The 60,816-nt window shown below is 38.7% G+C and overlaps 2 protein-coding genes across 10 annotated transcripts; one reads left to right on the forward strand and one right to left on the reverse strand.

Moving 5' to 3' along the window:
- Positions 1–18,627: 18,627 nt before the first annotated feature.
- Positions 18,628–60,451, forward strand: LOC114269095 (uncharacterized). Of its 9 annotated transcripts, none has more exons than XM_082899675.1 (7): positions 18,628–18,787; positions 18,998–19,043; positions 39,038–39,151; positions 44,479–44,597; positions 47,004–47,138; positions 59,550–59,633; positions 60,206–60,451. In XM_082899675.1, exons 4-7 carry the CDS (start codon positions 44,514–44,516, stop codon positions 60,221–60,223), a joined length of 321 nt encoding a protein of 106 aa, XP_082755801.1. In that variant the 5' UTR covers positions 18,628–18,787; positions 18,998–19,043; positions 39,038–39,151; positions 44,479–44,513; the 3' UTR covers positions 60,224–60,451. The 9 variants fall into 9 exon arrangements, 8 of the variants coding, with proteins under 8 accessions (XP_082755801.1, XP_082755804.1, XP_082755806.1 ...); XM_082899678.1 differs by having other exon boundaries at positions 44,530–44,597; XM_082899680.1 differs by lacking the exon at positions 18,628–18,787 and having other exon boundaries at positions 18,868–19,043; positions 39,038–39,522; positions 44,530–44,597.
- LOC145804732 (uncharacterized) lies at positions 25,212–28,042 on the reverse strand. The gene is made up of 3 exons (XM_082899672.1): positions 27,555–28,042; positions 27,374–27,457; positions 25,212–25,457 (listed from the first exon to the last, which is right to left on the reverse strand). Exons 1-3 carry the CDS (start codon positions 27,912–27,914, stop codon positions 25,443–25,445), a joined length of 459 nt encoding a protein of 152 aa, XP_082755798.1. The 5' UTR covers positions 27,915–28,042; the 3' UTR covers positions 25,212–25,442.
- Positions 60,452–60,816: the final 365 nt, after the last annotated feature.

Here is a 60,816-nt window from a genome sequence, read left to right on the forward strand (position 1 = left end):
AAACTCTTATCGAGTGATCAATGGCATCATAGTTTTTGCTAGGCAGGAGAACGCTAGGATCACCCTTGCCGACATTCAGTACTGTTATACCATGTGCCCCCTTAACTTGAAGGAAAAAGGCTATGTCTATTACCTCAAGCCGAGGTCCACTAAATTCAAAATCGTAGCCGACCTTTCAGACTCCAACAAGGGGGCTGGAGATGATTATGTTATTGCTTCGGGAAATTGGGAGTTTGGCGCAGACAAGGACACCCATCTCTACCCTCTTCCCCGATCAGTTAAAGAGGGCAAGGGTAAGAGTCCAGCGTCAATACTTTAGTTGTTCCTGTTCAAGTCTTTAATATTTTATCTGTTTCTAATGTCTGTTTCTTCTTGCAGACGTTCGTAAGCCACCAAAAGACTTTCGCCAATCCTACGTTCCCAGCAAAGACTTAAAGAGGCTTCTAGATCTACCAATCCAAAAGCGTAAGGCTCCACTGGTACTGAATTTTATTCCGACGTACAAGTCTACACTGCCTGACGTCCCGAAAAGAAAGAAGAAGAGCTTATCTCCTCCCTCTGCTACTACTCTACAAACCGCATCAACATCTCGGGCTGATCAAGAGTCAACCTCTGATCCAGCCGATCAACCATCAACTTCAGCCCCATACTTAATCCCAATACCAGAAAGAAAACGTCAGCAACGACTTGTCAAAACTGTTGAAATGGGTCACCCGAAGCCTGTTGCCCAAGATCTCTTAGCCGACCTTCCTACGGACGTTGACGCTCAGCCGACACAAACCATGCCCCAACCAAAGCCGAAGAGAACCAAGAAAGCCCAGCCAAAGGCTAAAGTGACTCAGGTTGAATCTGAGGACACTTTACCTATATCCAAACTGGCTGAGAGTGGGAAGACCACTTCCGTTCCCACAAAAAGGTCTGCTGAAACACAGCCATCAGAGTTCACTTAATCAAAGAAGCCGAGGTCATCGTCTGCGACGACCTCGGGTTCCAAAATACCAAGAGTCCCCTGGGTGCCTGAAATCACCCTGGAAGATAAGCCTGTTCTAGCCTGTGACAGTGCCGATGACATCAATGTCGGCGTGGCACTCAGTACTGCTGTTCTCCTTCCTGGCGATCTTGAGCAGAATGCCAAGATAAGCGAGTACGAGAACTACGCCCTCATGCTCCAACGTTCTGTACAAGTAAGTTCCCCCATTTGGCAACTTGTCTTTCTGCCTCTTTTTCTATACTTGTAAAGTTTGTGTAATAACTTTTCCCTTGGGTTCTTTCAGGCCATTCAACATGCCCATTCTTTGTCCATGCAAGCTTTTGAAACAAGGGAGAAGTTGGCCGATATGAGGCGGGAGGTTTCTGCCCTAAAAAAGGAAAACAAAACTTTTTTGACAAAGATGAAGAAGCTTGAAGACCAGGCTGAGGCTGCCACCAAAGCCCAAACCCTAGCCGAAGAAAAGGCCAAATCTGCCGAGGCTATTAAGAAGGTCGCCGAGGCCGAGAAGAGAAAGGCCGAGGAAAAAAAGGCCCAAGCTGAAAAGGAACTTCAAGAGGCCTTATCTACTAAGGACGCCGAAATCAAAGCGGCCGACAAAAAGGCCTATGCTCAAGGAATGGCTGACGTTACAGAGGAATACAAACTACAAGTTAGGCAGGCGTGCAACAGGGGCTTCTCCCTTGGTTGGATGGCCCTTGCAAAAAAACTTAATCTTCCTGAGAATTCACCACTGCGCCAAGCCGACGCTATTCCTCTTCCATTTCCTCCATCTCCACCTCCAAGCCAGGCTGAAGATGAATCTGAGGATGAGGATAAGGATGATGATGTGGCTTTGGTAAGGAAGCCCAAAGATGCTAGTGAGACCAAGTCCCCTCCTCAGGATGATCAAGTCCTAGACTTGACTCATGAAGAGGATGAGGAGGTTATCAAGGAGACCACTCCTAAGCAAGCATCATCTGATATTCCTCCAGTCGATAGAAGTCTTGATCAAACACTTGCCGAAATTGACGCCGAGTTGGCGGCAGAAAAGAATGCCGAGGTGGTTCCACCAGAATCCTCCGAGGTTCCAACCCATCCAGTTGTTAATGCTGAAGGAGCCTGACTCCAATGTCTTTCTTTGTTTGAACATTTTTACTTTTCTGTTTTCTGGACAATGTAAGCTTCCTTTTGTGGCCGATGTGCCTATCTCTGTCACTGCCGAGCAATTTGCTTTTGGTTAGGCCGTAGTGCCTTCTTTGTACACAACTGCAATTGTTTTTCTCTGAATGCTTTAGTCTTTATTTTCTCTTGATTGCTTCTGCATGGTGTAGACGCGCCCGCGTGGGGGCCTTGCTACTACAGTTCGGACTCTCGACTTTGTTGTCGCGGTTCTTAATCTGAACCAAAGAGTCCAAATCTGGCAAATCGTTTTGAGAAACAGATTTTTGAAAAAGTAGTGCCAAACATGGACTGCTTTGCCAGATACAGAGTCGCCACCTAAATGTTTTAAAATGGGGAAATTTAGGAAACCCTGACTCGGTGCCGAAGGCCACATGTCCATCATCACCGGAGTTGTCTCGGCTCGGGAGCTTTGGTACGATCGAGGAAGGTCAACTATGAGCACCCCCATTCGCCCGGTCCGAAGACCAGCCTCTACTAACCATGATACCCGATTTTGAATACATTATGTGTTCTTATTCCATTTATTAGCCTAGAATTACTATGTTATGCGCGCAGCAAACAAGTATAGACTAGATTGCCTAATTTGGAAATAAGCATTGCATATCCGTTCGGTTTTGAAAAGTGCTTTAGAATTTGCTACTCGTAAGTAGGCTAAAATACGGATTTCAACGAGTTTTTCCAACTCAAACAATCCAACCTTCATCCACAGGCATTAAAACAGTTTATCACATAAGCATCTAGCCACATGGTAAACATGCTGTCATGATAGCATTCACACGCATGCGAGATGCTAAAGCAGGAAAATACTTACATCGTACTCCATGCCAAAACAATAAACTAGTTAGCAAACATGCATGTCCTAGTTCATGTCAATTTGACTAATGCAACACATACAGGATGCAACTAGATAGGCTCGGCTAATCCTAAACATGGCATGTGAAATGCAATCAATCGATGCACGTATTCAAATTGGAATTGAAATACAAATGCAGTTAGCGTGATGTACCGAGCCTAATGCATGTAATACAAATGCATGGATGCACGCATGCATAGCATAAGGTATGCTAAATTAAACGTGCCCTAATACTAACCATCAAAGCAGGTAAGTAAAAGGGAAGAAAGAAGTGGGGATTGGAAAACATACACACCACTCACACACACTTATTACAGATTTGCCCTCACTCAGAGGGACCGAATAAATATTACAAATTAATTAACTACGCAAGCTAATTAAATATTACAAATTGCCTAATCAGCTAAGCAAATTAACTTAAGCTAAGAAAGACAGCAAATCGCCTCGGGAAATGCGCCGCCATGCATAGGCTGCCTCTGTTTTCTTTCCTTTACTCCTCTGGAGGCTGCCAAAACCTCACAACTGGTTCCTTGGACACTGAGGAGTGCCACCGGCTGAATGAAATTGCCACCGGCAATGAGATGTGGCTACCGGCCATTGGTGAAGCTATCGGCAGAGAAAGGATTGCCGGTCGGCACTTAACACTGCCGGTCGGCAAAGTGTTCCTGCAGAATCTGCAATTGACAGCAACAGAGGGCAAGGCAAAGCATGGCAACACAATTCAAGGCATATATGCACCAACCATGTCCCTTATCATGGTAATGACTCAAAGGGGCATGTGCCTCGATTCTCGGACCACCAATCACGCATTTCCATGCATGATGGCCCAAGGAATCAAGTATGCAACTTTCATGTCAAATGAAATGCAAACCATACAAACAAAGTCCCAATCCCTATCACCCAAATCAAGGGACAAGGAATGCATGTTGATGCAATGCAACCTAAGCATGTTATCTTTCATGCGACATGAACAATGCAATGTACTTATGCAAAGCATACAAGCAAACATGCAAGGTAAGCATGGAAACCAAATAGAGGATGGACTTAAACATGAATTAGGCAGCCCTAAATAGACCCAAAACAGTAGCCAAAATGCCCACAAATGGAGGCTAAACACACATGCACACATACACATGTTATGGTCCAAGCATCAAGCATTAAGCAAGCAACATTCAAGCACACTCGCAAAGGGATTTCATGGACAATTAGCATGCAACATGAGCTCTAAAATCATACTATAAAATGATACCCAATCATGTTAAACAAGATAAGCAAATGCATGCAAGTATGGTCCAAATACTTGAGACAAGTCATGAAGCTTTAAAGCACATTTAGCACAACAATCATGGCATGCATTAAACAACTAAAAACAGATTTTTAGCATGTTAAAACAACGCTAAAGGACTACTTAGATGGCATCTAAGTGACTCAAAACTCAGAGGCATGCACAATGGTCAAAACATGGAGCATGCAACGCATGCTTCCAAAGCATTAAAGAGGCATGCAAGGCAGTCACGCAAGCATGAAAATGGGACTGAAATAACATGTAGGGTGGTCTCAAATCACCAAATCAATGCAAAGATGTCATGCTATACATGCACATACTTAAGGCCAACAAGCCGGAATGCAAAGGGGCTATACTAAGCATGCTAAAATCAACCCAAACACTTATGGACAAACCTAAAACATGTCAAGATAAGCACAAAATCTTCACAAACGTAAGCCTAAAACATGCTAGAAACAAAGGCACACAACCTAAGACCTCGCAAGGCATTACATGGCAACTATGCTAAGCATGCATGGAGTACCAAAACCAATTTAAAATCATGTTATATTATGGAAATATAAGCATGAAAAACAGTCTACACATGCTCAAATACACAGTCAAACATAGGCTCCCTTTAGAGGCCAAAACATGCCCTTTTCAAGGACAACAAGGAGAGGGGATGGCCCTCTCCTTTTGGAGACTTCAAGGCACCATCTCCACCACTGAAATCCCTCAAGATTTCAGTGGTGAAGAGGCCCAAACACCAAAGTCTCGAAACTTGCACAAAATAGCACAAAATGGGGCCTTTCAAGGCCTAAGAGGGGTCAAACACCTCCAAACCAAAAAACACTCTGAATAAACAATAAAGAGTGCCTAAAAACAGAACTTTTTTGTGTTATACAATAAGCACGAAAACAGCTCTAAGATAGGTAGAAAATCAATGCAAAAATGGGGAATATAAAGTCAAGATTCTTACTCTTGGAGACCTCTTCAACAATGGTGCTCCAATGGCCCTCCTTGGCTTGAATCCAACACCAAAACACCAAAATCAGTCCCTTAGAACCTCAGTAGCTAAAGGAAGGTGAAACACTATGTGTTTGTGTGCAATAGTAAGACACAAACACACTTTTACACACACAAGAGGGAAAAAGAGAGAGATAATGTGTATCAAACCCTAACCCTAGAACTCAAACCCTAACAATGGCTGTCTAAGCTCTCTAAAAATATCTCAAGTCTCTAACCCTAAGGCCAAGAGACAAAGCTTCTCTTTATAGAAGCTTATTGTCTTGTAAAGCTTACAAGACAAGCTTCCAAGAGAGAGATCCCTCCATACACGTGTATGGTGGGGAGCCAAAAGCAAGACAGCTGTCTTAAAATATCTGCAAAAGCAGATGCACAGTAGTCGGCCGGCCAAAAATGCCATCTTGGCAAAAAAGAGTGCCGACCGGCACTAAATAGTGCTGACCGGCAACAAATAGTGCTGGTGACAGCAAAAACTAGCCAGTGGCCTCTAGCCACTACCGGTGGTGTGTGGGGATGCCTCACAAGGCATTCCCTGCCCCCTCCAAGGCAAAACACAAGTGTTTGGTGCAAAACCAGACACTAAACGGTCGAGTTCGGAGATCCTGAGGCAAGGCGCGCAAGCCAAGACCTCCGGGAACTCCAAACGAACACAAACATGGATAATCACCGAGTGTTCAAACGGTGACGTTCAAGTCTTAAGGACGTTCAAAAATAGGGTGTCTACACATGGTTCTATACTTAGAATATTTGGCATGCCTTTCATACTTTGTCTCCTTTGTGCAATCTTCTCGGGGTTAAAGACCTCGGGTATAGTAACTACAAGCTTTACTTCGGCAAGATACTAACCTGCAAACTTTTCATGAATTTCAACAAGTATATACTATTCAATGCTATCTTTGCAAACATTTATAACAAGTGCTAAACAATGATCTACTTGTAAATTGCTACAAATTTCAACAAGTGTTTAAACAATACACTTAGCTGTTATTTCAACCTGTAAATTACTGTAAATTTCAACAGATGATCATATGTCGGCTTAATGTCATCTTGTAAATTGCTACAAATTTCAACAAGTATTAAGCATCTTCCTTAGGTTTAGCCAACCTGTAGATTGCTATAACGGTTTAAGCAATAACCTCGGCTTCACTTCAACTTGTAAATTGCAGCTTAATTTCAACTTGTAAATTACTACAAATTTCAACAAGTGAAGATAAGGAATAAGCTTAACTTCAACTTGTAAATTGCTACAAATTTCAACAAGTGAAGATAAGGAATCAGCTTAACTTCAACTTGTAAATTGCTACGAATTTCAACAAGTGAAGATAAGGAACCATCTCAGCTTAACTTCAACTTGTAAATTGCTACAAATTTCAACAAGTGAAGATAAGGAATCATCTTAACTTCAACTTGTAAATTGTTACAAATTTCAACAAGTGAAGATAAGGAACCATCTCAGCTTAACTTCAACTTGTAAATTGCTACAAATTTTAACAAGTAAAGATAAGGAATCAGCTTAACTTCAACTTGTAAATTGCTACAAATTTCAACAAATGAAGATAAGGAACCATCTCAGCTTAACTTCAACTTGTAAATTGCTACAAATTTCAACAAGTGAAGGTAAGGAACTGTCTCAGCTTAACTTCATCTTGTAAATTGCTACAAATTTCAACAAGTGAAGATAAGGAACCATCTCGGCTTAACTTCAACTTGTAAATTGCTACAAATTTCAACAAGTGAAGGTAAGGAACTATCTCGGCTTAACTTCATCTTGTAAATTGCTATAAATTTCAACAAGTGAAGGTAAGGAACTATCTCGACTTAACTTCAACTTGTAAATTGCTACAAATTTCAACAAGTGAATTAAGTGTCTCTGTCTTCTCTCTGCCCCCAATGTGAACCTGAGTTCTACTTGGGTTCTCGTTATTCATGTCTCCAAAAACACCAATATGTAACTTTATCAATCATATGTATTTAAAGAAAAGGGAAAAGATTTTATTGATGACCTCAGCCAAAAATAATGTACATCTAATGATAGAAGAATTTCAAATTACAAGTATTCCAAGGTCTTGGTAGTGCTTTGCCCTCGTTATCTTCAAGCCGATAAGCTCTATTGCCTAATACCGAAGTAATTCTGTAGGGTCCTTCCCAGTTTGGGCCAAGCTTGCCCTCTCTGGGATCCTTCTTGTTGCCGACGACTTTCCTCAGGACTAGGTCGCCGACTTGAAAATCTCTTGGATTGACCTTCTTGTTGTAAGCTCTGGCAAGCTGTTGCTAGTATACTGCGAGCTGAATTGCAGCTTTTTCTCTTCGTTCTTCCAAAAGATCCAGATCTCGGGCTAAAAGTATGTCATTTGTCTCGTTCTCAACTCCCTGGGTTCGGATGCCTGGGATGCCAGCTTCCATTGGAATGACTGCTTATGTGCCATAAGCCATGACAAAGGGGGATTCTCTTGTTGATCTTCTCGGCGTAGTCCGATATGCCCAAAGCACGTTGGGCAATTCGTCTACCCACTTTCCCTTTGCTGCCTGTAACCTCTTCTTTATCCCATCCAAAATTACTTTGTTGGATGCTTCTGCTTGCCCATTGCTTTGGGGAAAACTTTGTGTTAAAAAGTAATTCTTTATCTTGAATTTCGTGCAGAAGTTCTTGATGAGTTTGCTGTCAAACTATGTTCCGTTGTCGGCAACTATTGCTCTTGGAATGCCAAATCTAGTGATGATGTTTCTCCATATAAAGTTCTTGACATCCACATCTCGGATTTTGGTAAGAGGTTCTGCCTCTATCCACTTCGTAAAGTAATCTGTTGCCACCAGCAAGTATTTTCTCTGCCCAGTTGCCTAGAGAAGTTGCCCAACAAGATCCATGCCCCATTGGGCAAACGGCCAAGGGCTGGATACTGGGTTCAGGTCAGCAGCTGGCTGATATATCAAAGGTGCAAACCTTTGGCATTGTTCACACTTCTTCACGTAGGCTTCAGCATCCTTTTGCATGTAGGGCCACCAATACCCCTGGGTAATGGCCCTGTGAGCTAAAGATCTACCCTCAGCATGGCTTCCACAAGTTCCTTCATGAATTTCATATAAGAAATCCTCAACCTGCAAAGGGTGTACGCACCTTAAAAGGGGTCCAGTGAAGGACCTTCTGTAGAGGTGTCCATCTTCTATCAGACTGAATCTTACTGATTTCAATCTAACTTTGTGTGCCGCCTTACGATCTTTCGGCAGCTTTCCTTCTTTCAGGAATGCAACAATTGCATCCATCCAGCTTGGCCCCATGTCCACACACATTGCTTCCTACTCTGTGCTCTCTGGTTCTATGCTCGGGCCCAACATATAGTCGATCATAATTGTTCTCGTTTTTCCAGTCTGCATTGAACTTGCCAGGTTAGCCAACGCGTCGGTGTGGGTGTTGTCATCTCGACTAACTTGGTGTAGTCGGCAGTTCTGAAATAGGGCTGCCAATCTGATGACCTCTTTTGCATATGCCAACATCCTTTCGTCCCTGGCTGCAAATTCTCCTGTTGACTGATTAACAATAAGCTGTGAATCACAAAAAACTATTACCTCATCTGCTTTTGCTGCTGTTGCCAGTTTTAGCCCTACAATTAATGCTTCGTATTCCGCTTCATTGTTTGAGGCCTTGAACCCTAAACGGATGGACTGTTCTATTATTTCGCCATCTGGTGATATCAGTAGTACTCCTGCTCCCGCTCCTTGTCAGTTCGAACTTCCATCGACAAATAGTCTGAATGAGTCACCGATGTAAATGCTGCAGGGTCTGAGTTTTTCCTTCCTTTGCTCTTTTGCCTTAGGCTGGGCTTCTCCTTGTTTACTTGAACGTCGTTCATCTTGGCTCAACGGAGCCCGATGTTCGACGGATTCTGGCGTGAATTCGGCCATGAAGTCGGCTAAAACTTGGCCTTTAATTGCTGTTCTCGGCCTAAACTCCAGGTCATACTAGCTCAGGGCTACTGCCCATCTTGCTATCCTTCCTGTTAAGTCTCCTAGTTGCAACAAGGACTTCAGTGGATGCTCTGTTAGGACCACAATCTTGTACGCCTGAAAGTAATGGTTCAACTTCTTTGAAGCCAGTACTAAGGCTAACATTAATTTCTCCAGTGGTAGATACCTTGTTTCTGCGTTGGCTAAGGTTTTGCGTACATAGTAAACAGCCTTTTGCTTCCCTTTTTCTTCTCGGATTAGTACTGCACTGACTGCGTGTTCTGAAACTGCCAAGTACAAAAACAGTTCTTCCCCTGGTTCTGGATTGGAAAGAACCGGAGTTGTGGTCAAGTACTTCTTCAGGTCGGTCAAAGCGGCTTCGCATTCTTCTGTCCACAGAAAGTCTGTGGCTTTTTTCACCAGGTTGAAGAAGGGTCTACACTTATCTGAGCTTCTGCTGATGAATCTGTTTAGGGCTGCGGCCCTTCCAGTAAGCATCTGAACCTTTTTTGCCGATGTTGGGCTCTTCAGCTCTAGGATGGCCTTGATTTGGTCTGGGTTGGCCTCAATGCCCTTTCTTGTTACCAGATACCCTAAAAACTTACCTGATCCAACTCCAAACGCACACTTTGATGCGTTGAGTCGGAGCCGGTATCTTTTGAGTATATCAAAGACCTCTTTGAGGTCGGCAAGATGACCCTTAGATTCCTTGGTCTTCACGACCATGTCATCGATGTAGACTTCTACCGTTTTTCCAATCAGGTGCTTGAACATCTTTGTTACTAACCTTTGGTAAGTTGCTCCTGCGTTTTTCAACCCAAAAGGCATTACCTTGTAACAGTACAGGCCTTTAGGGATGATGAACGCGGTCTTCTCCTCGTCTGGAGGGTACATGGCAATCTGGTGGTACCCCCTGTATGCATCCAGAAAACTCATCCTTTCATGCCCTGAAGTAGCATCTACTAGCTGGTCAATCTTGGGCAGAGGAAAGCTGTTTTTGGGGCAGGCTTTGTTGAGGCTGGTAAAGTCTACACAGACCCTCCATTTGCCGTTCTTCTTCTTTGCCACTACTGTGTTGGACAGCCATGTCGGGTAGTGAACTTCTCGGATGGCCCTGGCCTCCAGAAGTCTATCTACTTCTTCTTCTACTACTTTGACGTGCATCAACGTCGGTCTTCTGGCTCGTTAAATCATAGGTTTTGCCGACCTATCGACATTCAGTCTGTGGCAAGTGACCTCAGGGTCAATGCCAGGCATTTCGTAAGGTGTCCAGGCGAACACCTCAATGTTGGCTCTTAGAAAAGTTTTCAACTCTTTCTCCTCTTCTTCGGCTAAGCCTGAACCGAGAAGAAAGAAGCGTTCTTTATCCTTATCCTGTACGAGGATTTTCTTTAGCGCCTCTTCGCTCTTCTCGGCTGGTTCTTTGTCGACATTTTCTAGGACTTCCACGTCCTCATCTTCAATTTCTGCCTTCTTTGGCTCTCGTACGCAGCAGGTAGACTTCATTGCTGCCATGGAGCAATTTTTTGCCTGTAGTTGATCTCCTCTGATTTCTTCAATCCCATGCTCTGTTGGGAACCGCAGTAGTTAATGCAACGTTGAGGGAACTGCCCCCATTGCATGCAAACATGGCCTTCCCAAGATGATATTATATGGCGAGGGTGTGTCAATCACCATAAATTCTGTCTTGATCTTCTTAGTGCCAGCTTGTACTTCCACGCTTGCTGGGCCTAGTGGCTACGTCGGCGTTCCATTGAAGCCGACCATCGGGTTGCTGGATTGTTCCAGGTCGTCAGGATGAAGGCCCAGCTCCTTGTAACATCTGACATACATGATGTCGCAAGAGCTGCCTTGATCAATCAGGATGCGCTTCACTTGGTACTCCCCAACCTGGAAGGATACTACCAAGGCATCGTTGTGCGGATGTTGGACCATCTCTAGGTCAGCTTCAGTGAAGACTATCATCGGTCCTCGGCAATCTTCAGGCCGAGGTCTTTTGTGTCCGACCTGGTTCACGTGCTGTAGGTGTTTTACTCTTTGGGTTTCTCCCCGTATGTCGCTTTCGTTCACTTTTGAGTGTATTACATTAACCACCCGTGGTCCTCCTGCCTATGGTTGCTGTGCTGGGGGTGGCGGTGCTACTGGTGCTTGAGGCAATCTTGCCTGTTCTTCCCTTGTCCTGGCTTCATCGACCAGGTCCCTCAGAAGGCCTTGTCTTACCAGGTCTTCTAAGTGTGCTTTTAAGGCTCTGTAACCCTGAGTTGGGTGTCCTTCTTCATTGTGGTAAGCACAGCGCCTACCAACGTTTCTTCCCATAAATTTCCCTAGTGCTCTTGCCGGTGCCCTGAAATAGGGTTGGTTTCATATTTGATCCAGGACTTTATGGATAGGGATTCGGAACACCGTCGTCACTGCCTGTTTACCCTTCAATTCCGTTTCTTGTTTGGTCGGCCCGTTGTTACCTCGGCCTTGCTTTGGCGAGCCGTTTCCCTTCTCTTACTTCATCTCTTTCTTTCCCGACGTATCTTCCTCGGCTCTGGCATACTTCTCGATTCTCGCCATGAGTTCTTCCATACTTTTTGGCAATGTTTTTGCCAAAGACTTCCGTAGTGGGCAGTCATCTTTCAGGCCTTTCTTGAAAGACACGACCGCCACTTCTTGGTTGCATTCGGGTATTCGATTGAACACCTCGTAGTACCTTTTCGCGTAGGCCCTAAGGCCTTCTTCCTTGGTGATTCTTAAAGCCATCAGGGCGTCGACCCTCAAGGGCTGTAGTTTGTTCGTCACAAACCTGGCCACAAACATCTCAGTCAGGCCTTCCCACGTCTTTACGCTTCCCTTCGGTAGTTTATGGAACCAATCGGATGCAATTTTCCCAAAGGATGAGGGGAATACTTTGCAGAGCAACGGCTCGTTCCCACTATATAATGCCATTGAATTCAGGTATAGTCCAACATGAAAGTTGGGATTTGACTTACCATCATAAATTTGGAACCTCGGCATACTGAATCTCTTTGGCACTTCAAATTTGTCCAGTTCCACCGAGAATGGTGTCCTCGGCTTAACTGTGGAAGTTACCTCGGCTTCAACATTTTGTTGCTTCCTTCTGAGGTAATCCCTCAAGTCTTCTTTACTTCTACTTGGAGCTCGGCTATCTCTGGACTTCAATATTTTTGGCACATTACTTTCGGCCTCGTGGTGGGTCCGTTTCGATCTTTCCCTATGGGTTGTGTCAAAGCAGAGTGCTTGCCCTTAAACATGCCGATGTTCTTTGGGCCCCGGATCCTTCATGTGATGTGTCCTTCGGGACTCTTCTTGCCTCAGCTCCTCTCGTCCATCTTCCCTGGAATGTCGGTGAGAGTGCCTTCCGCTCCTGGTGTGCTGAGGGGCTTTGGGGATTGTTTTCCTTCCTCCCTTCTAGGTATTAATTGCTGGCATCAGCGTATCTTGCAGCGGGTATGGTGGCTGCATAACATTGTTCTGCATCATGAAGTTGACGACCGACTATAGGTCTGCCAGCTTGTTTGCCAATTCTTTTACTTCCTCATCCCTCCGTGGGCACCTGTCTCTCTATACCTGGAGGTTATATTCATTGTAGTACTTGCCTTGGTCTGTTTTCTTCGAAGTGCTGCCCTCCTAGCCGACGTCTTCCTCTCTGCGACCCTGGTCACGGGTTTCTGCGTTGTGGTTGTCTCCTTCAATGTCAAGGTCAATTGGCCTGCCACTCCCAGAGGGAATGTCATCCCCAATCTTTTCCTTCTGTCTGTTACTGGCCATCTATTCTTCCTTCTTCCCACAGACGGCGCCAAATTGTGTGGGTAATTTTCTGACTACACTGCCCGCCTAGTAATCAGCTGGAGAGCACCAACAGAATAGATGGCTTCAGCAAACCTGTAACAGAAAGAAAAGGCTCTGGCGGTGGCTCTTCCACCCGGGGGCACTCCGACGATCAAGTGAGTATGTCTCTCAAAGATAATCAAGTGCTAAACTCACTACTCAAAGTATATAACTGCGTACCTTAGACCCACGGGGGTGCCTTTCTTTTATAGCCAACTCAATCCTAGTCCCACTAGAAGCCTAACTTCTATGGACTCTCATTCAGTGCTTACTTTGGATTTCTCAAGAGATAAAGATAAACTCTCTAAGAGCTTTATCCTTATCTTAGCAAAATCTTCTCTTTACTCTAGTATTCTTGCCCCTTATCCATTATCCGCTTATCTCGGATTCCGATATCTTCGGAGATAACCTCGGCCTCATTGAGATCACCTCGGTGTCACGACCAGGACACGTGGCACCTCGGCTGACACGTCGATGTCACCTTGCCACGTGTTGGTACTCAGAAAATACATCCTTACAGTAGATGAGAGAGAAAATATTCCAGTAATTTTATCATTTCAATTAATCGTGTTAACTCACAGGCAGGTCAGTGGTATTTTGATTGATAACAATGATAGAGAGTTTTAATTTTAAAGTTTTAAAGAGAATTTTAATGATGTGATAAGAGAAAGAAAAAAATAAAAATAAAAATATAGACATACACATTATATCACATGTAAGCTTCATTGTTTACTACATCACTAGATCTCTCTTCAAAGTTCTAAAATTAGAACTCTCAATCTTTATTCTTTGATTAAAGGAATGACGGGTTGTGTTTGGGAAACGGATTGAAAATAGTCTAAGATCATGTTTGTTTGGGAGATTAAGGATGGGATTGGAGTAGTAAGAGGTGGGTCCCACTATAACTTTTCTGTTTTGGTGGCTTTCTTGTGGAGAGGGATTGTTACTCCAAGCAGCTTGTTAACCCCTTTTGGGCTTCGTTTGGAAAGAAGGGTTAGGTTGGGTTTTGAGCTATTTTAGTTATAAAAAGATAAAATAAATTTTTTAGCTCAATAAGACAAAGCATTATATTCAACTCATAATCATTACATTATTTTTCTCACAAAAAGTTAAAAAAGTCAAAAAACTCTTCCCAAATGAGATTTTTTAGGCTTAGGCTAAAATAGTCAAAAAGTCAAAAAATCAATAAGCCAAAAACCCTATCTACTTCCCAAACGAATCCTTAGTAAAGGGATTAGCTTGGGTGAATTTTGGATAAAATTAGAAAAATAGTAAGGGAATTGAGTCTATTTTATATAAAAAAAAAATTAATTTTTTTTTTTTGACCAAGTGCACTGGCTTGATTTTTTAATATTTGTTTTAGTTTTTTTTTAATATAGAAATAATTTATTTATTTATTTTATATAAAAATAATTTAACAATCTCATCACTAATCATCTTTTACACTATCATCAGGGTTGGTTTGGGATGTTCTAAAAAAGTGTACTTTTTGACTTATTGGCTTATATAGGTTGGGTTTGGGTTGGGTTTGATGTGATGTGTTAGAGAGGTAATATGATTTAAATAAGATAATGTGACTTAAATAGGATAGTAATTTTTTGACTTTTTGTATTATTTAGTTTTTGCCAAACCAAAGTTAAATATATTTTTACTTAATTACCTTATTAATTATCTATTCACTAATAATTCTTTCACTAACAATTTCATTTAATATAATCCGTCAAATAAATGTAAACTAAGGGGTTGTTTGGAATGTCCTAAATAAGTGCATTTTTTGTCTTTTTAGACTAAAAAATTGAGAAAAAAAATATAGATATTTAAGTTAATTTTTTAACTTTTTATGAAAAAATGTGTATTAAAAAATTGTATAAATTAGTGTGTAGAGAAAAATTAGGATTGAGAATTGTACAGCCGTAATTTTTAACTTTTAACAAATAATGATAACTTTTTAACTTTTTGAGTAAATTTTTTCCTTTTTAATTTTTTTTAAGTTGCCAAATTGGCCTAAGACTCGATGAAAAAATGAAAAAACATACGCAAATAAAAAGAAGTGCAGCAGGTCTGCAGTACATCCACGTGAATGCGGTGGAGCTGTCCTAGGTCGTGAAAAGGCGATTTTGCCCATGAGAGTTTTTGAAACCCACATTAATCATTCAACCATTAGGGTAATTTTATCATCAACAATGATAGAGACCACTAATTTTGAAACTCTAAAAAGATCACTAATGATATGGTACTCAATAAAAAAAAATACAACACCAATGTCAAAATATCAAATCATTCATGATTGGAGCCACTGTCACATCATTAGTGGTAGCACTAATTAACACTCTCACTCATTTTCCTTTTATCATTTGCCATCCGAACAACAATGATTCATCCCATTAAAAACACTACCACTAATAGCACTAATACATTAAAAAAGTAAAAAAAAAAAAAATACAACTCCAAGACCAAAACATCACATCATTAATGACGGGACCCACTGCCACCTAATTAGTGGGAGCACTAATTAGTGCTCCCAAGCATTTTTCGCCATCCGAACACCATTTCATATATATTTTTTAATAAAACAATCAAATACAAAAGAAAAATTATATGTAAGTGGAAAAAAAAGAAAAAATTACAAATATGAGGTGCAAATATGCTTATAATGGGAAATAAATAAAAAGTTATAAGGGTATAAGTGTCACTTTTTCTCTTTTCCTATCCTCATATAGTTATCTCAATAAATACAAAAACTAAAATAACTTAAACTAATTAGATAGTAAAAAAACTAAAAAAAAATCAAACAAGACTGTGATTTAAAGAAATATTCAGAAGGTAACAGTGTAAATTATCCTTTTTAAAAGACTATTGATTTGATATTTTGTCAATAATTTTTCCGAAATGAGACGTGTATGTGACGTCTAAGGGCTAATTTCAGGATGTTTTGAAAAATATATTAAAAGTTAATTTTTTGATTTTTTTTTAAAAATATATATAAAAAAATAAAAAAAGTATATGATTTAAAAAAATTAAAAAGTCAATCTTCCCAAAATGGGCCTTAATGAGTCCTCTGAAAGTTGTCTTAAATAGGAAAAATTATTTGGTGGCCTAAAATATTGCTCTACATTATTTATTTAAATATAAGTATTTAATTATCTCTTAAAAGGAAATAAAAAAAATAATAAATCCCATTAATTTCAAAAATAATAATTATGTTAGACACCATATAATGAAGCAATTTGACAACTTGATAAAAAGTCAGCTTTTGGACTTTTTATCAAATTTTTCCAAAAAAGTCACAAAAAAAAAAAAAAAAAAACTACCAAAAAAGCCAACAAAAAAAATTAAAAAGCCAACTTTTTTATCAATTTTTCAAAACACCCCAATATTGCCTCGTGAACAAAGAATGGTTTTCCCTTCAATAGATAATAGGAGTACACAAAGATGCGTGATGACTAAACTTTCTTAGCTCATTCTTAGAAATTGGCCCATTACCGATTATTTAAAAGACACTTGGCTTGTTTTTGGTTTTTAAAAAATTTTATTTTCTTGTTTTTGGTATTTTTTTTTGTTTTCATTGAATTTTTTAAGTAATTTTTTTAAATTTTTAGACACACCTAACATAAATAGTATAATTTTTGTAAAAAAAAACTTTTAAAAATTCACTAAATATCAAAAATATAAAAAAAAATATATAGGAATTCAGTATATTTTTGATATTTTTAAGTATTTTTTAAAATATTTTTCACAAATTTTTTACTTTTTAAATAAATTTAAATAAGATGCATCTAAAAAATTAAAAAATATTTAAAATTTTAAAAATATTTACTAAAAATAAAAAAATATAAAAAATAAAAAATTCAAATAGAAGTGATTGAGACCCCCTCAATCACCAACCCCTACCATCCCCACACGTGAGGATTGGTGATTAAAAAAAAAAAAAAAAAAAAAAAAAAAAAAACTCTGGCCAATCAAAGGCTTGAGGAGTCGTGGAGTCACCCGTGAAAGAGGTCCGGATCATTTTAGAAATTCAAATTTTAAAAAATTTAATTTAAAAAATTCTAATCAAACACACATTGATTTGATATTTTCCCAATAACTTTTTCGGAATGAGACGTGCGTGCGACTTAACACCAACTTTAATCAGAAACTTGTCTTCAATAAGGGTGAACCTTTATTATCTCATTCTTAGAAATTAACTCATAATACTTACTTAAAAAGAGTATTGATTTGATATTTTTCTCCATAGTTTTTCCGTTTAATCGGTCACGGGAAAGTCGTCTTCATAGGGTCCACGTGCAAAGACACGTGATGATTACCGGAAAGTCATCTTACGGAGTAATACTAAAAAGTTATGATTGCGTTTGGTAGAATTTTATAATTATAATTTGATAATAGAGTTATATTTTGAATTTGTGAGTTTTGAAGTTATGATTTGAATGTCAAAAATTTATTTGGTAATGAGTTTTAAAAAGAGTTTGAATTGAATGATGTGACATATAATATTAAAAAGTGAGTGTTTTGAAAAGTGAGTATGAAATTAATTTTCTAAAGTTATAACCAAATAATACACTCAAACTAAAGGGTAGAATTAAATTTCAAAAGTTTTACCAAACAGAACCTAAATATTTTATTAATATTTTTATTAAATATTTCACATAAACATAAAATTTACATAAAATTCACTTAATGTGAGTTTTACAATTATGTGAAATATTTGATAAAAATATTTAACATCTTTCTTAATTTAGCCTCCGTTTGGCAAGGGCTTTTTCAGGTTTTTTTGGTTATTTTAGCCACAAAAAACAAAATAGGCTATTTTAGCCATAACAAACAAAACATCACATCCAACCCATAATCATTACATTCTTCTCTCACAAAAAAAGTCAAAAAAGTCAAAAAACCAAAAAGTCCTTCCCAAACTAAGCTTTTTAACCCAAGCTAAAATAGCTAAAAAAGCCAAAAAACTAAAAAATCAACCCACTTTCCAAACGGAGGGTTAATCAGCCATTGGAAAGTCGTCTTCATGGGATACTTCTGCAAAGACGCATGATGACTAAACTTTGTTTTAGAGAATTCACGATGAAATGATTAAAATTATTTATTAAAATGTGTGCAATATGAAAAAAAAAAAAAGAGAATTTTTTTATGTTTTAAAAGATTTATTAGTTTGGTGGGTTAGTGATGGTATAATGAATATGTTAAATAATATAAATATATATATTATATATAAAAACGATAATAAAAGTGTAATTTTTTATTTTTTTTTTCTCTCTTCTCTCTCTTTTCTTTATGCCAATTGTGCTGCCAACTCTGCCACATCATAGTTGGGATACAAAGTAGGGCTAAGCATAAGATTATTCAACCCGTACAATCTGTCATATCCGAACTGACCCACACACATATGAACAATTTCGCAAACACAATAAGGTTGGATGCGGTTTGAAATATAATATTTTTTCAGATTGCGGGTGGATTGCGAGTTTTAATCACACCCGTCACAACCCCCCCCCCCCACTTGCAAATTTATTTATTTATTTTTAAACTAGACTATTCATCTATCCTAGACATTTTTGCCCAAATAAACCAAACCCTAATCTCTCAAAACATCTATACAGCTCTCTTCCCATCTCACTCTCTCTCGTTTTTCATCTGCGCAACTCTCTTCTCAATGCATCGATCGACCTTTGCAAGATTGACTCTCTCTCTCTCCGTCAACTCTCAAGTAAGCGTCTCTCTGTTTGTCTGTTTGTTTCTCTCTCTTCTCTCTCTCTCTCTTTCTTCTCTATCTCTGATTTTTTTTAGGCAATCAGATTTGTTTCTTTCTGTGCGCAGCCTCTCTTCTAAACTCACTCTCTCTCGTTCTTTCCTCTCTCTCTCTCTCTCTCTCTCTCTCTCTCTCTCTCTCTCTCTCTCTCTGTGGCGACTAACGAAGCGACCGATAGACCTTCGATCGACTCTCTCTCTGTGGCAACTCTCAGGTAAGCGTCTCTCTGTTTTTGTCTCTCTCTCTCTCTCTCCCCAATCTTTATTTATTTTTTTTTAGGCAATTAGATCTGTCTGTCTTTCTTTCTCTCTCTCTCTCTCTCTTCTCAATCTCTGAATTTTTTTTTTATGTAATCAAATCTGTAGTAGCAGATCTCTAAGTTTATTTGTTTATTTATTTTTTATGCAATCAAATCTCTAGTAAGGGAACCCATCTCCAACAGTTTTAGCTAAAAGAACTAGTTAAAAAGTACATTTTTTTTTAAAACTAGCTATTTCTTCATATAGTTCTCCCACAATGCTTTCTATTTTGTCCTTAATCCTTTATCTGAATCAAGATTCTGTTTGTGTGACTGAGATTTTGTTTCAATGGTGATTAAGATTTTGGATTAAGATTCTTTCTCTCAATGGTGATTAAGATTCTTCATAGACTTGTTTATATTATAAAAAAATTAGAAATGGAAATTGAATCTGTTATTGAATGTTAATTGAATCTGTTTAGATTATGTTTAATTGAATCTAAAATTGAATATGTTTAGATTCTTCATAGACTTGTACAGAACATTATTTAATTTTAATTGTTTTTTTTTTTAATTTTTTTTTTTGGAGTTTTCTATTATTAAATTTTATTTAGAGGGTGATGTGGTGGGTGGGTTGATCTTTGTACTTAGGGGAAATTGAATTCGTTAATTACTGAATTTATTTTTTAGATGGGAAATTGAATCTGTTAATTACTTTTTGATATTATATTTATCATTTAGCTCTTCTTTAATTTTCATTCTAATTTTTGTAGTCCAGGTTAAATGGAGGATAGTGTTGAATCTCCCACAATAAATCTTTTACCTCTGAAATTCTCTAATTTTCAAATGAATCTCTCCTTAGCCGAACCCGAACCTAAGCCTCCTAGACCCCAAAGACATTTTTCATATATTCAACACATTTTCTTATCATATTGAGATGCAATATATATAAATTTGTTTATTTTTTTCATTACTTTATTCTTTTACAGTTTTTTTGTCAAAGGAATTATGAAAATTGAAGATTAAAGTCTATATTTTTTAGTTTGTTTTTGTGCAAGGTTCATCAACCAAATGCATGGAATTGGAATTTTTGAAAGTTGGATGTAATTCATGATGGAGTTTAAGATCTTGCAAATGTTTTTATTTTATTTAATGAGTTTAAATTGAATGAAGTTTGACAACAAACTTTTTTTTTTTTTTAATTGCATTTTGGATGAATGTAAAAGTTAATGAAAAATTACTTTTAGGTAAGCTTAGGATTTTGAATGATTTTACTTTAATTGTATTGTTGGGTAGTAGATAGTAAATGAGATTGATGATCTAGTTTAGGATTTTGAAAGATGTGCTTGTGTTAGTTTATGATTTGATTTAGGATTTTGAATGGTTTGTTTGTGTTAAGAATTGATTTTGTTATGTTTTTAATTTTATAAGTTTTAATTCATTAATTATTAGTGTTGGAGCATTTTAGAAAATTGGGAGAAAAGGGCCCAAAATAAATATTTATAAAATGCGAAAAAAAAGGCTCAAAAATAAATTTTTAAAGAAAAAAGTCCAATCCGCAAACAGTTTGCAACCGCTCGCACATCCACGAACCCTATCTGCACAAACCACAAACCGCACTGTGTGTGGTTGCGGGTTGACTTTTTCCCAAACCTCACAGATGTGGGTGGGTCCAAACCGATCCACAAACTATCCAAATCCGAACCGCGACCACCTCTAATACAAACCTAGACACCTCTCTCTTTCTCAACCTCTCCCTCTCATTGGCTATAGTGTTGGCTATAGATAGCCAACAATTTAACAGTTAATAAAGTCTCAATTTGAAAATTTGACTGAAAGTCAAAAGTTAATTTTTAATGGGTAAATTACAAATACACTCTTTGAGGTTTGCTTAAAATACGAATTGGCTCCTGTGGTTTAGAAAATTACAAATATAGCTCTTAGAATTTTTTATTTAACAGAATTAATTCAAAAAGTAAGATTTCTAATTGTTCACCTATACAATAATAAAATTATTTGAATTATTAATTGAAATAAAATTTTAACATTATTAAAAACTGTTAATTAACTTGATGATTTATTAATAAAATGATCTATTTGTTATGAAATAAGAAACCTTAGGGGCCATGATGTAATATCCAGAACCACAGGGGTAATTTGTAATTTAAGTAAACCTTAGGGGGTGTGTTTGTAATTTACCCATTTTTAATCTATTTTGAATCATATTATTTTTTTTAGACATTTTTTTAAAAATAGTAAAAATAAGAAATTAAAAAATCAACTTTTAATCAACTTTTCAAAATAACCGAAAGTTAGCAAACACTAACACATCCCTTAATAGCTCTATTGAAGTATCATTTGGGCCTTTCGCTAGCAAAATTTTAATGACGGACACTAAGATACCCCTCTTATCTCATTCTTAAAATAATAATACTATATACATTAATTGATATATTAATTAATATACCAACAGATGATGTGAGACAATTTTAGAAGTTTTGAATCTTTGTAAATTGTATAATGGATAGAGTTATAGTTTTAAAATTATAATATCATAATTCTATTGGTACACTAATTAGTATACCAATTGGTGCATGTATTCTTAAAAATTGACTCATTACTAAATATTTAAAAAATTTAAAGTACAAATCTAAAAGAAAAAAATATTTAAAGTATTATCAAACATTATTTACATAATGTTTAGCCAGAGATCACTTATATGTGGTTAGGCCATTACTTACATAATTTTTTAAATAAATTAGATAGTTAAATGGGGATCAGTTTATTACTATGGACCTATAGTGTTAGATTCAATGGTTTTTTTTTTTTTTGGAAATAATGACATGATTGATGAAATTATTTGATGAAAATGATAAATTATTATTTTGAAAGATTTTTTTTCCCTCTATTGTTGCTAGATCTCTATCAGATCACTGCCAGCTATGTAGGAACCCACATTTTATGTCTTCGTCATGTTCATGAGCATCTGTATGATTATGGCTTGTTAAGTTTGCATGTGTATGTTTGTGACTTGTTTCGCTTAAGCGAGTGTGATCCATGCCTTGTTTTGAAGCCTTGTGATTTGTCTAAGTGTAGTGTGCTTGTCTTGTTCCTTCCTTGATGTGAAACTTAGGACACGCCTTGCCTGAGTTATGCTAGCCGATGTTATTCCAAGCCTAGGTTACGTTACGCCTAGATCATTCCAAGCCGAGGTCATCCTCAGTCTAGAAGTATCTTGGAACCCCTTGTTGACCTCCGTCCTCGCCTTGACACATTAGCCGAGATGTTACCTTGCACCCAAGTGATCTCGTCCTGGAGTGGTATAACCTAGACCGAGGTGTGGCGCATCTAGGCCAAGATGTGGCACAGCTTAGTCAAGTGTTGTCCTTCCTGGCCGGGGTCATTGTCACCTTAGTTGCCGAAGTCCTTTTGTTAGCCGATGTCACCCCTTGCCGGAGTGCCATTCCGTGTAGCTTGTTAAATACGCCTTGTTATTAGCCGATGTCATTGCCTCGTCAGAGAGCCCATACCGCTTTACTTGTTGAACACCCTTCCACCATGCTTTGTCTGGTCTGTCAGCCACCTTTTCAGGGAAAACCCAACCAGTCGCCGCCACGTGTCTCAGCAGAGGGTTAACCCCAGAACCGGGTAAAGAAAACTATCATTTGATATCATAACCTTGCCTTGTAGAGAGAGAAACTCTAGGAGGAAGAAGGAGTTTTAGAGTGAGGAAGTAGATCTTCAAGCTTGATTCCTAGAGATCGAACCGTTAGATCCGTGTTCTAAGGTTAGATTCTTGATCTGCTCATGATGTTCTTTATGTTCATGTTATTGCACTGCATGATCGGATATGATTTGTAAGCCATGCATTGTTTTGAAGTTCGGATTTAGAAAGAGAAAATGACATTCATGTGTTCTTCAAGAAAGTCTTGTTTTGATCCGAAAGCTTGCATAAAGAATCGTGTTTTTGTGTTTATTTCCGCAAGAACTTCAAGTACGGGTACCCAGGTCCATGTTTTCAAACTCATAGCATGAAAATCCCAGATTTGTGATGACAGATTGTGATTGAACATTCATATTTTTTCATGTTTTCACACTCATGTTCTTCATGTTCATCAGCAGAGGGAAACCCAGAGTTTCCCGACCTCTTTTCCTTGCATGTGGCCCTCGGGAACACACCTCGGCAAGGAGGTGTGGAACCTCGGCCTAGACCTGGTTAGTGCCCAGCATGCTTTTTCGAGATCATTTGCATACATAAGAGACTTGTTTGAAAGTGCATTCAATAGGCTTTGCCCTGTGTTTGTAGGACTTGGGCTTGTCTCGACCCCGACGTGTGAAGAACTATGTGAGTGGTATTTTTAATAAAGCTATGTTACACTTGATTTCATAAATCTCGTCTTGCCTTGTTTTGAAAAGTACTTGATCTAGCATGAATGACTATCCCTACTTGTATATTAAGCACTATCTTGTGTTGATGACATTTCTTGAAAGTCCTTAGTTGCAGGGGACTATAATGCAACTGCACTCTTGTCTTGAAAGTCCTTAGTTGCAGGGGACTATAATGCAACTGCACTCTTGTCTTGAAAGTCCTTAGTTGCAGGGGACTATAATGCAACTGCACTCTTGTCTTGAAAGTCCTTAGCTGCAGGGGACTATAATGCAACTGCACTCTTGTATTGGAATGTCATCACCCCCTTGTATTAAGTAGATGTAATAACATCCAAGGAACTTGAAAGGCCGGCAATGAACTTGATTTCCCCCTTGATTGTAAAGTATGCTATGTATTGTTTTGAAAGAAATCTTGGATATCAATCATGCAAAACCTTTATTTCTAATATCATTCACTGAGTATCCAAGCTCACCCTCTCTATATATATGTAGGTGATGAGCAAGAAGGCAATGAGGCCTAGACGTGTAGCCGATGTGTTTTTGGGTGCATTGCCGACGTGTTTTGGATTAGTATTTTGTACCATCTTGAAGATTATGCTTCTTAGCCTATATTTCATGTGTACTTGTATATGTCGGCTTGAGAAGCCTTTTGGTCAAGATGTATTTTGTATCTCATTCCCTTATTGTATCTAAGTTGTAAGACTTTGTAAAAATGTATGTCATTTCATTGGACTTAAGCACGGCTCTCATGGACTATTTAGATTCTGCATATATATATGTTGCTTCCGCACTTGTAAGCCCCATATTTTATACTCTGATTGTGTGTGATTCTTGTAAGTCGGCCTTCGGTAATCTCGGATTACTGGCCATCACGGCACCAAACTACTAGGGGCGGTTTGGGGGCGTGACAAGCTAGAAGAATCAATGGAAAATGACAGGAAAGTCACCTAAAAAATGGTTGAAAAAGTTGTTGACGGCAGCAATGGGTGGTGATGATTTTGATATGAACAAATAAACAGATTAAATGGACAGATAAGTGACACATAAATAAATAGATAATGACACGTGAACAAATAAGCAAACAAATAGATGATATATGAATAGATAGATGATGTGGACATAAGACAAATAAATAGATATATTATAATCTTTCAAATTGTTTCACTACAAAAAAAAAAGTGTTTTTTGCGACGGCAAAACACCGTCGAAAATGGTCCATACGCCGTCTCTAATACTTTTTGCGACGGTAATTTGGCTTTTTGCGATGGCAAGTGGGGGTCGCGACAAAGGGGGTTACAAAAGGGCTTTAGCGACAGTAAGTGCCGTCGCCATTGTTTTTTGCGACGAGAGACTGCCTTTTTTGCGACGGCAATGTTCTGTCGCCAATAATGGAAGAAAATCTAAGTTTCTGAGACGGTACAGTATTTCCGTCGCTAAAATGGGTTTTTTGAGACGGCCAGAATGCTGTCGCTAAAAGTGTCGTACCTGATAACTATTGCCGACGGCAACCTGAGCCGTCGCTAAAGGTTTTATTTTCAATTACATTCCATAGCTTTTGCGACAGTATGGCTGCCGTCGCAAAAGCCTAGTACAATTTTTTTTGCGACGGGTTGTTATGCCGTCTCAAAAAAAAAAACCTACTGGGAAATTATTAAAAAAATTAAAATAACCTGTATTAAATGAAAAATAACTATAAAAAAATCCAAAAATTACATAATAATATAAATACATACATAAACAAAAGTTGACAAATAATGAAAATTCATAATGTTGTTCCATTCATAACAATACATAAATAAAAATTCATAACAATAAAAATTATGCCACTACATAATGTTGCATACTACATACATAATGTTGTTCACAAATTTAAATAACATAAATCAAAATCAAAACCAAAAGTTTTCGTCTTGATTCTTTCGTGGGTTACAAAAACAAAAGTTGGTCATAATCTTTATACGCCCGCATTCCACAAGAAGCAAACTGCTACTCAGGAAATATCTGAAAAAAAATAAGATAAAAATAATTAATAACCATATAATGGTGTTAATATTTTAATTACAGAAAAATATAAAAAAAAATTGACTACTATATAATTAGAAAGATAGTTTAGTAAATAATTTTGACTAGACCGAAATCCAACTCTAACTCCCAAACCGGGAACCCGATTCGAGCCCCGTCTTCTCCCACAAGTCTCTCGTGCATAGGCAGTCGCGTGTGCCAAGTTTCGTGCTAAACCGACGTCGTTTGGTGATTTTGGAGCATTAACGCCTCGAATTCAAGTTTTTTAAGGAATTAGTTTGCCTAAAGTGAAATCCGGCTCTAACTCCCAAACCGGGAACCCGATTCGAGCCCCGTCTTCTCCCACAAGTCTCTCGTGCATAGGCGGTCGTGTGTGCCAAGTTTCGTGCTAAATCGACGTCGTTTGGTGATTTTGGGGCGTTAACACCTCGAATTCAAGTTTTTTAAAGAAGTAGTTTACCTAAAGTGAAATCCGGCTCTAACTCCCAAACCGGGAACCCGATTCGAGCCCCGTCTTCTCCCACAAGTCTCTCATGCCTAGGCGGTCGTGTGTGCCAAGTTTCGTGCTAAACCGACGCCGTTTGGTGATTTTAGGGTGTTAACACCTCGAATTCAAGTTTCTTAAGGAAGTAGTTTCCCTAAAGTGAAATCCGGCTCTAACTCCCAAACCGGGAACCCGATTCGAGCCCCATCTTCTCCCACAAGTCTCTCGTTCCTAGGCGGTCGTGTGTGCCAAGTTTCGTGCTAAACCGACGCCGTTTGGTGATTTTGGGGCGTTAACACCTCGAATTCAAGTTTCTTAAGGAAGTAGTTTACCTAAAGTGAAATCCGACTCTAACTCTCAAACCGGGAACCCGATTCGAACCCCGTCTTCTCCCACAAGTCTCTCGTGCCTAGGCGGTCGCATGTGCCAAGTTTCATGCTAAACCGACGTCGTTTGGTGATTTTGGAGTATTAACGCCTCGAATTCAAGTTTCTTAAGGAACTAGTTTGCCTAAAGTGAAATCCGGCTCTAACTCCCAAACCGGGAACCCGATTCGAGCCCCGTCTTCTCCCACAAGTCTCTCATGCCTAGGCGGTCGCGTGTGCCAAGTTTCATGCTAAACCGACGTCGTTTGGTGATTTTGGAGCATTAACGCCTCGAATTCATGTTTTTTAAGGAACTAGTTTTCCTAAAGTGAAATCCGGCTCTAACTCCCAAACCGGGAACCCGATTCGAGCCCCATCTTCTCCCACAAGTCTCTCGTGCCTAGGCGGTCGCGTGTGCCAAGTTTCGTGCTAAACCAACGTCGTTTGGTGATTTTGGAGCATTAACGCCTCGAATTCAAGTTTCTTAAGGAACTAGTTTGCCTAAAGTGAAATCCGGCTCTAACTCCCAAACCGGGAACCCGATTCGAGCCCCGTCTTCTCCCACAAGTCTCTCATGCCTAGGAGGTCGTGTGTGCGAAGTTTCGTGCTAAACCGACGTCGTTTGGTGATTTTGGGGCGTTAACACCTCGAATTCAAGTTTCTTAAGGAAGTAGTTTACCTAAAGTGAAATCCGGCTCTAACTCCCAAACTGGGAACCCGATTCGAGCCCCGTCTTCTCCCACAAGTCTCTCGTGCCTAGGAGGTCATGTGTGCGAAGTTTCGTGCTAAACCGACGCCGTTTGGTGATTTTGGGGCGTTAACACCTCGAATTCAAGTTTCTTAAGGAAGTAGTTTCCCTAAAGTGAAATCCGGCTCTAACTCCCAAACCAGGAACCCGATTCGAGCCCCGTCTTCTCCTACAAGTCTCTCGTGCCTAGGTGGTCATGTGTGCCAAGTTTCGTACTAAATCCGGCTCTAACTAGTCCCGTCTTCTCCCACAAGTCTCTTAACTTAGAATGTAAGGAATGCAAAGATACATTTTATACCTGATCTTCTGGTGGTGGTGTATATGGATTCTCGTCTTCTGCAGATTCCCTAAATGCCCGGTGGCCACTCGATGCATCAGGAACCTATGTTAGTCAATGCATAATGTGTTAATCATATTCAAATTTTATACATAATCTTGAGTGACAATTGAACTATCAAACAATTTCATTTATATGGAACCTGTCTGTTGGGATCTACACTCGCCCCCTGTGACACAAGGGCCATCATCTCAGCTCTCATCTGCTGTAAATGTGTAGAGAACTCTGCTCGCAGCTCCTCCCTCAACTCATCCCTTAGCTCTGCACGAACCTGCTGCGTGATCTGATCAATAGTCGATGGCTGGGGTGTTGATTGTGATGGCCCAGCACCATCTTTATACACCGCTCTCCGAGGCACAATTCTCCCGTATGTGCGACAATATCCATGTCCGTCATGACCTATCAACTCATGGAAAATGGCATTCCTAGCCTCCAAAGTCCGACCATCCTCAGGTAGCATAGAGAGTTGACGATTAAACTCATCTTGTATTGAATAAGACATACAAGTATATGCCAAATTAAGATGGTTGACACACAAAAAATAAACTTTAAATATAATCAAAGGTGTTTGGAAACTACCAAGATCTGGATAACCTCTGGGTCATCTACTCTACATGTCATAAGCCAAACATTCATCTTATCAGTAGACTCCCCCTTACTGGTCATCTACATTTTTTTAGAAATATGAAAATTAGAATCCAAATAATTTACAAATATACAATGTTTATTTATATACAAAAATAAAACAATAAAATGTAAATCTCATGCCGTATCTGAGAGAAAGTAGTACGCCCTGTAGTATGAGCTATGCCGTGAGCTCGCCGATTTTTAGCGTTCCTACTTGCAATTTTCTATAACAGGTTCAACAAATGTAAGTATGTAAATATGATTTGTATGTTTACATATCATAAATATTACTTATTTGTATACCTCAGCATCGGAAGTACGCCAATACTCCACAAGTTGTTCCCACTGGCTTGGCACAATGTGCATAGGAACATCATCCTTCAGATTAGGATCAGAACTTCTAGGCTTGAAATACTTAGCCTTAATCTTGTTCTTGTGATCCTTCCATATGCCGTTGTAGTTTTTCATGCAGATTGGCTTGTACTCCTCTGGACATATATTCAAATTGTCCTATAAAACACAATTTCAAAGTTTAAGGCAAAGTATAACACAAATTTGGAAATCGAATTTGTGGAAAAAAAATATACTTTTACCTTCACATCCTTCCAGATAGCATCAACAATATCATCAGGCACATTGTTCCAGTCAAGAAAAGTACGAGGAACATTGTTACCATTCCGCACAATAATGCCAAGTTGAGTAGTTAACTTAGCCACGTTATCCCCTATTGGACAGTAATTTTCATCAAATTGTATGTCCATCTTTTTACCAGTACCCCACTCTTTAATGCCCTTGGCACATCCTCTACCACGCCTAATCGAGGTTGATGAAGAACTAACATGACCAGCGAGATACAACAACAATAAACATTATGCAATGGTAATAAACAAATGCAAATTTAAATAATGTGAATACAAATCATATCAAATAAACCTGAGGTGGGCTGTGAAGAAGTTGAAGGGTCTGCAAAATACAATGAGAATAAACAAGTTATATATAATGAGCATAAATAAATGTATGTGTAAATAATTTTTATACAAATCAAAGCAAATTTATATACCTGCAGATGGCTCATAAGCTGATGATGATAACTGCTGTGGTGCCACCAATGGTGGACGCACCGATGGTAGGCATGGAGGCTGAGTACATGGTAGTTGCTGTGGTGCCACTGATGGTGGTCGATATGGTGGTACTAATGGCCCTTCAGATGGTGGTGGCACTAATGGCCCCTCCGATGGTGGCCGATGTGATGCCTCCTCTGATGGTGGTGCTACTGATGTCCTGTTATGTAGCACATCAGACATCATGCGCCGGGGATGATCAGGCTTCCTCTTCCTTCCCATAATAATCTGCAAGCAATATAACATTAATTGACATTAGAAACATAGACAATGGTTTGTCATCAACTATAATATGACATTAATTAAACTAATACAATTACAAAGACAAAATAAATTAAGAAATTGATGATTAACTACAACCTTGGCCTTAATTGAATTACTAATGTTGATTAAATATCAGCCTATTTGAACATCAACTGTTTCCCCTTCTGCAGCTTCCCTCACCCAACCAACTTCTTCATCACGAAGCATTATATTTTCTTCCAATTGTTGGCTCATGTATGGCTCGATTTGTGGATCAGTCGAACTCATGTCAAATAAACCTCTTTGAGACATCTTCACCACGACTTGCCAGTCTGGTTGTAACGGGTCTGCAACATACCAAACTTGCTCTGCTTGGGACGCCAAGATGAAAGGTTCATTAGTAATTCGATCATCTCGGTACAACAAATGATTGAAGTTCACCAATGTGAAATTGAAGACATCTTCTTTCTTTCCGTGAATGTTGTCAATCCAATCACACTTAAACAACACATGTTTCTTCTCATTGGAATATCGAATCTCAACAATATCTGTCAATTGTCCATAATAGTACGCAGACCCCACACGAGGATTCTTGTCTTTTCGACTAGCATAACTTATGGTATCTGCCTTCAAAGCTACACCATAATTTTGTGTGGCTCGACGATCATCCATGGCCTTTACTCGATACCGAAACCCATTCAGTATATACCCGTTGAACCTCCTTGCCAGGTTATGAGGACCATTTGCCAATAGAATAATCTCTTCAGAAAATATGACATCAGTAGTCTTTCGCAAAGTTTGGACCTATTTAACACGAAAATGTAAAATTTGAAATGCAGATCGACTTAAGTAACTAGAATCTATAGAGTTAAATACATACATGTTCCTTGAACCAAATGTGAAAAGTTTCAAAATGTTCACGCCGAAGTTGATGATCGTCGACACGAGGCATTTTGAGCTTAAGTACTTCAAGGTGTTTGCTGTGTAGATTGAAATTTTAGCAATACAAAAAATTTAGTTGAAAATTCAATAAAACATAATAAAATATTGAGTGAGTGACTTAACCTACTTTATGAATGGTTGAACCGCGCTTGTATTGAATAAGATGTACCGATGAGCTTGTACCCAAGAGGTATTATCAAGATAAAAGCTTGTGTTTTCACCAATAGCATGACCCAAATTATCAGCACCACTATAGTTCCTCACAGGTCGACTAGATTTGGTTTCCACATCATTGAGATATTGTGCGCAAAAATTCATGCATTCTTCCATAAGATATCCTTTAGCAATTGATCCTTCAGGATGAGCTCTATTACGCACGTATTGCTTCAAAGTAAGAAGATACCTCTCAATTGGATACATCCATCGAAACTGAATCGATCCACCCAATAAGGCTTCATCAGCTAGATGTATAGGCAAGTGCTCCATTATATCAAAAAAACTCGGAGGAAATATTTTCTCTAGATGAGAAAGTGTTATAGCGATATGATCTTGAATATATTGCAAATCCGTCGCACGATTCACTTTCGAACACAATTGTCTAAAGAAATTGCTCAATTCAATCAAGGGTTCAATTACATTCTTCGGTAACGATCTTCGAATAGCCAATGGAATAAGTTGTTGCATTAGAATATGACTATCGTGGCTCTTAAGACCCCCAATGCTTCTATCATGTAAGCGCACACGACGTGATATATTGGATGAATACCCGTCAGGAACTCTTACTTCCTTCAACACTTTCAAGAACAAATCTTTCTCATCCTTGGTCATCGTGAATTGTGCTGGTGGTAAATAGGCTTTATTCGACCCTCTTAACTGTAAATGTAGGGGTTTTCTAATATTCATATCTTGTAAATCACGCCGAGCATTAACACCATCCTTCGATTTTCCTGCAACCCCTAATATTGTCCACAACACATTGCCACAAACATTCTTCTCTATATGCATCACATCGAGGTTGTGTCTTATTAGATTGTGCTCCCAATATGGCAATTCATAAAAGATACTCTTTTTCTTCCAACTATGGGTGCGATGTCCGGCTTTCTCCTTCTCTACCTGTCTCCTATGCCTCTCCTTAAGGTCATCCCTCTTGTATTGGGTTAAAATACCCTCAAATTCTAATTGTAGCAACATCTCAGTTCCGAACAACAATTTTGGTTTGAGTCTAACTTCCCGACTACCATCAAATGATACTTTATCCTTCCGAAATTTATGGCCAGTATGTAAAAATCTGCGATGACCCAAGTATGATTGTTTCCTACTATGCTTCAACCAACACGATGTAGTTTGCTTATTGCAACAAGGACATGCATATTCGCCTTTAGTGCTCCATCCTGACAAGTTTGCATATGCAGGAAAATCACTAATTGTCCACAGTAAAGCTGCATGCATTTGAAACATTTGATTTGTTGATGCATCAAATGTTGACACACCCTCATTCCATAGTTCTTTCAACTCCTCAATCAACGGTTTCATATACACATCAATCTTGTCACCAGGTCTTTTCGGGCCATCAATAAGCACGGATAAAATTAGAAATGGTTGCTTCATGCACATCCATGGCGGCAAGTTGTATGGAATGAGCACAACAGGCCAAGTGCTATGAACTATGTTCATCATCCTGAATAGGTTAAAACCATCAGATGCTAAGCCAAGCCTTACACTTCGGCAATCATTACTAAAGTCAATATTCCGATGGTCAAAATCTTTCCATGCAAGGGAGTCAGCAGGATGCCTGAAGACACCATCATCAGTTCGTTCCTCTGCATGCCATCTCATGAACTTGGCCGTCTTGGATGGCATAAACAACCTCTGCAACCTTGGCTTTAAAGGAAAATACCTCATCTGTTTTGCAGCTATTTGTTTGCCACCTTTGTTAGGACCATTCGAACCACCATCACCATTTGATTTCCATCTAGAACTGTTGCATATGACACATTTATCAAGATTGGCGTCCTCGTTTTGAAACAACATGCAACTGTTCGGACATGCATCCCACGTCTCATACGTGAAGCCCAAATCTGTTGTGACCTTTTGAGCTTTATAATATGAGTCCGGGAGTTTCACACCCAACGGGAACGCCTCATTCAATAACTCAAGCAACATGCCAACAGACTTGTCTGTCCACTGATTAAGCACTTTCAAATGTAGAAGTCGAACAATGAATGACAAAGATGTGAACTTCTGACAACCCGGATACAATTCACTTTGTGCATCTTGAAGAAGTTTGAAATACTTTGCAGTCTCTGCATTTGGACCGAGCTGGGGTTCAGATGCATGGGGATCAGGCCCCTGTGGTTCATCACCCTCAACACTTGTACCGGCATGTGGATTTCCCATAGGCCCTTGTATCATTCCAATCATATCATCCCCAATGTCTAAATTAGTTAATGTTTTATTCTCTCGATTACTATGCGGAGATACGTAAGATTCCCCATGATTAATCCAATGTTTGTATTTTTTTTAAAAACCATTCAAAATCAGATGCTCCCGTACACCCTCTCGTACAAAATAGTATCGATTCTCACACTTCCTACACGGACAACTGATCATCGAACCTTCAACCGTATTGGTGTAGGCAAACACAAGGAATTCATCAATCCCATTAATGTATTTGCTCAACATCCTATTTGGAAAATCAATCCAACTCTTATCCATCATCTATACACATCCACAAAAATATCTCATCAAAGTAACTTTAAATATAATACCTACGTATTCATGTACCATGATACCTATCCGTCCAATTTCTCTCAAATAGGTAGGTGGTCTTATCCCAGTTAGTTATTTACCGATTTGATGGGAGAACATCAGTAGGGTAGAACTGCATACCATGTAGTAGCTACAATTTACAAACTATATGCAAATATTAGTTTTAATGCACTTCTATTCAATCCTAAAATACAAGCACAGAACTGCAAGGAACAAGATTGTGCTTCTAACCATTTCATCAATATGCTATTTTTTATCTAGAAAATCAAAAAGTTGAACTTGAACTTGAACTTGAACAACCATATACTAAACAAAGTATTTCAAGGTTCAGGAGCTACATCACAAATCCAACTCCACATGACAAGTATCAAACACTAGATCCTTACCTAATGACCACAATCAAGTAAACCCAATGCTGATCTTCAACAAAAAGTTGAAAATATATAGATATATATTCTGTTAGCATGAATCAAAATAATATGAATAGAAACTGGCATATTACAAGTTGGGAGAAAAAGAAGAATATTTGAATCCAACAGAGGCTCACCCAACCTGTCATAAGATTCCAAGTTTCAAATTCTTTCCCCAGATTTGAAAACTTCAAATTTAAAGAGAAAAACTTTGAATTCTTTATTAGCTGTTAATAGATTTTTCATGTTTTGTTTTTATTTTCTCACTAATTTTCCATAACAGTCTATATAACTTTAGCGCAAAGTAAATTATAATTTTTCAATTAAACCAGATAAATAGACAAACATCACTATAAAATCTACTTATCACCAACAAAATTTATAAGTAAAATCTTCTTATCACTAATTTATAATTTTTTGCAATATTACTGATTTACACAATGTATAGATTGCCGAATATACATAACTTCATCTCATTAGTACTTAAGTTACCATTACTCTTAGCCCAAAGAAAATAATGTATAACCTCATTTAGGTCTCAACCTATGATTGTTAGCTGTATCAAGTCTTTTTCAAATTTTCATACCAGAAGAAATTAACACAACACTGAGTAATGAATTCTTATGAGGCCTGCAACATGTAAACTGAAGAAATCCATACATTATGAGAGAGAGAGAGAGAGAGAGAGCATACGTAGAGAGAGCCGTTGTCGAATATACATTCATCTATATATATATATATATATATACAGAGAGAGAGAGAGAAAGAGAGAGCATACGCAGAGAGAGCCGTTGTCGTCGTCGCCGGAGCAACTAGAGCTGTTGTCGTCGCCAGACCAACCAGAGCCGTTGTCGTCGCTGCCGCACCGCCGTACCACCGCTAGAGAGAGCCGTTCGCCTTCGTAGCTCGTTTGAGGAATTTGGGGGAAAAAAAATGTTTCGAAGATTTAGGGATTTGGCTGAAATCATCGAGCGGCAAGATGAAAAGGAAGGGCGGGGGTAATTTTTTTTAAAAAAATTTTTGCGACGGTTCGTTTTACACCGTCGCCGATGGTTACTAATTACATCATAAAACGGCGCCGTTTTAATAAACCCCTTTTTGCGACAGAAGTTTGCCGTCACAAATGGCCACTGTTTGCGACAGTAAACATATGCCGTCTCAAAACTATTTTTTTTTTTTGCGACGGTAAAAAACGCCGTCGCTAATAATTCGACATTTACTAACTATCCGCGTGGTTTTATTACCGATGGGACAAACGCCGTCGCTAAATCCTTTATTTGCGATGGTATAAGTTGCCGTCGCAAAAAACCATTTTTTGCGACGGGAGGCGCACCGTCGCTATTGCTTCCGTGTTGTTTGACCCCTTTTCTTGTAGTGTTTTGTCCTTTTTATTTAGTTATAAATGAATAGAGTTTGAGACTATGGCCTTAAAATTTTAAAATCATACTCATGGCCCAATTTTCCTAAAAAATATATTGAGATTATAAATATGTTTTTATTTGTTTCTTATTGATAACCTTAGCCTCCGTCATTACCACTACAATGTTAAATAGGCCACAGCTTCTTTCTCGTCTAAATTGAACTGGAGCGTACTATTGGGTCTCTATAGGTCCATTACAGAATCCGCATCGATAATCCAAACGGTTTAATGTGTAAGACTCGTCAAATATTTCATTGCTGTAAAAAATCACATTAATCAGATATCAATAGCTACTAAAGTAGATCACGTTTGTAACATGATTTATGCAAGGATGAAATATTCGACAAGTCCTACATATTAAATGATTTGGATCATTAATGCAAACTTCATGATGGACCCACACGGAGAGAGGAACATCTCCCTTTTAATTACAATATTATTATTTTTTAATTTATTTTTATAGTAAATTTATTGTTAGAAAAATTGATAACTTCTAGTAAATAATAAAAAGCGAACTTTTTATTATAAAAAAGTCGAGGGGATTCCTTTTTTTTTAATAATAAAAAATAAATTTACTTACTTACTTTTTTTTTTAATTATTTAAACACTAGTCAAGAAGTGGCTCTTATTTTTTAGCTTTATATCCGTAAGGAAAAGTGTAGGAATCCACCCTTATTCACTAGGAAATTTTGGATAGATGGCCTACTTTGGAACATAGTTAAAAATTAAATTTTGATTTTTAATTTATTTTGAGTCATATTATTTTCTTGTATTTTTATAATTTTTTTCAAAAAATAAAAATAAAAAAAAAGTCAAAAAAAATCAATTTTTAAAATTTTTTCAAAAAACCAATATCTTCATTTGGCATGTTGGTTTTAGGGGTTAAAAGGTTAAAATAATCACAAAAAAACAAAATAGGCAAAAAAATTAATAAGACAAAATATCACATTTAAATTATAATCATTTCACTTTTCTTTTTTTTTTTCACAAAAGTTAAAAAAGTCAAACAAAAATGAGACTTTAGTATAAGCGGCCTCGTTTGGAAAGTAGCTTTTTTAGCTAAAAAGTCAAAAAGTTATTAAAAAAATCAAAAAGCCAACAATTTATATTAAAAAGTTGAGGACCTTTCTTAGGTGTGCCTTGCATATGGTATGTAAGGCACTTACACCTTTCTATTTTACCTTTACACCTTTTTATGTATTGAGTTATACAAAAATATTTGAAAACAAGCACATTGGTGACCTGCTAAGCAGGTCACTTTCCAGGTAAATGAATAAAAGAATATATTATATGACTAAAAGTGTAAATAATTTCACAAAAGGTGTAAATTTTCACAGAAGGTGTAAATTTTAACAAAAGGCGTAAGTAATTTCAGAAAAAGACGTAAGTGATTTTTGAAAATTTACACCCTTTGTGAAAACTTACGCCATTTGTGAAAACTTACACCTTTTGTGAGAACTTACACCTTTTGTGAGAACTTACACTTTTTTGTGAAAGTACTTACACTTTTCTGATAACTTACACCTTTTGTAATATTACTTATGAAAGGTGAAACTTTTGACAACTTACACATAATACTTACATCTTTTGTAAAAACAAGTTATACCTTTTCTGAAAAGTTACACCATATGTGAAAAATTTTATTTCATAAAATTTACACCTGTTGTTAAAACGTACACATTTTCATGAAAATACTTACAGCTTTTCTAAAAAGTTACTGCTTTTGTGAAATAATTTTTTTGATAAAATTTACACATTTTATTGGAACTTACACATTTTCTGAAAACGGAACATATACCTTTTGTGAAGCTACTTACATCTTTTGTGAAATAACTTACACTGTTTCTGAAAAATTACACCTTTTGTGAAATAATTTATTTCATAAAATTTACACATTTGACTAAAATTACACATTTTTCTGAAAATTTACACCCCTTCGTAGAAATAGTTACACATTTTTTGAAAAGTTACTCATTTTGTGAAATAAATTTTTTCATAAGATTTACCCATTGTATTGGAACTTACACCCTTTGTGAAAACGAAACTTACACCTTTTGTGAAGCTACTTACATATTTTGTGAAATAAGTTACACTATTTCTGATAAGTTACATCTTTTGTGAAATAATTTCTTTCATAAAATTTACACCTTTGACTAAAAGTACACATTTTTCTGAAAATTTACACCCTTTCGTGGAAATAGTTACACATTTTTTGAAAAGTTACTCATTTTATAAAATATTTTTTTTCATAAAAGTTTACACTTTGCATACACCTTTTGTGAAAACGAAACTCATTTCACAAAAGGTGTAAAATTATGAAAAAAATTATTTCACAAAAGAAGTAACTTTTCAAAAAATGTGTAAGTACTTCCATGAAAAGGTGTAAATTTTCAAAAAATGTGTAAGTTTTAGCAAAATGTGTAAATGTTATGAAAGAAATTATTTCACAAAAGGCGTAACTTTTCAGAATTAGTATAAGTTATTTCGCAAAAGATGTAAGTAACTTCACAAAAGGTGTAAGTTTCATTTTTACAAAAAATGTAAATTTTATGGAAAAAATTATTTCACAAAAGAAGTAACTTTTCAGAAACGGTGTAACAATTTCCACGAAAAAATGTAAATTTTCAGAAAATGTGTAAGTTTTAGCAAAAGATGTAAATTTTATGAAATAAATTATTTTACAAAAGGTGTAACTTTTCAGAAATAGTGTAAGTTATTTCACAAAAGATGTAAGTAGCTTCACAAAATGTGTAAGTTTTGTTGTCACAAAACGTGTAAGTTCCAATAAAAGGTGTAAAATTTATGAAAAAAATTATTTCACAAAAGGAGTAACTTTTCAGAAAAGGTTCCACGAAAATGTGTAAATTTTCAGGAAAAGTGTAAGTTTTAGCAAAATATATAAATTTTATGAAAGAAATTATTTCACAAAAAGCATAACTTTTCAGAATTAGTGTAAGTTATTTCACAAAAGATGTAAGTTCACAAAAGGTGTAAGTTTCATTTTTACAAAAGGTGTAAATTTTATGAAAAAAATTATTTCACAAAAGGAATAATTTGTCAAAAATTGTGTAAGATATTTCACAATAGATATAAGTAGCTTAAGTTTTGTTTTCAGTGTAAGTTCCACTAAAAGTGTAAATTTTATAAAAAAATTATTTCAGAGAAGGAGTAATTTTCAGAAAATCTATCGATCTTGGTCTCTCTATCGATCTCTGTCTCTTCTCTGTCGATCTCCGTCTCTCTCTCTCTCTGTCGATCTTCGTCTCTCTCTGTCGATCTCAGTCGATCTCGGTCTGTCTCTCTCTGTCGATCTCTCTTTGTCGATCGCCCTCCCAAACGCTTCGTCTCTCTCCGGAATTCTAGAGAGAGAAACACCAAGCCCTCCCAAACACCTCTTCTCTCACACATTGCCATTGTTTGAACAACAACACAAATACAGTTTGATTCGATTGTAGGAGCTCTTTGCAATTTTCATTCCTCTCTCTCTACCCGAAAACATCAACAGATCTGGACTTGGGTAACTTTTTGGCTCCAATTCGATCAGGTTTGATATCTTCTTCTCTCTTTTAGATCTAGGTTTGCTTCAATTCTGAATTGTGGTGATTGATTGATTGTTTCAGATCTGGGTTTGATTCGTTCTCGGGTTTTTGGGTCTCAATTTTGTTGTTTTAACACAGATTGAGCTCAGATTTAGCTATATTAATCATTTCTGTGATCATTTTCATTCATTGATCGTCTCATTTTTTTGTTTGATATGTTAACATGGGAATTAGATTTGTAAAATAGGACTTGGAATTGATTTTCCCCTTGACAAATAGGACTTAGAATTGATTTTCAAGATGTTTTTCTACCTCAGCAATTTTAATATTACAAGTCATTGATCTGCTCTTTGTTTTGTCCTTCTGTTTCTTAGATAAAAAGGTGATTGTAGAACTTATGGTATTAGATCATTGGATTTGCTAAATATATAGCATTAATGAAGAATCTTTTTCATGTTGTGTTTGGAAGCTCCAGCTGTTATGAAGTGATGTTCCTATAATCTAGATATCTAGTGTGATATTTGAATTTTGATTTGATTATTCGTCCTGTTCAGGGAGTTAAAATTGCAGATCAACATGTATGCATATCATGATGGAGGACATATATTGATGAATCAGATCCTTGGAATAACCCGTCATGGAAGCTTGGAGATGAAAATAGCTCAACGGTATGAACCTTCTCTTTCCCTATTGGTAGGTAAAGTCATGAGTTGTCATGAATTGTTTAGTCTTGCTTAAAAGAGTTCCATTAAAGAGGTAAAGCAAATATCTTTTGGCCATCTTTTACAACATAGTGAACAAACATTCAATATTTGGGAATCACCGGATATTATGAAGTTTGGAAATTATTCCGCAAATAGTAGCTTGTAGAAGTAGCTAGCATAACTCTTATATCACTAAGTAAAAAGAGGTTATTTTTTAATTATTGAGCTATGTTACATGGGCCATACGAGTATTGCGTACAACCAGTGTTGCAGCTGATTTGGGTAGTCATGGTGTTAAAAAGTGAATGTTTTTGGTCAAGAAAACCCATTTTCTGGTAATGATTCTTGACTTCTTTAAATTGTTCATATTATATAGATTCGCATATAAATCAAGAGAGTTTTGTTGTATATCAATAGAGTATCTTGTTTGATAATGAGTTACTAATTGTGCTTGATGTGATATGATCATGTGGGTTCATTTGCAGCACTAGAAGAAGCAATCCTTTTGCTGCATTCATAACTTTAGAATTGTTATATCATAAGGGTGGTGACCTGATGGGTAGTAGGCGGTATATTTGTCCTGTTGTTATTGTGACCTCTGGTTCCTTATGAAAATGCCCTTTATGGGGTTGGGTTATAATTTTTTGTGAGGTGTTTATATACATGGCATAGGTTGCACAGAATATACAGGTTACGGACAAATTAAAAAAAATAAATAATAATATCATGTTTTTGGCCACTAAATAATTGGTAGCCAAAAAGGAAATAAACATTTTTAGCGACTAAATAGTTAGTAGCTAAAAAAAAATAAAACGAAAACACTATAACACTATGCCTTATTATTGTAACCTAACACTATAACACTAAGCTCCAGTATTTTAGCTAAATTTATGTCAATTTATTAGGGCTTAAAACAGGAACTCAAGCCTTATTATTGTAACCTAACACTTCCAATACAAGAGTGGCCTTCTGTAACAGCGCCCGCGTGGGCCTCATGCTACAGTTCGGACTCGATTTGTGTCACGGTTCTTAATCTGAACCAAAGAGTCCAAATCTGGCAAATCGTTTTGAGAAACAGATTTTTGAAAAAGTAGTGCCAAACATGGACTGCTTTGCCAGATACAGAGTCGCCACCTAAATATTTTTTATGGGAGAATTTAGGAAACCCTGACTCGGTGCCGAAGGCCACATGTCCGTCATCACCGGAGTTGTCTCGGCTCGGGAGCTTGGGTACGATCGGGGAAGGTCAGCTATGAGCACCCCCTTTCGCCCGGTCCGAAGACCGGCCTCTACTAACCGTGATATCCGTTTTTGAAAACTTTATGTGTTCTTTAAACCAATTGTTAGCCTAGAATTACTATGTTATGCGCACAGCAAACAAGTATAGACTAGATCGCCTAATTTGGAAATAAACATTGCATATCCATTCGGTTCGAAAATGCTTTGGAATTTGCTACTCGCAAGTAGGCTAAAATACGGATTTCAACGAGTTTTTCCAACTCAAACAATCCAACCTTCACCCACAGGCATTCGAAACAGTTTAACACATAAGCATCTAGCCACATGTTAAGCATACTGTCATGGCAATATTCACACTCATGTGATATGCTAAAGCGGAAATACTTACATAGTACTCCGTGCCAAAACAGAGAACTTGTTAGCAAACATGCATGATCCAAGTCCATGTGAAGTGCCTAATGCATCGCATACAAAATGTTACTAGAATAGGCTCGGCTATCCTAAACATGTTATGTGAAAATGCACAATTATCACATATTCAAATTTTGATTGGAAGTACGAATGCAATTAGCGTGATGTACCGAGCCTAATGCATGTAATACAAAATGCATGAATGCACGCATGCATAGCATAAGGTATGCTGAATTTAAACATGCCCTAATCTACCACCGTAAGCAGGTAAATAAAAGGGAAGAAAGAAGTGGGGTTGGAAGACATACACACCACCCACACACACTTATTACAGATTTACCCTCACTCGGAGGGACCGAATAAATATTAAAAATTAATTAACTACGCAAGCTAATTAATATTACAAATTGCCTAATTTAATTAACAAATTAAATAGACTAATTAAAACAGGAAAACGCCTCGGGAAGCGCGCCGCCATGCGCAAGCTGCCTCTGTTTTCCTTCTTTCACTCCTCTGGAGGCTGTCAAAACCTCAGGGTTGCATCCCTAGGCACTGGGGAGTATCACCGGTTGAGTGGAATCACCACCGGCACTGGTATATGTCCATCGGCACAAAATTGAAGCTATCGGCAGATAAAAGGTTGCCGGCCGGCACCTTACACTGCCGGTCGGCAAAGAATCTGCAGGACCTGCAACTCACAGCAACAGAGGGCAAAACAAGGCATGGCAGCACAATTCAAGGCATGTATGCACCAACCATGTCCCTTATCATGATAATGACTCAAAGGGACACGTGCCTCGGTTCTCGGACCACCAATCACGCATTTCCATGCATGATGGCCCAAAGAACCAAGTATGCAACTTTGATTTCAAATGCATGCAAACCAATCAAACAAATTAGGCCTAATTCCTATCACCATTTCAAGGAACAAGGCATGCATGCAAGATGCAATGCAACCTAGGCATACAAGCTAAGAATGCAACATGGCATGGCAAGGCACTTATGCAAGCATACAAGCATACATATGGCAATGCAAATGGATGGCAAGATGGGCTTATACATGAATTAGGCAGCTCTAAAATAGGCCTAAAACAGTGGCCATAGTACTAAAAAGTGAGGGCTAAATGGCATGCACACACATATGCACATAAGGACCAACACTTAAGCACAAAACAAACAACATTCAAGCACACTTGAAAGGGGCAAACAAGAGCAATTAGCATGCAACATAAGCATTGAAATCATGTCATAAAATGATGCCAAATCAAGTTATAAATCAAGTCAAGCATGCAACAAATGGCCTAGGTGTTCAAAGTAAACCAAAGTGGCATTGAGCTATACTTAACAAGACCAAACAAGGCATGCATTAAGCAACCAAAGACAGGTTTATAGCACGTTAAATCAAGGCTAAAGGGCTCTTTAGATGGCATCTAAATGGCCCAAATACAAAGGCATGCACCATGGCCAAAACATGGAGCATTGCAACACATGCTTTCAAAGCATTAAAGAGGCATGCAAGGCAATCAAACAAGCATGGAAATGGGACTGAAATGGCATGTAGAATGATCCCAAATCACCAAAACAATGCAAAGATGGCATGCTACACATGCACATACTCAAGGCCAACAAGCCTAAATACAAAGGAGCTATATAATGCATGCTAAAATCAACCCAAATACTTATGGACAGACCTAGAACATGGCAAAATAAGCACATAATCTTCACAAGACTAAGCCTAAAACATGCTCCAACAAAGGCTAACAACCTAAGGCACATTAAGGCATAAACAAGGCATTACATGGCAACCATGCTAAGCATGCATGGAGTTCCAAAACCAACTTGAAATCATGTTATATTATGGATATATAAGCATGAAAAACAAACCAAACATGCTCAACACACACTCAAGCATAGGCTTCCTTTAGAGGCCAAAACATGCCCTTTTCAAGGACAACAAGGAGAGGGGGTGGCCCTCTCCTTCTTGGGACTTCAAAGCATCATCTTCACCACTGAAATCCCTCAAGATTTCAGTGGTGAAGAGATCTCAACACCAAAATCCCGGAGCTAACACAAAATGGCTCAAAATGAGGCCTTTTGAGGCCTAAGGGTGGTCAACAACCCTCAAACAACAAAACACTCTTAATAAAAAATAAAGAGGGCTTAAAAAAAGAACTTTTTTATGTTATACAATAATCACAAAAACAGCTCTAAGACAGGTGGAAAATCAATGCAAAAATGGGGGAAAAAGAGACTAGTTTCTTACCCTTGTAGTCCTCTTCAACAATGGTGCTCCAATGGCCTCCTTTGGCTCCAAACCAGTCAAGAAACTCAAGAACAAGTCCTTAGAACCCTAGTTTCAAGAGGAAGGTGAAACACTAGGTGTTTGTGTGCAATAGTGAGACACAAAACACCTAGTGTACAAATAAGAGGGAAAGAGAGATAGAGAGTGTATATCTAACCCTAACCCTAAAAAAACCAGAGCTTGGTCTGTATTTTTCTCTCTCAAAAATGTCTAAAAGCTCTCCTCTTGCCTTAGAGAGAGCCTCTCTCTATATGCCTCTTGTAAAGCTTACAAGACAAGCTTTGCAAGAGGGAGATCCCTCCATACACGTGTATGGAGGGGAGCAAAAGCAATACAGCTGTCTAAAAATATCTGCAAAAGCAGATGAACAGCAATCGGCCGGCCAAAAAGCCATCTTGGCCAAAAAAAGTGCCGATCGGCAACAAATAGTGCTGACCGGCAACAAAGAGTGCCGGCCGGCAAACTATATTGCCGGTGGCAGCAAAAACTAGCCGGTGGCATCTAGCCACTGCCGGTGGTGGGTGGGGATGGTCTACAAGCCCCACCCTGCCTCTCAAAGGCAAGATGCAAGTGTTTGGTGCAAAACCAGACACTAAACGGTCGAATTCGGGGATCCTGAGGCATGGCGCGCGAGCCAAGACCTCCGGGAACTCCAAACGAACACAAACATGGAAGATCACCGTGTGTTCAAACAGTGACGTCCAAGTCTTGAGGACGGTCAAAAATGGGGTGTCTACACCTTCAAGGCAGAATCAGAGACGCATCAAGTTCCATGCAGTCCACTGTTGGACTTGTCATTTTCATGTTGTGTGTGTGTCAGCATGTAAATGGATTGTAATGATCACTATTTTTTTAATACTCAGCGTTGAGCTCTCCGGTAATTGTTACCTTAATGTAGATAAAGGGATCAACCTTTTGTAGTCTTATAGCTAAACTGCAACATAGTGCTAGGGTTCACATTGCAGGGGGCATATGCAGATTCAGATGGCTATCTAGATAAATAGAGATTAGTGAACCACTCATATATTGGCTAACTGCACACAACCCATAGAATATACACTCAAATCTTTGGAGATATTCAAGTATGTTTCTCATAACACTCAACCCTCAAAATCTGCGATAGAGCTCCTCAAGCTGCTGCACAAGTTAGCAAACAATTAGAATAACACACACTTTTGTTGACCTTCACTCAACTCTCATTTAGAAAACTCACATCAGATTTAGTCATGTGCTATTACTTATGATAAGCATTTATGTTGGCTAAAACCACTTTGGACATCAAGTAATCTTGATGAATTCTTCAGAGGCTTCTAATATTCTTTATGGCGTTGTGCTGCAGAATGTTTCTGAATTTTATGGCCTTGATATCCTTGCATGCTTCTATTTACAGAGTGTGATATACGCTCATGCTTAAACACTCTTCAGTTTCTCCACAACAAGAAGGAAACCCTCAATATGGTATGATATTCAGCTGATCATGCTCTAGCATACTTTTTGTTAGTTAATAGTGGTTGAACATATATTGCTATGTTATATTCAGTTAAGGGTTTAACTAGAATAAGATTTTTTGGAAAATTCCTGTCTAATTAAAATCTTTTTTCAGACTGTCTGGCTAAGGCAACTAATTAATTTTGTTGTATGCACTTTAAATCTGGCATGCATATAAGCCTTTTAAAATATTTGAATTGTCTAAGCCAACGCATCACTCATATATCAAAACAAACCCAATTCCCAAACAGCCCCTGAACCACCATACAGATGTCACGGCCACCTTCCCCGTGACAAATAGGACCTGTAATAACAGTCAGAATACAATTAGCATGTGTAGGTTGGGACTTACAGTCGAAAATGCCTTAAATCTTAACTGGCATTAAGGGGGCGAAACAGCAAAACTACCCCCGAACCACCATACCAATGTCACAGCCAGCTTCCCCATGAAAAATAGGACCTGTGACAACAGACGAAATGTAATTCGGGCGCGTAGGTTGGGAATTAGAGCCAAAAACGCCTTACAGTTAACCGAAAAGAGGCGTTAAGGGGGTGAAAATGCAAAACAGCCTCCGAACCATCATACGGATGTCACAACCAGCTTCGTCACAAAAATTAGGACCTTTGACAACAGATGGAATGTAATTAGCACATGTAGGTTGGGAGTTAGAGTAAAAAACGCCAAAAACTAAATCGAAAAAGGGCGTTAAGGGGGCGAAAATGCAAAATAGCCTCTGAACCACCATACGGATGTCACAACCAGCTTCCCCATGGAAAATAGGGCCTGTGGCAATAGACAGAATGTAGTTAGCATGTGGAGTTTGGGAGTTAGGGCCGAAAACGCCATAAACTTAACCGAAAAGGGGCATTTAGGGGGCGAAAATGCAAAATAGCTGCCGAACCACAGTATAGATGTCACAGCCAGCTTCTCCATGACAAATACGACCTGTGACAACCTGCGAAATGTAATTAGCACGTGTAGGTTGGGAGTTAGAGCCAAAAATGCCTTAAACTTAACCGAAAAGGGCGTTAGGTGGGTGAAAATGCGAAACGGCCCACGAACCACTCTACGGATGTCACAACCAGCTTCCCCATGAAAAAAAGGACTTGTGTTATGATTCTACATTGTTTGACTCCTATCTTTTCAGGTGGCCTTTGTTTAATATATTTTTTTCCTATTTTTGTTTCACTCTAGGACAGTCTCCAATATTTTTGTAGTAAAAGAGAGCATGCTGTGCTTGGGTTTTGAACTTATTTTCCTTACTTCACCACAAGAAGCAATAGATTATTTGATCCATGACCTCCACCATTTCTCGATTTTTCCACAGCTTCTGCAAGTTTTGCCCCTTTGGCTACTTCACTGTGGTTATGTAAAATTTCTTTTATCTTCAATGGAGGGACCCTCAGGGAGCAATTTTTGACTGGAGTCTTAGGCATTGTCAAGAAATTGAATTAGGGTGTTGTGTGTCTTTGTACTATTTGAGATGACCAAGTGGTTTTCTCAAATTGTTAAAATGATTGATGTCTATTTTCACCACATACAAGATTCCAATAAATTGTCTCATCCTCATGATATTTATTTCTATAATCAATTAGTTGGTTGCATCATTGACTACATATTCTTATCAATACAATTGACTCCATATTATTTGTCCATTTTGTGCCAAGTTTGCAAACCACCTTTGCTCTATGAGACTGTGACAACTTCGGCGATGGAAAAAACTTTAAAAAATTAATGAAAGAAAGGGAAAGGGAAGATAGTATTACGTAATATTGGTTTAGTCGTTTTAGAAATTCATGTTGTATTTGATCATTTGTTTTGCCAAAAGGTATTTTCATTACTATGGACAATTGCTACATCAACAAAATATGCTACAGGCTTATGTGAGGACAGGTTATATCACTGAGCTTTGATTTGTTGCTTCCTGATCTTGTTGTAGGTGTTCGCCTTCTGTTTTTGTAATTAAAAATTCTTTGTTAAAGGCATATGTGCCATTGTGCTGCTGGTAAAATGGTTTGTATCTTGTCAAATTTTTTGTTTTTCCTTAATTGTAAAGAAATGCATGCCTATACTGAGTAGTTATAGATCACAAGGTGCATGTGTGAGTGACATGATAAACATGCTTGTTTCAGGAACCTATTATGCTGCAGTCATTGAGAATTGCACTAATTTTGTTGGTCGTTTTGTGGTTGTGGATGTTGGTGCTGGTAGTGGTATTCTGTCATTATTTGCCGCTTTGGTTGTCTATGTTTTATCTGTGTTTGCGCATGAAAATATACTGACATAATGGATTTATCTTTGTCTGTTGGTCTTCTAGAATTCTATCCCAACTTCACCCTCTCATTTTCTCTGCCTCACTTTTTTTCTCATATCAGGTTGGTGCTAAACATGTTTATGCAGTGGAAGCATCTGAAATGCTAGCATATGCCTGCAAACTCACTGTAGTCACAACCATAGATCACCTTTCGACGAAGCTTTGGTTTGAATCAATTCTTCCTCATCTGCTACAGGTACAAGCTGAACCATTCAATTCTTAATTGTGTATTTTGTGTGCTGCGAAAATGATGAACTTGCTCTGAACTTGCTTGATTTCAGTTCTGAATTCAAATTATTATTATTATTATTATTATTATTATTATTATTATTATTATTATTATTATTATTATTATTATTATTATTATTATTATTATTATTATTTGTCATATTAGATTGGAGCATGTGTGTGGATTTTAGCTTGTCGTATTTTGGTGAATTTCAGATGTGCTTTGTAGAAGACTATAGTATTTGATCCAAGCATTGGTTTTTCTGTGCTGCGAAAATGAAGAATGTGTATTTTCTATATCCAAATTTTTGTCATCTCTTATGTAATTTGTGAAAGAACAACTTCTACTGATAGAAAACTAGGAAGCAGAGAAGAATAAGAAAGATAGAAAAATGAAGAACTAGATTTTATTACTAATTTCTTGAGAGAGAAAACAATATAACTCAGGTTTTATATATTCTGAGCCATATTGTGTTGATTTTGTGGAAACATATACAACTGGATCCTGCTGGTTTTAAGAAAAAGATCTAAATAATATGAGAAGAAAAATTCTCAGACTGATTGTTACTTGAAATTGAGAAATGTAGAACCCATCTCCAAATTTTTTGGTGAAGAATTCAGTTGGTTTCATATGGAAATTTGGTCTATAAGGAACACTGAAGTTAACAAGAGCTTCGACTCTCTCTGGTCTGAATAAGCAAAGGAACCAAGCAACTTGAGTACCCCAGTCATGTCCTATCACAAATGCCTATATAACAGCACAACAACACTCTGTTACATAAACTTCATATCCCAAATGATTTGCTTGTAGCACTGAACTGAATGTGAACTATATGACAACTAATCTAGATTTTTATGCCTTTAGTTGAACTATGGGATATGATTGTAGTACCTAATTTTGCATGGTGATAGAACTAGGGTCAGACTTCTCTATAATTACTTGACCACCTGCTGTGAAAATTACGTTTTCTCTTACAAGTTACAAGTCCGTGGTAGATTGGATGATCACATAGATTGGACTGGATGATTTTGTGATTTAAAAAAAGTTGAACTCTAAAACTATTTCTTGTTCCAATTGGCCTGATTTGGTTTCAGTTGAAATAGTCTTCTTTTTTTTTTTTGGAGAAGGAGGCAGAGATTACTAAAAAAATCCTTTGTCAAACCTCATCTCATAGTATCAAAAGAAATTTATGGGAAAACATGAAGATATCATTATTATTTTACTTTTTGAATTCTGTGCCAGAACATTTATTGTAACTTGTAAGTTAGTATAGCGATCCCGGGTTTACCCTTGTTGTATAGTGATCCGGACATGTGTCCGTGGATGTTGGTAGTTGTTTATTATCTTGTTTGCATCCTTTCTTACTTTGTATTTGAGTTATAGGATGTGTTGAGCGGGTTTGTTACAGGTTGGTTGAGTTTTGAAACCAAAACTAGTTGCCCAGATTTTTGGCCTGTACGCTCGAGCGGAGGTGTTGGCGCTCGAGCGTAGATTACACCCATTCAGTATTTTCCTGTGCAGCGTTGTACGCTCGAGCGTGGTATTGGCCGCTCGAGCGGGGTTGTCTGAGTGCCGCTCGAGCGTAGGGTTGGGAGCTCGAGCGGAGGCCTGGTTCTGCAAAAGTGCTGGGCGAGTGCATTCTGCGCTCGAGCGGAAGGTTGGCCGCTCGAGCGGAAGTCTGTGAGTGGCCGCTCGAGCGGGGTGTTTTACGCTCGAGCGGAGACCTGGGTTAAAGTCCCGAATTTGTGACTCTTTAAATCACTTTTTCACTTTCTCTTCTCTCTCTTACTTTTCCAAAATCACCATTGTTGAGCCTCTCACTCTAGACTCTACCTTCTCTCTAGGTTTTGATCTAGTAGGAGTGATTTACTCACCTTTGGCCTTTACAAAAAAGTTGTTGATCGTCGAGTGCTTCATTTTAATCTGAAAATCTCGGGTTTTGGAGCACGTTGGGTTTTGTCGTCTTCTCCTTTGGGACTCCGAATTTGAGGTAGGGATAACCTACTCCTCTCTATGGGTTTTGTCTTTAAATTTTGGTATTTTGAGATGTTGGGCTTGGTTTGGTAATTTTGTGAAAGTTTGGGGCTTTTGTGTAATTTTACAAAAGTTGGGGTTTTATTCATAATAAACCTAGATGCATGTTTGGCATAGAAAAATGGAATGATTGTTGAATCATTGATGAAAATGGGACCTAAGGGTTGAAATGGTAATTATGGAAAATGGCCTAATTACATTGTTTAATTAATTGGGATAATTAATTGGTGAGAAATGAGGAAATGAAATGTTGATTGAATATCCATTTGTGCATTTATTTTCTGTTTTAGAAATAACTGCTTTGGGCTATCGATGGAGGATAGTCGAGATTGTTGTAGACAATGCATGATGATTAGGTAAACGGAAACTAATCAATGGAATGTGTCATGGAACTTGACGGTTGATAGAATACATTAATTGTGTGTATTGTGTGATTGTATATAGAACCAATGTGTTTATATACGTTATGTGTAGAGGAGGAGATAGGGGATGTACTCCGCGGTTTAGGGGAAGATAGGGGATGTACCTCTAAACCGGATAGGTATTGGGAGGAGATAGGGGATGAACTCCGTAGACAGAGCTCATATGCTTGTCTAGAGAAGTGAAGATAGAGCTCATATGCTTATCTTTGTGAAGTGTGGATACAGCTTGTATGCTTATCTGTGGATATTGTTGATATACATATCTGTTGTAGAATGTGGATACAGCTTGTATGCTTATCTGAATGTGAGATATAGTTTTTATACATATCTGTGGAAATGATGATAGAGCTAGCATGCTTATCTGTTGAAAAAGGGAAAATGAAAAGTAATTGGGACTTGTAAGTCGTTGACATAAATATGTAATTTATGTGATTGTATCAGTGTTGACCAACTATCAATTGCTAATGTTTTAGTCATTGTCCATGGTTGGTTTAGTGTATTTCTACTGGGCTGTGGCTCACCCTATATGGGAATATCATTTTCAGGTACAGGAAGCATGCCACCTCCAAGGACATAGCTTGGGAGGCTAGAGGCGGACATAGCGTAGTTGTTTTACTTTTGATGTATTACATGTAACTTCAAGCCAAGGGCTTAATGTGTAAACGAGTTAGTACTCTTTTGTTGTAACCAAGTGTTAACTTGGAAAGCTGTAAGCCCGTAAGGCATTTTGTTTTGATGTTAACATGTAATACTTATGTAATGAAACTCAATGAAATAAAGAAATGTGGTTAGTTTATATGTAAATGCATGTCTTATCTGATGGGTTTAATGTTATTATTTTGAGGGCGTTACAACTTGGTATCAGAGCGTACCGGGTTCGAATACTTTGGGTACGTGGGAAGTGATTAGGATCACAATGGGTTTGTCTCGCTTGATAGAGACGTAGATGTAGTACCATATGCTATGTGTTTATTTGATAACATGCTTATGTGACTATGTGGGTATGGGATTTAATTTCTAGGATGTTGATTGGATCCTTGAGTTTCTGGGAGTCTTGTTGGAAAAGCACTTGATCAACGCTGTTTCTAACCGGAACTCTAGTAACGCCTCGGGACTATCATTATCCGGAAATGAAGTTCGTAAGTGCTTATGTGTTTATGTGCTTATGTGGAGTGAATTACAGTTGTCCATGCATTAGGACGTGAGTGTTTAGTTTCGGCACACTTATGAATGTGCTAACGTTCTGTGTTGCCTTTATTAGGATGTCAGGATGAGGAAGAGGTGCTAGGCGTGGTAGACCTGCGAGGCAGGAAGTACCGTTACAGGGTGAGATTCCGGCAGTGCAGGAGGGAGTTGGGCAGGCCAATGTGGCCGAGCCAGTGGGTTAGCAGGCTATGGGTGCCTTGGCCAGAGAGATAGCAGGAGCTTTGGGTATTCTTAGAGCTAGGAATCAGGCAGCTGAGACAGGGCCTTCCTTCTTGAAGAGGGAGTTCTTTCGGTGTAATCCGGACGAGTTTATCGGGGATCCTAAAGAGCCGCTTAAGGCAGATGAATGGCTCGAACAGACAACGAAGACGTTTGAGATGCTTGGCATCGAGGACGGAGCACTGAAAGTGACCTTGGCATCCTTCCAACTGAAGGGAGATGCGGGTCAATGGTGGAAGTACGAGAAAGCTCGTGTTGGTGGTACTTGGGAGGCGTTTGTGAATGCTTTTCAGGAGAGGTTTTTATCAGCAGCAGCTAGGGAAAAGCTGAGGGATCAGTTTAGCCGGCTTAATCAGCAGGGCTTGTCAGTGGCCGAGTTTGAGGCTACTTTTACCAGTCTGTCTAGGTTTGCACCTGAACTGGTGGCGTCTGAGGAACGCCGTTGCTATGAGTTTGAGCGGAAGTTGAGGCGGGGCCTCAAGTTGAGAATTGGTGGGTCTTATATTCGAGAGTATAGACACCTAGTGGACGCTGCAGCTCATATGGAGCTTATGATGCAGGAGGAGGATGAGGGCCAGAGAGGCTCCAAGAGGAGCCAGGATAGTCAGGGTGATGGCAGGAGGCAGAGGGGTTCTAACCCTCAGCAGTCGCAGGGTGGTGTTGCTAGATCGACCTTCCCAGTGCCGAGTGCAGGCTCCGGGAGAGGTGGTCAGGGGGATTTCACCTGTTACAAGTGTGGCCAGCTGGGTCACAAGGTATCTGTTTGCCCGCAGAAGGGTGGGGGTCAGAAAGCTGCTTCTTCTTCAGCTAGACCGCAGAGTCAGAGTTTGGGCAGGGGGCAGCTCTTGACTTGTTATCAGTGTGGACAACCTGGGCACATGAAGAGGTTTTGCCCACAGTTGAGTGCCACTTCGGGAGCGTCTGGTTCTAGACAGACGCAGGGTTTTCAGCCAGCTCAGTCTATGCAGGCCTCGAGGGCCAATCCGGGAGCTTCGTCATCCCAGTCTGTGCAGCAGTCTTTTGCTCCGAGAGGTGAGCAGGTAGACCAGGGGCCTACGGGGCGCGTGTATGCTGTTACTGCGCAGGACTTAGTACCGGCTCCATCAGTAGTGAGAGGTACTTTTCTGTTTTGCAACTCAGTTGCTAATGTGTTGATAGACACGGGTGCATCTCATTCTTTTGTATCTGCTGCATTTGCATCTGTTTTGGAATTGGAGTTAGCACAGTTGGCATCTCCTATTTGTGTGGTATCGCCTTTGGGTGGTGAGTTGATTCTGAAACAGGGTGTTAGAGGATGTGATATAGAGGTCGCCGACTATAGGCTTCCTTTTCCGTTTGTTGTCATGCCCATGAAGGGTTTTGATGTTATTTTGGGTATGGACTGGTTATCGTCATACCGGGCTGTTATTGATTGCTACCGCCAGAGGGTTACATTGTGTACCTTGAGCGGGGAGTGGTTCCATTTCTTGGGAGACCGGGTTGGTAGTGTTTTGCCACCGGGGTATGATTCGCGAGGGCGAAGTGAACTTAGTAGTCTACTTGCTAGCTTTGAGAGTGGTGAGAGTGGTGAGACCCAGCATGTATTACCGAGGGTGGTTTGTGAGTATTCGGATGTCTTTCCCAAAGATCTTGTTAGTTTGCCACCTCACCGAGAGATAGAGTTCTCTATTGATTTAGTGCCTGGTACGGCGCCGATTTCTATGGCACCTTACCGTTTTGCTCCAGCAGAGTTGGTTGAGTTGAAAGTTCAGCTCCAGGAATTGCTCGATAAGGGCTTTGTTCGCCCTAGTGTTTCACCGTGGGGAGCACCGGCACTCTTTGTTAAAAAGAAAAATGGTGCCTTGAGATTGTGTATAGACTACCGGAAGTTGAATCGGGCTACGGTTAAAAATAAGTACCCTATGCCCCGTATAGATGATTTGTTTGACCAGTTGAAGGGTTCCCGTTGTTTCTCTAAGATAGACTTGAGATCGGGTTACCATCAGTTGAGGGTCAGGGAGGAAGATATTCCTAAGACGGCATTCCGTACGCGGTATGGCCATTACGAGTTTTTGGTGATGCCATTCGGACTTACCAATGCACCGGCAGTCTTTATGGACTTGATGAACCGGATTTTCCGGGAGTTCTTAGACCGATTTGTGGTTGTTTTCGTGGACGATATCCTTATCTATTCGTCTTCTGAGGAGGAGCACGAGGCACACTTGAGAGTGGTGCTTGAGTTACTTAGAGCCCATAGGCTGTATGCCAAGTTTGGGAAGTGTGAGTTCTGGCTGGGGGAAGTCAAATTCTTAGGCCACGTGGTATCCGGGGAAGGGGTGTCTGTTGATACATCCAAGGTTGAGGCAGTGCAAGATTGGGCACAGCCTAAGAGTGTGTTTGAGATCCGCAGTTTTCTGGGATTGGCTGGGTATTACCGTCGGTTTGTGAAAGATTTCTCCAGGTTAGCATCACCGTTGACTAGACTGACTCGGAAGGGAGTCAAGTTTGTGTGGAGTGAGACTTGTGAAAAGTCGTTCCAAGAGTTGAAAATTAGATTGACCACCGCTCCGGTGTTGATTATTCCGGAGAGAGGGTTGGGTTATGCGGTTTATTGTGATGCTTCACGAGAGGGTTTGGGTTGTGTGTTGATGCAAGAGGGAAAAGTGGTAGCTTATGGCTCACGTCAGTTGAAAATACACGAGAAGAATTACCCCACACACGACCTAGAGTTAGCAGCTGTGATCTTTGCCTTGAAAATCTGGAGGCACTACCTTTATGGTGAGAGGTTCGAGGTATTCTCGGATCACAAGAGTTTGAAGTATCTGTTTACACAGAGAGACTTGAATCTGAGGCAGAGGAGATGGATGGAGTTCATCGAGGATTATGATTTTGAGTTGCATTATCATCCGGGAAAGGCCAATGTTGTGGCCGATGCCCTTAGTAGGAAAATCATTAGTGATGTAGCTTGTATAGCCATCCGGGAATGGGTGATGTTGGGAGCACTTGGCGAGTTTGATTTGCTACTGGGCGAATCTGTTGAGGCTGCGGCCTTGTTTTCTGTTGTTGCGCAGCCTACACTTGTGACTAGAGTGTTAGAGGCACAGAGAGGTGACCTTGAGGTAGAATCCCTCCGAGAGAAGATCTCCAGTGGGAAAGTTGAGAAGGGTTTGACGGTGTATCCCGACCTGAGTGTGAGATACCGAGACCGTTTGTTTGTACCGGAGGCTTGCCGTGAGGAAGTACTCCGAGAGTTTCACCATTCGCGCCTTGCGGTGCATCCGGGAGGTACTAAGATGTATCAGGATTTGGGTCGCCAGTTTTGGTGGCGGGGTATGAAGAGAGATGTGGCTGTTTTCGTATCGAAATGCCTTACTTGCCAGCAGGTGAAGGCCGAGCATCAGAGGCCAGCGGGTTTGTTGCAACCCTTGCCTATTGCCGAGTGGAAGTGGGAGCATGTCACTATGGACTTCGTTGTAGGTCTTCCGAGGACTCAGCGGGGTAGTGATGCTATTTGGGTGGTTGTAGACCGGTTGACTAAGTCGGCGCACTTTATTCCTATGCGCGTGAGAGATTCGGTAGATCATCTTGCCGATTTGTATATTCGGGATGTAGTGAGATTGCACGGGGTCCCAGTGACGATCGTCTCAGATAGAGATCCTCGTTTTACTGCTAGGTTGTGGCAGAGTTTGCAGAGTGCACTGGGCACTAAGTTGACCTTTAGTACGGCTTATCATCCTCAGACTGACGGACAGTCCGAGCGTACTATTCAGATCCTCGAGGATATGCTTCGGGGTTGTGTCCTGGACTTCAGTGGGACGTGGGAGAGGCACTTGCCATTGGTAGAGTTTGCCTACAACAATAGTTTTCAGTCTAGCATCGGTATGGCACCGTTTGAGGCCTTGTATGGCCGACCGTGTAGGTCTCCAGTTTGTTGGGCCGAGGTGGGTGATGCACCTTTGTTGGGTCCGGAGTTGGTTAGGGAGACGACGGAGAAAGTTGAGCTTATCCGTAGGAGGCTTGTTACAGCCCAGAGTCGACAAAAGAGTTATGCCGACCGTAGGAGGAGGCCTTTGGCGTTTGAGGTAGGTGATCATGTCTTTCTGAAAATATCACCTAGGCGAGGCCTGATGAGGTTTGGGAAGAGTGGGAAATTATCCCCTCGGTTTATTGGTCCTTTTGAGATCCTTGAGAAGATAGGTGAGGTTGCTTATCGGTTAGCCTTACCGCCGCAGTTGTCCGGAGTGCATGACGTGTTTCATGTGAGTATGCTTCGGAAGTATGAGCCAGATCCATCACATGTGCTGGATTGGAGCGATTTAGAGGTAGATGAGGATGCCTCGTATGAGGAGAGACCGGTTCGGGTCTTGGATAGGCGGGATCAGGTCCTGCGTGGTAAGACCATTCCTTTGGTGAAAGTCTTGTGGAAACATCACGGAGTGGAGGAAGCCACTTGGGAACGTGAGTTGGAAGTCCGTGAGAAATATCCGGACTTGTTTGTTGATGTGTGATCTTGTATTTAAATTTTACATTATGTTGAACTTAAGAGCGTTTATATATGTCTTAAGTTGTAAAACATTGAGAATGTTTTGATTATTGGAAGCATGTTTTGGAACTTGCCTCATATGGTAGTTGGATGTAACACTATATATGTTGAATATATTGTTGACATTGGAAAGTTAGTGCATAATGTTGGTGCATGTTAATAATACATATGTTGTTTACATATTGTGATATGTCTCTTGTTAAAGAGATGGGATGACCGGTAATGGGTCGAATTGTTGAATGTTAAAATGTAACATTGTTTAAAATGGAGGAAAACTTGTTTTTGAAAACTTGTGTTTAATTTCGGGGACGAAATTCTTTAAGGGGGGGAGGTTATAGCGATCCCGGGTTTACCCTTGTTGTATAGTGATCCGGACATGTGTCCGTGGATGTTGGTAGTTGTTTATTATCTTGTTTGCATCCTTTCTTACTTTGTATTTGAGTTATAGGATGTGTTGAGCGGGTTTGTTACAGGTTGGTTGAGTTTTGAAACCAAAACTAGTTGCCCAGATTTTTGGCCTGTACGCTCGAGCGGAGGTGTTGGCGCTCGAGCGTAGATTACACCCATTCAGTATTTTCCTGTGCAGCGTTGTACGCTCGAGCGTGGTATTGGCCGCTCGAGCGGGGTTGTCTGAGTGCCGCTCGAGCGTAGGGTTGGGAGCTCGAGCGGAGGCCTGGTTCTGCAAAAGTGCTGGGCGAGTGCATTCTGCGCTCGAGCGGAAGGTTGGCCGCTCGAGCGGAAGTCTGTGAGTGGCCGCTCGAGCGGGGTGTTTTACGCTCGAGCGGAGACCTGGGTTAAAGTCCCGAATTTGTGACTCTTTAAATCACTTTTTCACTTTCTCTTCTCTCTCTTACTTTTCCAAAATCACCATTGTTGAGCCTCTCACTCTAGACTCTACCTTCTCTCTAGGTTTTGATCTAGTAGGAGTGATTTACTCACCTTTGGCCTTTACAAAAAAGTTGTTGATCGTCGAGGGCTTCATTTTAATCTGAAAATCTCGGGTTTTGGAGCACGTTGGGTTTTGTCGTCTTCTCCTTTGGGACTCCGAATTTGAGGTAGGGATAACCTACTCCTCTCTATGGGTTTTGTCTTTAAATTTTGGTATTTTGAGATGTTGGGCTTGGTTTGGTAATTTTGTGAAAGTTTGGGGCTTTTGTGTAATTTTACAAAAGTTGGGGTTTTATTCATAATAAACCTAGATGCATGTTTGGCATAGAAAAATGGAATGATTGTTGAATCATTGATGAAAATGGGACCTAAGGGTTGAAATGGTAATTATGGAAAATGGCCTAATTACATTGTTTAATTAATTGGGATAATTAATTGGTGAGAAATGAGGAAATGAAATGTTGATTGAATATCCATTTGTGCATTTATTTTCTGTTTTAGAAATAACTGCTTTGGGCTATCGGTGGAGGATAGTCGAGATTGTTGTAGACAATGCATGATGATTAGGTAAACGGAAACTAATCAATGGAATGTGTCATGGAACTTGACGGTTGATAAAATACATTAATTGTGTGTATTGTGTGATTGTATATAGAACCAATGTGTTTATATACGTTATGTGTAGAGGAGGAGATAGGGGATGTACTCCGCGGTTTAGGGGAAGATAGGGGATGTACCTCTAAACCGGATAGGTATTGGGAGGAGATAGGGGATGAACTCCGTAGACAGAGCTCATATGCTTGTCTAGAGAAGTGAAGATAGAGCTCATATGCTTATCTTTGTGAAGTGTGGATACAGCTTGTATGCTTATCTGTGGATATTGTTGATATACATATCTGTTGTAGAATGTGGATACAGCTTGTATGCTTATCTGAATGTGAGATATAGTTTTTATACATATCTGTGGAAATGATGATAGAGCTAGCATGCTTATCTGTTGAAAAAGGGAAAATGAAAAGTAATTGGGACTTGTAAGTCGTTGACATAAATATGTAATTTATGTGATTGTATCAGTGTTGACCAACTATCAATTGCTAATGTTTTAGTCATTGTCCATGGTTGGTTTAGTGTATTTCTACTGGGCTGTGGCTCACCCTATATGGGAATATCATTTTCAGGTACAGGAAGCATGCCACCTCCAAGGACATAGCTTGGGAGGCTAGAGGCGGACATAGCGTAGTTGTTTTACTTTTGATGTATTACATGTAACTTCAAGCCAAGGGCTTAATGTGTAAACGAGTTAGTACTCTTTTGTTGTAACCAAGTGTTAACTTGGAAAGCTGTAAGCCCGTAGGGCATTTTGTTTTGATGTTAACATGTAATACTTATGTAATGAAACTCAATGAAATAAAGAAATGTGGTTAGTTTATATGTAAATGCATGTCTTATCTGATGGGTTTAATGTTATTATTTTGAGGGCGTTACAGTTAGAGTTTGTGAGAAAAATAACTTAAATAAATTATTTATTCTGAAATTAGCAAATGGATACTTTGCTCAATTTAAACAAAGGTCTCATCTTGATTTTAGTTACATGAAACATTTTTATTCTTGGATGAAGCATCATATTTGTGTTACTATTAGTTTATGATTTTGTGCCACTCAACCCCCATAAGCGTATTAGATTACTGTATATGCATTTATCCTTGTGACATTTGCTAGATGATACCTTGAATTTAGCATTGCGTCATAGACGCTTCAAGAAATTACAAGCAAATTGAATAGATTATTGCATCATAGGCGTTATTAGTTTTTTTTCTGTCACTTAGCTTTTTGACCTTAGGCTTTTTCACTAGATAACTAGTTCATGCAAGCTTTTGGTGGCTCCACTAGGTGTAGTTTGGGTTCTTGTGTTGCTATGTATTAAAAATAAAAATAAAAACTTACATTTTTTGGTTCTATTATATGACTAATTTGTTAGGGAAAGGCAAAGTTAATATTTAGAATACCCCTCAAGACGTGATAGTTTATTGATAATTCTACCAGAATGCTTGAGGATTTTTTTTATTTTAAATTTTTGCTAGGTAATGTAATGGGAACAACAGTTAGACCATATTTTGGGGAGTACTATTGACTAGTGGCTCCTTCACCAACCCTTTAGACCATATTGTATCTTGTGCACACACATGTAACACCCGCTAGGCAGAGTTAGTACTTTTGGTTTTGGGCGGGATTCTCTTTCTTTTTTTATTTCTTATGCGATCTAACTGATTCCATTGTGACAAGACATGGAACTTTAGTTTGGTTATTGATGGATGCCATGTTCACATGCCATTTTGATATATATAAGTTTGAGTCATTGAATGCTTTTAGGTTCCATTCCTTTCTTCCCATATTTTTATGAGGCTACACAAGGCTGAAAGCTGGAGAATGTAATGATTTAAACCATTTTAAGATGTTATAATCGATAATCAATGGACTTCCAAATAGCGACTTCAATTATGGAAAGTAGCAGTGTCATTGTGCATGATAAATAGTGTGCATAAATTGGTTTCTTTAGGATTGAAACTTTTTTAAGGTTCCATTTCATTTTATTTTTGCATTTCATTTTCTGGAAAGAGAAGAATATTAACATGTTGAAAAATCCAAATGCTATTTGATACAGATTAGGGGAACAATTAGAGAGAGGAATTGAATAGATTACTTGTAGGTTGCGAAAAGAAAAGCTATTTGATCCAAATGCTATTTTAAATTTTTGCTAGGTAATGTAATGCCCAATTTTCACTCTCTTTTTTACTTTCTTGCCCAATTTCAAATTGTACTATTTTATTGTCATATTCATGAGATCCTGAGTATCCTAGATTGCTTTTTCTCAACTGGGTTTTTTCCCTTCTACATTTATTGCCCCCCCTCCCCCCACACGTTCATTAGAGTATTTTTGTATAAGTACTGCTTTATATGTATTTGTAATTGTTTATGCCTTTTTTTTCCTTCTACATTTATTGGCCAGCATACACTTGATAATCAGAGTATATTTGTATAAGTACTGCTTTATATGTATTTGTAATTGAGTATGTTTTTTTTATTCAGATTAGATTGAGTGTAGAAGTTCCACCAGCTGTGTGTGAGGATTGTTACAAAAGGGTCATAAATGAGTTCATGAAGCAATCAAAGGTACTGTTGTGTTACCATCTAGTTTTGCTTCTATATGGTATGATGTGATGGTTAGACTCACAAATTTTCCTTAATGAACATCTTACATACAAGCAGGTCCAACCGTTTCTTGGTGTTGTAAATTATATGGCCAATTTTCTTCCTAATATGTCCAAATATAGGACTCCTTTACAGCCCAATTAAGGAAGAATGCTCCCTAGTGGGATGGAATATAAATTAACAATATTTTATGTGTCTATATGATCATTTATTTGTTGAGCATTTAATTTATGAGTTCTGTGTTATGAATTCAGTTGTAGTTAAACTGGTGCTATAGCACAGTTGCTTACTCTTAGAAAAATTCCTGACTCAAATTCTTAAAATTTCTGTTGTATGGTGTTCTTTACGCAATTAGCATCACTGATTTGTCCAGCTGTTGCAGGGTGTTATTTTTCAATTAGAAGATAATCGAGTTCAAATAATTTTTCAATATTCTTGGAGCTGATTATTTTGTCAATTAATGTGCTCTTTGTATCTATTTTTGTTTTGGCATCCAAGTTAGTCAACTAATATATTGATGTATATTTTTGCAGGTAATGTTGAGGGAGTAGTTGATATGATTGAGCGGGTGATATTGAGAGCTAAACTGAGATTTATTTTTTTATTTTTTTGAGTACTCAAATATATTAGTATTTTGTATAAATACTTGTAAGGATGGTTGATGCATATTTGTTTTGCATGTATAGAAGCTAAAATTTGTAGCACACTTTTTTCTTTTTTTTTTTAAGATAATTTTGTTGAGGGAAGTGATGGATAATAATACATGAGTATTGCAAATATCACTTTACATTTATTGTATATAATATTTGAATATATATATATATATATGAGAATATAGGTTGCTAAAACATTGTAGGCATTTTTTTTTTTTAATTTTTTTGCGACAGCAACAAGATGGTCGCTAATGTATTATAGGCATTTTTTTTTTTTTTTTTGCGATAGCTTCACATTAGTCGCCATAGGTAGATTAGGCGGTCGCAAATAGTTTGCGACTGTTGTTTTGTGGTCGCAAAAAGTATTTGTTACCCCCACATTCACGACCCCAATTTGCCATTGCATGGGCCATCGCAAAAGGTCTTTTGCAACAGCTTGTAGCTGTCGCAGAAAAGTACTTTTTTTAATAGTGTTATAACATGTTACAGCT

Source organism: Camellia sinensis, chromosome 12 (assembly GCF_055761805.1).
Source record: "Camellia sinensis isolate YWXY chromosome 12, ASM5576180v1, whole genome shotgun sequence".
NCBI lineage: Eukaryota > Viridiplantae > Streptophyta > Magnoliopsida > Ericales > Theaceae > Camellia > Camellia sinensis.

Excerpts from the sequence above, each read along its gene's own strand:
- LOC145804732 (XM_082899672.1), bottom strand. The coding sequence starts at position 27,914 with ATGTCTTATTCAATACAAGATGAGTTTAATCGTCAACTCTCTATGCTA. Across the intron at positions 27,458-27,554 it reads GTGTAGATCCCAACAGACAG|GTTCCTGATGCATCGAGTGG; the intron begins GTTCCATATAAA and ends TGACTAACATAG.
- LOC114269095 (XM_082899675.1), top strand. The coding sequence starts at position 44,514 with ATGCTTCTATTTACAGAGTGTGATATACGCTCATGCTTAAACACTCTT. Across the intron at positions 44,598-47,003 it reads AGAAGGAAACCCTCAATATG|GTTGGTGCTAAACATGTTTA; the intron begins GTATGATATTCA and ends TTCTCATATCAG. Across the intron at positions 47,139-59,549 it reads TTCTTCCTCATCTGCTACAG|ATTAGATTGAGTGTAGAAGT; the intron begins GTACAAGCTGAA and ends TTTTTTATTCAG.